This window comes from Amphiprion ocellaris, chromosome 13 (genome assembly GCF_022539595.1).
Source record: "Amphiprion ocellaris isolate individual 3 ecotype Okinawa chromosome 13, ASM2253959v1, whole genome shotgun sequence".
Classification (NCBI taxonomy): Eukaryota; Metazoa; Chordata; class Actinopteri; family Pomacentridae; genus Amphiprion; species Amphiprion ocellaris.
In genome coordinates, this window is record NC_072778.1 from 13,692,010 (window position 1) to 13,763,791 (window position 71,782).

Genomic DNA, 71,782 nt, shown 5'->3' on the forward strand with positions numbered 1-71,782 from the left:
ATGATGCGATTCACATACGTATTTACCATAGACTGTATATAATGGTATTTACGCAGCTAATCAACGTCAGGCGTCCTTATGTGCAGCCATCGTTGTTCTCATAGATATGAATGAGTAGATAGGACACGCCCCTTTGAGCTACGTGCTACAGCGAGGCTAAGCTAGTGGGGGCAAATTTTCAGTGCATTCCGTTGATGTAGACAGCGTGAAAACGGAAACAAGAAGTATGCCAGCTCACTGTGCCTCAATGTTTAATTTTCTTTTTAAATCCTTCATTGTATTTTCTGTGTAATTCCTATTTGAACTTTTATTGTCTTTAAGATATAATTTTCTAATTAAACATTTAATTTTTTAATTAAATGTTTTGTCTTTTTTGGATAGATGTAGTGAGAGACTGACAGGAAACGGGGGAAGACTTGCAGCAAAGGGCAACGAACAGGAATCGAACCCGGGACGCTGCATCAGGGACCAGCCCCTGTATACGGGTCACCCGCTTAACCCGTTGAGCTATACGTGCACCCATGTTTTGTCTTTTTAAGGGTTTAATAATCTGATTAAATGTTTTGCATTTTTAAAAATGTTTAACATTCTTCTTGTTTAATTGTATTTTTTAAATGTTTAATGATGGAAAATACTTTATCTGTAATTTCTAATATTTGTATTTTAAAAATTTTGTTTAATTTCATAACGACATGTATTGTATCGTGTCGAATTATCTCATTCCATATTTTGTCTGTTTAATAGAATGTAATGTAATTTAATGTTTAACTCTATTAAACAGACAAAATATGGAATGAGATAATTCGACACGATACAATACATGTCGTTATGAAATTAAACAAAATTTTTAAAATACAAATATTAGAAATTACAGATAAAGTATTTTCCATCATTAAACATTTAAAAAATACAATTAAACAAGAAGAATGTTAAACATTTTTAAAAATGCAAAACATTTAATCAGATTATTAAACCCTTTAAAAGACAAAACATTTAATTAAAAAATTAAATGTTTAATTAGAAAATTACATCTTATGGACAATAAAACTTCAAATAGGAATTAAACAGAAAATACAATGAAGCATTTAAAAAGAAAACTAAACATTAAAAGGTGGTATATGTACATATAATTTAATTGTATTTAATGTTTAACTCTATTAAACAGACAAAATATTGAATTAGATAATTCAACAACATACAATACATGTCATTATGAAATTAAACAAAATTTTTAAAATGCAAATATTAAAAATTACAGATAAAATATTTTACATAATTAAACATTTAAAAAATAAAATTAAACAAGAACATTAAACATTTAAAAAAATGCAAAATATTTAATTAGATTGTTAAACCTTTAAAAAGACAAAACATTTAATTAAAAAATTAAATGTTTAATTAGAAAATTACATCTTAAATTTCTTAAATCTTTTTAATAATAAAACTTTTTAAAAGTTTTATTGTTTTAATTTTTTTCATTTGATTTAATTGCTTTTTGTTATGTAGTTTATTTCTTTAATCTTCTTTTTCTGTCAAGATTTTAACCCCAACCTTAAAAATGAAATAAACCCGTAAATCACAATGAAAATACTTCTGTTGTCACAATCATGAGTTAGTCAGTTATTCAGTTTATGAATTCAGCTTTATTTGTTTAACACCTTTTACACAGATGACAAAACTAAACAAGCAAAGAGAAAAAACTATGCTAAAACTAGGATTAAAACTCAAAAACATTAAAAAAACAAACAAACAAAAAAAGATTTAACATGGTAATAAAATGTGTCCAGGGGATGGAGGGACTTTATTGAAGTCTTCTTGGGCTCACATGGGAAACCATTCAAAATATAAACTTGATATTCAGTCTAAGGAAACTGCAGAGCGACAGAAGAACCAACAATATCTCCTGTTTTCTCCTTTAAGGAGTCGACTCTTCTTGTGCTTTCAGACCAAAGAACTACAAACTCTTCACAACCTGCTCAAACTCTTGGTACAGGACCTCACCACACGGGTCAAGAAGGTTTCTGTCTCATTTCTACTCTGAAGATCACCTTCTCCTGCTCAAACTGCTGACAAATGTTTCTGCTGCTCTAAAGTCTGGTCCCCAGAACTTCCTAAAAACTCTCAAAGTCTCTTCTGCTGCAGGTTGCTTTGTAGAACTGTTACAGAAAACCTCACTAAACCACATGGAGGGGCCTCAAGATAGTCGTCCAAATGAAACCGTACACAAACCAAACTAGCACAACCCAAATGCTAAAGTCTCCTGCAACCTACCAGAGAACCTCTGAGAACAGAGAATCAGGACAGGAACTCTTACCTTCTGGACAACCAACATTGGTTTTCAAACAAGAACACAGAATGTGTCTGACCAAAAACCTCTAAAGACTCACTACAGCCAAGATAAAGACACAACTCAGCTGCACCAAATCCACTAATCACTGCAGCATCATGTGGTAACTGTGGCTAAAGAACCTCATTTACCAAGACAACTATCTGGTACAAAGCACTAAAACACACCAAGAAACACATTAAAGATGAATTTACTGCTGGAAGCTGCAAGCCAACGCCTAAAAAACAAACTAAAGCAAAGGAGCCAAACCCGGTTCAGTGGTGAAGAGAAACAGAGGAAATGTTTGTCTGCAGCTAAATAAAGCAGGAAGACACTGAGCTGCTCAGGTGTTCCTGATAACACCAAGCAGCCACCTGGACAGCCAATAGGAACACAGCTTACTGGAAGTCCAGAGGGCTGGGTTAGTCAAGGAAATTTAGTTTAAAGTTGAAGCAGAAAGTTAATAAAGAAAGTTGAAAACCACCTTCTGATACCTGAAATCTCTGAGTTTTCACACAAAGAACACCTGAACATGTCAAACTGGTTCCATAGTAGAACCATCATTGTAAAAACGTCATAGTATGGTGTGTTGCTCAAAAAACATTAGGACCCGGCTGTCAGGGGACAAACATGTAAGAAACATGAGAACAGAGAGAACCCAACCAGTAGGTCACAGTTTATCATCCCCCAGTCATCTCCTGAAGTCCATATGGTGAGAGACATCAGTATCTGGTTGTTCATTTACCAGAGGATGCTTATAATCATGCTGATGTGGTCTGTACTCTACAGTATTTTAGTGACTCAATAAATGCCTAAGTTGTTTTTTTTAAATGCTTTTTAGTTTTAAATAAACATTTAACAGCCTATATGTAATCAATAAATGGCCTTTGCCTATCTTAAGAAAAACTCACTCAGAACTCTGATATGTTAACAGTACTAAATAAATCAATAAATACATGCATACACACAAAAATAAGTTAATACATTAACTGTGTTAAGATAAGATTTAGATTTTTAAAAAAAGTTGTTTATGTTTTTGCAGAATCCAGTATTACTCACTGGTTGGTCTTTACATTTTGTTAGTTTGATTTCACTGTTTAAAATGATGCCACCTCTTTTCAGACAGAACCTGTGACAATAAAACTATACAAAATTTTTAGTTCCATGTTAATAAAGCACTTAAAGCTTTAAGTATGGCTAAATGCTTTTTTCAAAATTAAATATGTCACTCCTTAGGTGGTAGTGGCCCCAAGTTCAGTAAAGTTGGAAAGATATTCACAGATTCGGACTTCCAGCATCAGTAACTCATTAGATATAGGTTGTCAAAACATAAACGGTGCCTCTTTCCCATTGTTGCAAGGCAGACAATGTGCTACAAGCCCAGTTTTATCAAAAGTAGCTGTCTTTCAAGCTACAGGAATAACACTGGTGTCTATGGAGTGAACAGGGTCCGTCTGCAATTTGCAAAACCGCTGGAACAGTAAAGAGAGACAAATATTCAATAACTTCACTCTTATACATTGTAGTGTCACTAAAATCACTGCAGCCTTCAACTGGCTCCTGTTGACAAAGTGTTTTAACAGAAATGTAAATGCTGTAATTTGATTCTTTTAATGAACCATGTAACTTGAATGGATGTGATGCTGGTGTGACCACAGTGCACACGTCTGATGTTGCTCACAGTGGTCCAAGGGACGCTCAGGGAGTTTGTGTGTTTGCTCAGACTCATGAAAAATTAGAGGGAACATTGGCTGTAAGTAAATCCAGCCTCTCTGAGCTGCCAGCATGACTGTAGACTCTCTGTTCTCAACTTAAAGGAGCACAGTGTAGAAGATAGTACCATCACCTTACCCTCCCTGTGAAGGAGGAACTACGGTGGCTGCTCAAATCAAGAAATGTGAAAGACCCTTTCTGGAGTCAGTGTTTGGTTTGTCGTTTCAGGGCTACTACTTACTTCCTCCAAATATATCCAGATGCAGGCGCAGTACATCCGTGGGTGTGTCGTGTAGATGGGTTAAAGTTAGGTTTGGGGTTGGGCACTGTTGTGTAGCTGGTTTAAAGGATCTTCAAGGCTGTATCTGGTTCCTTATCATTCCCTCTGTAGATATCAAGAACTCATCGTAAGGTAGCAAAAACACAATGATTCTTATTTCAGCTAATAATACACTCTAATACACCACTTCAAATCATCCTAAATCTTACACACTGGTCTTTACTGTGGACATTTTCGCTGGACTTTCATTTTCTTGTACACTGAACACTGTATGGCAATGAATTCTGTCTCTACTTTGGCAAATTTAGGGTTTAAACATTAAAATGCTGCTTAAAGGTCAGTGCATCAGTGATGCCAGTCTAATCTCAGAATATATATTCATATTACCATCCATAGAGGAAGTTTTTCTGATGGCATGTAAACATATTTATCAAGTAAAAGTTAAAATGCAGGACTTTTAGTTGTGATGGAGTAGTTTTACACTCTTGTATTTTTACTTAAACTTGAATAACATATCTGATTATTCCTACAACCACTGAGTTTAGTGCGTATTTTACTAAAAAATACAGTATTACTCTATTGTACCTACTGAAAGAGCTTTGCTTTGTGCCCATGCTTTAAAACAGTAATATGTAGGGGGATATTTCAGAGGTGTTTCTAGTAGTGAGTTGCGTCATGATGGCAGGAATCCCCTCTGTGTTTTGGGAACAATGAGAAAGGAGTAAGTTTTAATAGGTGACGTGTTCTGTGTGTGAGTAGTGGTGTTTACAAAGTAAGTGGTATTAAACTACTTGTGTTTTACAGCTAAGGTGTTTGATTTTTTTTCCCCACTGGATAAGCTGTTTTTATAGCTATAGGAATGAATTAGACAGATGTTGTAGCTTTTATGTCAAGCCCACATGTCCCTCAAGAGCGAAAGGACTAAGTGCTACAGCTCAGTGCTGGTGTTTTTTGTAAAATGCTATCACTTACAGTAAGCAGGGGAGGGGAAATTTCATGACAAAATCCCCATGCTGCGGTGTAGACTTCCCTAAAAAAATAAGACCAACAGCACTGGCAAGATTATGAAATATATTACAAGGAATTTAAAAAGAAAATACACAACTCTGTTCCATGTCTCATTTATCTGCTTGAGAGAATTTGGGGAATTTACAGAGAAGAAGGAGGATGAAAACCAAACCCATCTCATAGAAATGACAAACAAATCCAGGAAATTTAATGAATAACACTCAAACCATCACAGGAAATAGTACTGAGGAAGAGAAAGTTGTTGAAAAAAGGCTTCCTCCCATTTCTTTTTAAATGTCTACAAAGTCAGAGAGGTCAAGGTCTGAGATTTTCCAACTATCTGAAACCTGATCTCCTTTTCCACACAGTGGTACAACCCTTCCTCCAAGACAGCCAGAGTGGACTCGTGTAGGGAATAATTAATCACTTTATTCATACTTCAGATGGGAGGTAAATGGAATTTTACTGCAGTTCAGTGGGAGTACTCTGCTGTCTGTTAGAACGTGCGTGAAAAATGACTCGAGTCAGAAGATCATTTTGATTTAACTTCACAAGTGGCTGCAATCACTGATAATGTCCTGACCTCAGCACTGACTAATGACTACATGCGTATTATGTGTTCATATTTGGTTGCTGTGACAACAGCCGTCACACAGAGTTGAGAAAGAGAGGATGTTTAAAAGGGAAATTAAGGTTAAAATCACAGCTTTTATAGTAAACTGAAACCAACTATCCTGTGAAGATATTCACCAGCGGAGGTTTCCTTAGTATTCCTGGAAACAACCTGGCAGTTCTGGAAATGATCTTTCACTTCCTTTTCTACAGACAAAAAGATAGGAAAGCCCTATCTCACGGAGAGAGACACACACATATCTCCAGTGGACACTCACAGCAGCTGGAAGTGACCTCCTGGAAAAAAGTGCCTTATCTCAATAAACAGGACCCTCACTGTTGAAAACACAGTCCAAGAGAATGAGACTTGATTTTGCCATCACAAACACAGAGATAGAGAAAAGGTCAAGATGTTTTCCTGTGAATAAAACCCTCTGCTGCTTTGAAATGGATTCAGAGCACCTCCTTCATGGAAAAAGCAACGTATTGATCACAGACCTTCAACAGACTTTAAAGAAAAACATTTGGGGAAATCTGGAAATGTTTATTTGCCCTCTGTAAATGAATAAATGTATTTTCTCAGAATGCGTTCTTCAATTTTTTTGTTCAAAATAGTGCCAAGATGGTTTTACCGTGACTGCATAATGTCTGCTTTTAGTCCTGGTCTGAATGGGCTGTTTCAGTCTCTGTAGCTTTCCCCACCCCCTTCAGGAAGAAGACTCTCTCTGTGTCTGTGACTGACAGCATAAAGCAAAACAACTGACTGCATAGCAGCCGACACAGACCTGAACAAGTGTGTGAGCGACAGCATCATGTACCTACAGAGGCCTTTACTAAAAACTCTGCTAACAACTGTATTATCAGGCATCTCATGCTGTAGCCAGAGCTGCTGCACACAAGTGCTGAATGGATTGTTTTTACATTTGTTTGTGCACAGATAAAAAAAAAAAACAAAAAACTAAAAACATAAGGCACAACATGTTATAGAGATGAGAGCATATTTTTAACTTTGGTCAGAGCCAGGCTAGCTGTTTCTTTGTGATAAATAATCACCTACCACCTCCTGCTCTACAGGCACGAGAGGTTAATCCATCTTCTTATTAAACCAACAAAGTGAAAAAGTGTGAAGCTATTTTCTCTTTTTTACCCCAGTCACAGGTTGCAATAACTAATCCAGCAGTGAGTCAGGATGTAGTTCAAATCTAAACACATTCTTGCCTTTGACCGAAATGCTTCAACACACTGAATGCCGACCAAATGCACATTGAATACTTGTACATTCAACAAGAAAAAAAATCACAATTTAAATGTGCATTTGAACCTATTAGCTTGAGCTCAACCTACACAACACATATCTGTTTAATGCAGTCGGCTGTGATTCTTTTTTATTGCTGAATGGGGGTGGCTGTTTTTTCTAAACACAATAGCATCATTGACCTGCTGACTGCTCTCTCCCAGGCGGTCAATAGCACAACAACCCGCTAGGACAAAACCCTAGGGGTCTGTTGCAGGACATGCACAATGACAGTCCCATGGAGTTTCTGCTCGTCTTTTCATTTTCTGCCTCTCCTCCTGGCTCTGAAGCTGCCTGCTGCACACTCAGCTCCTGATTTCTCTGGTAAGTGCCTTGACATCAATAATCAAGTCAAAATGCTGATACATTACTTTACGGTTGAGTAGGCATCACAAAGGAAGCTTCAAAAACACATTCAACATTTCCCAATATATCTGCACATCCTGCTTTTGAAGCAGCTGGTGAAGATCCTGCTGAGAGACCAGAATCAGGGTGAGGAGGCTGCAGAACAGGTCCTGAACTCGCATATTCACATAATAGGACAAGATCCTCCCAAAGCAATAAACAAACTACAGTTGACCTCTGTTTATATTGAGTTGTTTTGCTGTTGTTGGACAGTATGACTGATGGGATTATGGTAACAATGGAAGGTTCAGATAAAGCCAAAGGTAGCTTTTGTCTCAGCTATTGTGAGCTTTGTGTATCTCTCTATCTAACCTCAGCAGAGATCTCCATTTTTTGTGGCTGCAGGCTCTAATAATAGTTCATTGTGAATGAGCGCCTGGTACTGTGTGTCATTGGCTCCCTGAAGGTCCAGACTGTGCTGCACACACACACACACACACACACAGCTGTGTTTCAGTCACTTCAGAGGACATTACATTGGCTTAAATTCATGTTTTGGAGACTTAACCCAGCCCCAACCATAACCTTAACTGAGTCTTCACACAAAAATATCCAAATTTTCATTGTGACGACTTGCTTTGTGTAACCAAAAGGAAGGTGTGTTTCCATAATGTGACTGTTTGAACAATTTACGTCCTCACATTATGAGTAATTCAAGTATACACACACAGACAGGAAATGCTCACGGGAGGGGAGACTTCAGTCCGGTGTGTGTGTGTGTGTGTGTGTGTGTCGTTGCCGAGCATGTCTGCATATGTGGTCATAGTCCAAACATTGTGCTACAGAGCTACACCCAGTGACTGGGACACCACCCTGTTGACAACCAGGACTGAGCTGCAAGGCCTGAAAAAAAATCATCTAATAAGTCACACTATTGACTTGTAGACAATGGCAGGCTACTATATTATATAGTATTTGTCCACGAGGGAAAACTGCCCCATTTGCAACAAATAAAATATGAAGCTCTTGTTTTATTACCAACATAAAGTTCCACTCATTTATACATTTAAATGAGGTGAAAGTGGTGTTTGATATTCAATCACCTCTATTCACTGGGATTACTTTCTTGCTAATTTTGCTGCACTGCTCATTTTTTCCACCTGCATTTGCTGACTAGAGTTTAAAGATTCTCCCACAATCATCACATACATGAAGTGAACTCAGCATCACCTTGTGTTCTCTTCAGCTTATCTTCACACCATTCTGAAGAACCACACGGCTCACGCCTGTGAAGGAGAGACGCTCGTCATCCAGTGTCCCTCCAGGACGTCTGTGGCCGTCCTATCAGCCTTCTATGGACGCCGTGTTCCTAATCAGCATTTATGCCCATCTGCGAACACAAACGCAACCACTGAGGAGGACACAGAGTGCACTTCTCCAGTTGCTATCGAGGTATAAAATGCCGCAGTGAGATGATTCAGCTGTTTTAGTGAAGCTCTGCCTTCCTAAAAATCCTTTCACCAATGACTCCTGTTGCAGAAGACAGCAGTCAACACGTGTTTTCCTGCCATTGCAGAAAGTGCTGTCAGAGTGTCAGGACCGGCGGTCATGTCACATCCCAGTCTACAGTCCAGTGTTTGGGCAGGACCCCTGTCCACTCACCACCAAGTACCTGCTGGTGTCCTACAAGTGCCGACCAGGTACCTGCTACTTAATATGGACAGTCTAGTCACTAAAAGCCTAGTGAGCACATGATTTATCTTCATTTGTTACCTAATTGAGAATTTTCATGTTTTCCATGAAAACTCACACTTTTATTCATGTGCTAACATAACTGCACAAGGGTTTCTAATCATCAATTATCCTTTCAACACCATTAGCTAACACAATGTAGCATTAGAACACAGGAGTGATGGTTGCTGGAAATGTTCCTCTGTACCCCTATGGAGATATTCTATCAAAAATCAGTTGTTTACAGCTAGAATAGTCATTTACCTCATTAACAGTGTCTAGAATGTATTTATGATTCATTTAATATGATCGCATTTCTAAGTGACTCCAAACTTTTGAACAGTAATGTATGTAATGTAAAAGAGCCTTGAAACTTAATAACATAAATATATAGCTGTTAATTACTAAATTTGGACAAACAATACACTAAATAGTTTATTTATTTGCTGATTTTCTTTTTTTTTAAATCATATTTGTGGGTTGTATGTTAACACATTGAAAATCAAAAAATATAATGTTTACAAAGAAAAGAGGTACTATTTTGTCAAACATTTATATTTTTTTGCATTATTTTTCTTTCTAAAGTCAAGTGAATCTCTCTAAAGTTTTAGTGTTTATATGCTATCATTCATTAAGACAATGGGGAAACACAAAGAGCAAAGTCTGAATGAAAAAGATTGTAACTTTGACAGTCACATGATTTGCCCAGCTGACTGCTGATATTTACTTCGGATAAAGTTTGAAATACATTCTTAAATTGAATTAAGGTTTGATTTGCATGTCAGGTAAATTTCTGTTATTCATAATATTATAGGATCCCTAATATTTAAACCTGTTAGGCAAATTTATGACATTAATTTTATATTTTCAGTGGAAGACACTTTGGTGCAATAGTTCTTGATTTAAATGTGCTACTTAAATAATAGTGACTTAATTTGACTATGTATGTATCTTATAATGCCCAGTAAGAACAGAAGGAATAATTACAGAAAGCAAAAGCCGTTTCAATGTGCAGATGGACGTGTGAGTGTTGCTTTAAGGAGTGAAAAAAATGTCCATTGTCACTGCAGGCGAAACTGTGCACACCTCATAGTGATACACACACGTATCACACAATGGTGTCAACTTGGACTGCAATACAAATAAGATGTCAGCTGTACTGGATTACCGTTCCAGGCATTAGATTTATAGCAAAATGCAAGAATGCATAAAACATGCTATTACTAAACATGCAACAACATCTGAATAGAATGGTCCTGAAAGCTGCTTTGTTGAACTTCAACAAAATGCTTTTTGCATCATCTTTGACTGAGGCTATTTGTTTTTCAGAGCATCACCGCACAAGGCTGGTGTGTGAAAATGAGCGTATGAGGCTGATGTGTAAAAACGAGACTGTGCTCGCCATCTACTCCGCCACGTTTGGACACCTGCTGCACGGCAGTCCATACTGTCCTCAGGAACCCGGATCACGCGCCGACATGGGTCTGAAACGTTGCATTCAAGTGTCATCTAGTGGCAAAACAGTGGAACAAATGCCAAACATTATTTATTTATTATTTTAAATGAATAAATCTTTAAAATGCATAAAAATAATTAATGATCTAGGCTCCTGAATGTCTTCAAGCTATTTTTATTTGATCAGAGATGAATTACAGGTATTTCTGCATCATAATACCTTATTAATCTTCATTTAATCCAGAGTGTTTGTCACCTTCGGCTCTGAGGAAGGTGTCACGCAGGTGTCACGGCAGGACAAACTGTTCAGTATTGGCCGACACAATAACCTTTGGGGACCCCTGCTTCCCTGACACCAGGAAGCACCTGCGAGTGTCCTTCACTTGTGGTAAATAACAAACCAGATGTTGCTGTTGTGACAGAGACGATCTAGTTTGCGCCCTAATGTAACAATCTCTCATTTCCTCTTTAGTGCCCCGGTATCTTCTGGAAGATGTAGGTCGAGGGTCAACAGATCCTTTCATGATCTCAGACTACACACACGGTGAGAGTGACATCAGATATTGACAGGTTTTGTTTCATGCAGCAGACTTTGACTGGCGTCTGAGTCCAGACCCTCTCACCTGCAGGTGGATGGTACACTGGCCCCACCTACAGGCCTCAAAACGTGCTCTTAACCAACTCTCTGGAGATCTTTGAAAAAATACTGGGTATGTGCATTGATGCCTGCAGACGTCAGGCTACAGAGGCATGTACAGTTCTTATTATTGCTGTGTTTAAAGAAGAAGAAGCGGATATTTTAGCATGCTGACAGCCACAGGAAAAAATTACCTCCTGAACATCTCAAAAATAATAATAAAAAAACATAAATACAAAATGTAAAAAAAAAAATTTAATACGCTCAGTCACATCTATTATAAAGTATGTCACAGCTAAACAGCAGTTAGATCAACACAATCCTAGTGAGTTCTGAGGAGCTGCCTGTCAAAACTCATTTATGCTCCTGTTGTCTTTTTCTGCACAAACTAAGCAGAATAAAAACTATCTCTTCACTTTTCTGCATTGAGCAGCTGTCCTTCATTTGGAATACTGTTTTAAATTGCTGCTGGCCACTTTCCAAAACATGCCATGCTTTTTTATTATATTGCTATGCATTTTTGTCTTATGCTCGTCACTCATTTCTGTGCTTTTTGTTTATCATAGTACACTGAAATCAACTTAGACACATGCAAAAGCTGATTAAGATACATAATCAATCAGCAAACATGCAATTATCTTTGTTTAGTCAAAGTTAAATGATCATAGAATGATAAAAATAAAAGGGTTGGATTGCTGCTTCTTTTCTCCGGATGGTGCGTTTGTGTGCTGGTTGAAAATACAAGCAATAGTCAACACGGACAAAATAATTTTGATTTTTATACACTTTTGCAATGATAACGCTGGTTGAGAGTCAACTCTGAAGTCTTAGATATTGACTCTATGTGCAGCCTGTCACACTGTCTTGGAAGATTTAAAAAAAAAAAAACTGTTTTAGTACATTACAAGGCAAAATATTATCAATTTGCAAAAGATAAATAATGCTTCAAGTAATCAGTTGCCCATTTTTTTTAATTGAGATCAAAGCACCTGCCAATTGATTTTCATACAGTACTGCTAGATGAAGAAACTAGTGGTTTCCTTTAAAGTCACTGTTTCTTGTTAGCACATTAAACATTTATTGCATTTTTGGTAAACTGTCACCAGTAACGAAAGTTGACACAAGTAAAAGCAACAACAGGCATCATACTACTAGAAGATGTTTCACAGGACACCATAAACAACTGTGAATTTTCTGTCTTATTCCAGCACATTAAAATTTAATTTCCTCTTCCAGGCCTCCCGGAGCGAGTGGCTCTGTACTTTGTCTCTGGTATTTGTGCTGGTCTGGTGTTCCTGCTCTGCCTGTTCGGCCTTCGCTCCACACTAGTGAGAGACGTTAAAGATCTGGTTTCAGACCTGAACGATGAGCTGAAATCATCTCGCAGGCGGCGCAAGGAGCTCATGGAGGACCTCTTTGACGAGGACGTCTCAGACACGTCGTCCTTCCGTCGCCTCACACAGTCCTACCGCACAGCAGACATCTTCAGTCCTTCGACTTTAACGGTCGAGATGGCTGACCGAGAGGTGGAACAGACGAGGGATCTGCCTAACGGAGACATTTGGCCGTCCCGGGACTCCAGCCCTTACGCCATTCACAAGATTAAAACCTACAACAATTAAGAAGAGTCATATTTATTAGAGAAGCTACTGCTAAACCATCCTTATGTATTATAAAATATAAGTTACTGACTAAACTTTTATGGATGTTTCTTTTATTTTAAATGTATTTGCAACTCCTAAACTGTGTCGCTCATGGTAAAGTGAGTTTAGTGAAATGCTTGAGTTTAACATCTGACAATTTGTGATTTTATTACATTTTAAATGTGACTATAGTTTTTTGAAATAACAGTACATGAAGCCAATGATTCAGCTTTAGTTAAGTTAGCAGTTTTTCTACTTGAATTTTGTTGGACTGAATAAAAACTGTTGAGACAAGCACATTTTGAATTTGAGGGTGAAGGCTTTTCTGTTTGCCTCACTGAAACAAATCCAAGGCCTTTGAATATTTAAACTGCACTGCAACTTTAACTTCATGTTTTATCCTACTTTTTTATTCTCTATTAAACTTTTTGTAGTTGTTGTTATCATCTCTTTTTTAAAGAATAAAGATTTATGTGTCTTTTACACCCTGACTAGATGCTTTTTGTTTATTTATTTTATTGTATTTTTATGTTTCGTGCAAATCACTTTGACTTTGAATTGCCTTTGTTGTACAAATCTGCTACACCAATAAACTTGCAATGTAAGTTATTCTTAGTAATAAAGATTGCGTTTGCTGGGTGACGATTCTGGTTTGCTTACAGTCTGGTCTGCTCTGTGTAATGTTTTATAAATTTTTCCTGAATGGTTAAAAATATCAAAGCACAGTGCATCACAGGAGATGCAATCAAGTACAGGCCGACTTAAAGTCATGTTACAGGGACATATGAGCATAATCAAGCAGTATATATATTATAACCTGCTGTTACTGTTACCTATGTACTGTGAGTGTAAGAAAAGAAGCGGCCACAGTCTCAAAAGTATTATGCCCTGAGTTATGTTGTGAAGCTATTTTAGCTCAATCATTCAAGGGTATATTTTTATTAGAATAATTATTTGCAAAGTGATTGTATGTTGCTTTTACGTAAAGTGCATTTAATGACACTTTAAAGTATCACGATTTTTTCCCATTGTATGGTACTTACAAGCCATGTTTTCAAAAGCAAAGAAAATCTTTGCTTTAAATTGATTTATTTTCCAAGTAATAATCTCAAATTCCTTTGGGTATATCGCGTGACACACTGGAGGCCTAGAAGCATTTTTGTTAATCATGTAATTTATTGGTATAAATGAGTTAGGAGGGACAGTTTTCAGCAAAAATAGTTCCTGTATTTTAGTAGAATCTCTAGCTCTGGGGTATCAAATATATGGCGACTTTGCAAAGTGTAAAACTTACAGAGAAGACATCAACGGCACATTGTAAATATGTAAAACTATAAATTTCAAATAATTTCTAGATCTTGACAAGTTGTTTGGATCATAAAGCAAACATAGTGTTGAGTTCTAGATACACTGATGCACTAAGCTGTAATGTGTAAATAATAAAATGAGGCATAATGTTAAAATTTCACTTAATTTTTCTTCAGAAATTTCAGGTTGTTCAAAATGATTTGGAAAAAGACAATTCCTTAAATGTGCACATTTATAGAATGTACTTTTTTGCACTAAAACAAGGGGGGAAATTTGGAATTGTCTATTTTGTTTATAGGTTATTATGCTGAGATTTTATTGCTCTGGCCCACTTGAGATCAAACTGGGCTGAATGTCAGCTAGAAGCCACAAAAACGATGTGTTGAAGCTGTTGTGTAAGTTTGATGTTAAAATAATACAAGTTTCCCTCACGATGTAGCAGGGTTTTTTCCATTTTATTCGAGGAGCTGCTATCCCTCTCTGGTTCTCACTCCGAGCAGAAGATGGCGTTATGCACCTTAAAACAGGTGGCAGCTGCAGTTAAATATCAACACGATGAAGCAGAGTTGCTTAATATCTGAGCAGAAAGGGGCAGACGGAGGAGGGAGTCCACATAGCAAACTCTCTGCCGTACCGTAACTAGCTAAGTCTGCCACTTACTGCCCGCTAACGTTATGTAGTCCGAGCAGGATACACGAAACGGCGGATGTTTTAAGGTTTCCGACAAAGTGGTTCACACTAACCGCGGTATTTTTGACTCCCGGGCTCTGCTAAAGATTTGTGCCACCTTCCAGGAACAACAACAGCAGCTGGCTAACAAGCGGTTAGCATTAGCAACCGACGGCTGTACAGCTGCCCGGAAGGAGGCCGCCGGGCCGGGTGGGGATTTAACTTTCTCTGCCCGCAACGTCTGGACCGAACCGACATAAAGTCTGCTAGCCAATGATAAACTAATATTTATGTTATCTCGGTAAGAATGGAGCCCTCTTTGGGGATATGCGGCGAGGAATGCTTGGCAATATCCTTTTTGAATTATGTTTTGGATTTTTTTCTTTGCTTTAGCTAGTTAGCTAACGTTAGCTTTCAATGCTTCTGAATCTCAGATAACGATAGTTAGCGTTTTGGCTAACTTAATGTAACATGACACATTAACGTTAACCATGCTTTAGTAGCTCGCTGGTTAATTCTCAAGAGTTTAATTACCACGTTATGATATATAGCTACAGCCGACTCTTGGTCCAGTTCACAACTAATGATGCAAATTTGTGACCAGTCGCATCTAACTAACATTAATAAACTCACTTGTTTAACAGAATAACGTTAGCCATGCTTCATTTTGAGTTGGCTGCATTGGCTGTCAACAACAAACTCTGAAATGCTTTCTCTCTTCTTTCACTGCCTTATGACTTGTCATCTGCCGCATTAATTTGCCTTCTAATTTTCAATTAGCACGACCTCTCCTAATACAGATCACCTCTGATTGTCTTCAGTCTAACAACACGATTTAACACTGACAGCGAGGCTCTGTCTGCCTTGGATTAAAATTACAGCTCAGTAGTTATGATGTCCAAGCGCCTTTCTCATCCTCAGTCATAATAATTCCTTGATTGTGCTGCTCACACTGTAAGAGGTCAGGAGCTGAGGTCTGGCCAGAAGGAGCCCAGACTACTGTCACTAATTGAGCGCAGTGGAGAGTTTATGTAAGTATCAGAGAATGTAATGACTGAAAACATGTGTTCTTTTGTCAGGCAGTAGATTAATGTAGAGAGATGGCACAGATTGTGTTTATGTTTCTGCAGCATCTACTCCCTTTAGAGTTTGCTGTATTCTGATAAAATCCAAGTTTTTGTCTTTAATTGAGGGTAGACTCTTGGTGGTGGTGTGTTTTAAGTGACTGACCTGCATTTGTGGGCAGTCTGTGTATTTGGGAGCTGTTCTATAGCTTTTGCTGTTATCGGTTTACCTGCACAGAATATCTGTGATGCTTTGTCAACTAAGTTTGGCTTTTAACATGCACATGAACGTATGTCACTATAGTTCAAAATACAGCCTGTTATATCAGAACAGTGCATCTTACAATACTGTCACACTGGACAATACATGAGATGGTGCAGATAGCAGAGTTGTGTCATATTGAATAAACTAGTTTGATCATTTCTGTGACTAAGTCATACGTTTATAAAAAAAAAAAGCAGTCAAAAGTTAGGATTTTTTCAGTTGAAATGGCAATGTTTTTTCTCTTTTGCGCTGAATAACTGAGAACCTGCAGCTAATTTTCAGTAGTATCCGACAGCCCAACTTGACTTAAGTCGGTTGCTGCAAGCACCTGTGACTTCATTGGCCTCCTCCTTGGAGGTCAGGAAGGACACTAGATGACACCGTTGTCTATGGAGTTGTGGTGATATGGACGCCATGCTCTTTATAGTCATGCCACCCTGCTCCACTGTCAGATTTGCTGAGATTTAATTGGAAGTCACATGCACAAAACCTGACCGGTGTTGGTGGTTGCAGGGGGTAACAGCCGAGGGTACGTTACATCATAAGTGCAGCTTGTGTTAGGAACCAGTTAGTCCGACCAGCAGCCGGCTCACTGCAGATTACGTGAAGGAATTTTGCCTTCACTTCGTCCTCGACTGTAATGAGGCTCACATGGCAACACAAGCCAGTTCGGCTAATTGTGTTAAAACCTCAAGTATTAAACTGAGGAGCAGTCCTGAGGGGGAAAAGAGGTTGGGAGAGAAGCTAGTTGGTGAGAGGGTTTTATTACAGATAATTTATTATAGCTAAACTGTTGGTGCTCGGACACTGACATTTGTTGAATGATTTTTTTTTAGACTCATCAAAATATTGTTATTACGGGGTGAGCATAAATATCAGCACATTACAAGAGCCTTGTTTGTTTGAACTCATTTTAAATCACGTTTGTGTTGCTAAGCAAACATCCTGTAAAGTGTTTTTGAGTGAGCGTTTGCTAAGAGAATAATTTATCACTATCTGTATTCTTTGTCGGTTTATTGCTTTGTGTTTGGCAGGTGTTGATTTCTAAAACTGTTGTATTGGTCACAATTTGTGCACCAATACCATATGGCAGTTTTAATAAATGTTATTTTTAAAGTTGACAGAGGTTCAGAAGAGGATGTATAATAGAAACTGTACAGCCTCAAAAATGAACAGCAAATTGAAACACATGTCTGACAGTCTTAATACAAATTACACAATCTTCCTGAGCTTTCACCACATTTGTATTTAATTCAGGGCTACTATATTGTGAAGTGCTTGCATTGTTTCATCCATCCCCTTGAGAAGGATGAGATGTTCTCCGTTGTTAGAAGTTATGTAGCTTTTCATATCAGAGGTTGCCTTGCTCATTCCAGGGAACCATAAGTGCCTCTGACACATGTAGTCCTGCAGGGTTGAATCATTTTCCTCTCCTAACCCGTAATCAGACTTATTGTAGAGTGGAGGGGAAGCGTGGGCAGTGTCCAAAGTGCTGCTTTGACCTCGGCTGTTATTCAGCCATTGTTAGAGAGTGAAACATGACCCCGCCTACATTAACCCACATTACACATTTTAAGCTGTATGTTGACCAGCTCTTCTTAATATGCTTCATGTTGCGACTGAATTTGTGTCAGCAAAACTTGATGAAGCACAGTGCTTGCTTTTGTGTCACCGTTTGCTTGTTTAACTAAAGCAACTGCATATTAAATTAAAGGAAAGTTCTGCATGTGTGCATGTGCTTTCGATTTTCTTTGAGAATCTTATTTTTTTTGTTTTAATCATGCAGTAATAATGATCTAATCCCAATGATACATGTACCCACATTATGTCTCAAATGTTCAGATGTTCTAATATTTTCATATGTAACACAGTGCATGAAAACACACTGTAATTGCAAGAGAACGGCTTTTGAGCTGAGGAAAAAGAAATCGCTGCAGCTTGTCTGTATAAATGGTTTTGTGTTTTAGATTTAGTTTTATTGATAAGCTTAGATAATATTTAATTTAAAGTGCATATTTTAAGTGGGAGTCTGTGCTGTTCTCATCCAGATTGGGTGTTTTGGCCACCCCTGATGCTGTTGTGTCTCGTCCAGTGGCTCAGTTGTCCATACCCATCAATGGTAATTTTGAAATTTTGCGAGGTATGTGACTTTACTTGTTCTCTATATCATACTGTTCCTGTTTTCTGTTTGCTCAGTGTAATCAAATGATTATGCCACCAGCTGCTACAAACTTTTGCTCAATACTTTGTATTCTTCCTTAAGATGTTTGTGATTCCTGTCCAATAGATGCAGCCTGTGGCAGTCAGAGCTCACATTCTTGCTACATAGTATCGTTGCTGGTTACTCAGGGTTACGGCGGTGGTGAAAAAGTAATAGTCCAGAGTGCATTTCCTTTATCCTGAAAGAGAGCATTTAAAAATCAACACAACTAGCGCCTGTTAAAGTAATTTACAACACCACCTGGGTACTGGAACTACACACCTTTGAACTGCACTGTATACACCCTTTTTCCTGTCTTGTTTCAGAAGCTGAAGAAGCCCTTCTTATTGATTTCTCAGTAGATTGTAAGTACTTTTTACCTCACCTTAGGTTAAATATCATCATTTGTTTGCCTTTTTTTTGTTGCATAGATATGTTTTAATTATGTTTTTTTTTGGTCATGTAAGCCCGGCTGCAGATTTTAGCTGGTAGAACTAAACAACATTGCTCCACAGCCCCTATCCAGCCTTACTACATTTTTAGAGCATGCCTGCAGCTAAATGTCTTTATTTAGTAGCACAGCGTGGTCATGAGTTGCCAGGGCTTTGCGAAAGAACGCTGAATTGGTTCGCTGTTAAATCACTTTGCTTTGTTTCCTGGACAGTCTGCATTTCTTATGTGTTTGCAGAGTCTGATGGTGTCCAACATGTGTTTGTGTTATCTTTGCCCTTCTCAAGCCTGTGTTAGGATACGAATCAAAGGAGAAAAAGCGCCAGAGCTGCTGTTGGAGCTCCAGGATGATGATCGGACTCAGACTTTCTTTGCCCAGGTGAAGAGTGCGCAGCAACAAGGTAAGATTCTCTTGTCTGTCAGTAGTCTAAAGCAGTGGGATGATTAATTATTTAATCACTCATCTAACATTTATTTACTAAGGGTGGATTACACCTCTTCCTGATTTCCTGTGTGTTCTTGCCACACACATTGGTGGAAAGATACTTTGGCTTCCATTTTTGAAATCAGATCCACCTATAAAGATGCCAGCCCATCTTCGTGAATGCAGCCAGAAAGGATTTAAGCTTACGTAGTTCTGATTTTACTCTTAAATGTATGTTTTGGCTTTGTAACTGAATATTTCCACTTTTATTTTCGTGGAAAATTGTAAGATATAGCTGGCAGTGAGTGCAAGGAGCAGTATGCTGTGAAAATAAATCATGCAAAGTAGAATGAATTTCCTTTGAGAGTGTTTGAAGTTAGTTGAGGAAAAGAAACAACATAGGCTGTAGTGTGGCCAAGATTTAGCTTGTATGTACTACCTATACTTGTAAGTATGCATTATATACCAGCAGTGGAATAGGAAAATGTTTTATGGTGACAGGCTGGAATACGGGATGAGTCACTGTCAGAGTGATGCCACCTTTCAAAGTTAGCCACTGGAACACGAGGAATTGTATATTACAGGATTAGGGTGTGTTGTCTGTTTATTTAAACTGACTAAAGTCCTTATACTCTTACTGGTTTGCACTACACTGTCCATGCTGCCAGAAATAAGGAGATAATACAATCCTGCACAAACATCTGTGGTTTGTGAGAATTTAATTGGTGTTATCAAATAAGAGTGTACAGTACTGCTTTTTGGAAACCGGATGTATGCTATTGTTAAACTCCTGGCAACCTTTTGGTGTGGAACAGTGAGATTATTGTGTTTGCAGTTATGTGTCTGATTAATTCACCAACTTTAGTAAATTTAGGATGGAGATGTATGAACTGCTGCAGCAGTGCCTGTGTGTTTTATTTGTGCTTTTTTGCTTGATTTTTAAAAATATTCAGAGAGTACTGTGTAGCCTTTGATGCTGTACAGTATAGTTAGTTATAAGTATACATTTTCTTTTCACAAAAACAACAATCTGTATTTCTATATTGCTTTGTTTTAATGTAACAGACTCATCTGCAGCATGTGCCCTAAACCCGCTATTAGGTTGCCTCAAATTGCGGCTTTTGAATGCATGTTCTGGATGCCTGCTCAATAACCAAGTTCCAGGAGGGATGGCACAGTTTTTAAAAATAATTTCTTTGTATATAACCTGTTCATCCAGTTTGACAGCCGCTAGTATAGTTTGCTTTTATATACTAGTTAATGCTTGTAACATCCTGTTGTAACAGCAGCAAGTGGAACTGTACCCTCTTCAGTCTTATCATAGCCCACATTTTAGCTGGTATCCTCTCCTTCCTGTAATGACAACTTTGCTTTTTGGGTGTTGGATCATTTTTATCTGTGTTTCTATTTATATTTATTGAGGCCTGTTGAAACTGTATGTAAATTGCTGTTTTTACTTCTAGTTTGAAGCTAGCATAACTTCACAATGGCGTTTTTTCCAGAGCAAGCTGGTGCATGTTCATTGATTGTTTTTGAATATTTACTTTTTCATATCTTACGATAACCACCGTACATGACATACAAATTGAGCAAGCATATTGATCATTGTGTGTGATTTTCACAGTTAAGTCCAAACCCACCAAACCCAAAGCAATGGAGCCCCTTGCACCCTCAGCCCAGAGAGGTCCAGTCCCAATCCCACCACAAAGAGCAACCAAGACAACTAACGCTGGATCTGGAGTCAACCTTCCCAAACCTACCGGTGCACTGCCTCCCAACCTCAACAACAGCACTTCAACAAATCAGAATAATGCAGGTAATATACCGATACAGTACTGCGTTTACAGTAAAGAAAAAAACATGCATAATGAAAGCTGATGTGAAAACAAAGTCCTAAACATAACTATATCAGTTGTTTTAACTCTTTCCTTTTCAAATTAGTTCTGTTGCAAATAAGCTGAATCCTCTTTTTTACTTACTGTTTCTAAAGATCCAGTTCAATCACTCGCCTCAGACTTTGGCTTTGAGGACAACTTCAACCACGCTCTCAAAGTGGAAGAAAAGAAGAACCACCAGAATCGTATAGTAGCCTCTCGGGAGCCTCCACCAGTTCCTCCTCTACCTCCTCGCAAAGCCTCCTTCACTCCAACCAATCCTCTGCCTCCTGCGCCGGTCCCTAAAGACAGAGCTGTCTCCTTACAGGCCAAAGACAACTCCTTAATCACTAGCACCAAGCCAGAGTAAGTTGGCCTCCTATTATGTCTGACTTACTAAAAACTACTGTCATGGTGAAATATACTTTATTAAAAAAAAAAAAAAAAAAAAAAAAAAAAAAAAAAAAAAATATATATATATATATATATATATATATATATATATATGTATGTATATATATATATATATATATATATATATATATATACACACACACAAATTTCTTTTAATAACTGATGTCCAAGAGGCTCAGTATCCTAATGTGGAATCTGTCAGTAATGTTGCTGGTATTAAATTATTCCTGCTTTTTTTGTTGCAGTAGTTTTAGGTCAGGGTTTGACCGCGTGGACAGGCCACCGTCTTGGTGTGACAGTCCCACCACCAACAGCATGAGACAGGCCATGTTTTCTAGCCAGGCGGGACAAAGAGAATACCTCATCAAACACCGCTTGGGGAAGAAGGAGAACGAGTATGTGGACATCCGGCCCTTCAAGTAAGTGTAGCTTTTTAATTCTGTGTGTTCTGTTGATTATCTGGAATGCATGGAAAAGTACGATTTCATAAAAAGCTAAAGATTGCTGCTTCTACTATCACTCACCATAAACTGTATGTTGTTTCATAGGTTTTTCACAGGTACATGGAATGTAAACGGCCAGCCTCCAGATAGCAGCCTTGAATCATGGCTCGGCTGTGACCCTGAACCTCCCGATATTTATGCTCTTGGGTCAGTAAGAATTAATCATTCAGTACTTTTCTGACCATTAAGTACTACATGTTGCCTCATGCTTGAACACAATCCAATATGATGACTTGTTCTGTGGCTCTAGTTTTCAAGAATTGGACCTGAGCACTGAAGCTTTCTTCTACATGGACTCGTCTAAGGAGCAGCTGTGGGTAGAAGCTGTGGAGAGGAGCTTGCATTCAAAGGCCAAGTACAAGAGAGTGAGTAGGGAAAGACAGTGAAAGATGAGTTGATCATGTTTGCTAACAAGTAGAAGCTTAAGGTTGTGTACATAAAAATAATAATGTTTGAAGACGCAATTAACTAGGAATATGCAGTCTAACTTTGCAAATATATTTGGAACTACCATGTTCGGTGAATACATTGGTAAAAGTACAAACTTGCTCTTTTATGTCTACAGGTTCGGATCATACGACTAGTTGGGATGATGCTTGTGGTCTTTGTCAAAAAGATACACAAGAATCACATAAAAGAAGTGGCTGCAGAGCACGTGGGGACAGGAATCATGGGAAAAATGGTTTGTCCAAACAACTGCCTCAGACACAAACTACACAATGATAGACAATAATAGGCTAAACAAGTCATGTTTTTTTTGTCATTCAAATATTTAGAAATCATGACAAATTTATAAAATGTTGAACTCGGTGTTGAGAGGCTTTTTAAAAATGTGTAGGTCTAAATCTGTACCAAATAGTATTTGATAGTTTCTTACTGGTTTTCTACTTTTAATTAAATTGTACTGAATCTGTGAAATAGCCCTTTAACAAACAACCTTAACTTCTTGGGTAACTACCTTCTTTTATGTTTTTAACCACCGTCACATAATATTGGACCTCTGTTTGAATTAAATAATAAACATGTTACGTGCAGTTTACATTGATCTTGTCCCTGCATGTTTTTTCCGGTATAAAAATAAGCACCTGCTTGATTTGTGTTTCAGGGAAACAAAGGAGGTGTAGCGGTGAGGTTTGTTTTCCACAACACAAGCTTCTGCATCGTCAACTCCCATCTAGCAGCACACGTGGAAGACTTTGAGCGCCGCAATCAGGATTATAAAGACATATGTGCCCGCATGACCTTCCACTTACTGGACCACCCCCCTCTCAGTATCGTCAAGCACGAGTGAGTTTTTCAGTCATTCATGTGCGGACTGACAACATGGCTTTGATTTAATGTTGGACTTCGCTGTCATTGGCTGTTTTATATCATCAGCTGGAGGTTGTGTTCACCATTGTAACTACATTTTTTTAATCCATTCTGTTTTGTCAATGTTGCCTACCAACATTTCCTGTTTTCTGCAATACCATGTTCTATGCAACACAGAAGTATGATGACGTAACAGTTTGACTTGGTTAACTTTCCTAGCACATATGCCAAGCACAATGAAACTCTGTGACGGAAATTTTGTTTTTGTGAGAATAATCATATTCACTACAAAGATGCTGCTGTACTTCAGTTGTTGAAAGTTTTCTCCTTTTGCTTGTGTGTTTCAGTGTAGTAATCTGGCTCGGAGACTTAAACTATCGTTTGTTTATGTATGAAGCTTCTGAGGTGAAACAGCTCATTGCTCAAAATGAACTAAAGAAGCTCCAGGAGTATGATCAGGTAAGTGAGTCAGCTTAATGTTTTCTCTAAACTTAATTACTGCGTACTGATAACTAACAGCAGAGAGAAAGTTTACCACCGTCTCTTACTTGTAGGTACAGATAATGACCCCTTCACAATTTCTGTTCTGCCAAAGTGACCCTTTCATGTAATAAGTTAAATATGCTTTGTAAGTGCTTTGTAGAAAATTAACTGTACTTGCAATTGCAGCTGTCCGATATGGACTTGACAGTAAAGGCTAGCGTAAAAAGAAAAATACTAAATAAATAAGAAGAGCTAGGACATAATTATTCCATGTTTTTAGGATTGCCACATGCTGTGAAGTGTTAAATTATTGAATTGATTGTGACAATAATTAAAGAGCCTGTTTTTTCACTTTCACCAAGTAGTCCTTGACAGTGTTTTTGCTTGTAATGTGTAGCTGAGCATTCAGAGGCAGACAAAGCGAGCCTTCACAGACTTCATGGAAGGAGACATTAGCTTCATTCCCACGTACAAGTATGACCCCAAAACAGATCGATGGGACTCAAGGTAAAAACATGTCCTTGTGTTGAATCTTTCTTCAAAAAATGAATACACAAACTTACTCTAGAATTTGTATTGCCATTGTCAGGTTGACCACAGTTTCAGTTTTCATCTGTAGGATCCTGATAAAAATTTGCTTGAGTGAAAATGTTTTCCTGCCTTATTGTTACACTACTACACAGTCAGCAGTACTGTGTTATTGTCTGATATGCAATCTCTGACTTTGCTTCTAAAACTGCGGCTGTTTCCTGCAGTGGGAAGTGCCGTGTCCCGGCTTGGTGTGACAGAATCCTGTGGAGGGGCAACAATGTCCAGCAGCTAAAATACCGAAGTCACATGGAGCTGAAAACCAGTGACCACAAGCCTGTCAGCTCCCTCTTCGATATAGGGGTAAGAATCTGAGTGGTCAAAACAAATACCTCAAGCTGACTGGTTTAGCCTTAGCGATGTTATGAATTTTAGCAGTATGTGTGACTTTTACACAAAGCAAACATTTTGACATATGTGTTAAAAAAAAAAAAAAACCAAAAAAACAGTAAAAACACTTGTATTAAGTGAATGAATGTTGGGATTTGTGTGTTTGGGTAACAGGTGAAGGTGGTCGATGAGCAGCGCCACAAAAAAGTGTTTGAGGAGATTGTTCGTGCAATGGATAGAATGGAGAACGACTTCCTTCCATCTGTATCTCTGAGCAGGAGAGAGGTAATAATACTCAAATACTTATGCTGACCGCCTATATTATATTCCATCATCAGTGATAGTAAGTCAGTGAAAGCTTTGTCAAAAACATTATCCTGCTATTTCTCCTAAAATGTGTTGATTAGAGTTACTTGAATCATGTTTCTTCTTTTTGCTTGCTCTACAGTTTACATTTGAGAATGTAAAATTCCGGCAGCTTCAAAAGGAGCGATTCCTAATAACAAATGACGGGCAGGTACCCTGTCACTTTGCTTTCATCCCCAAACTCAATGACTCGCAGTACTGCAAGCCTTGGCTGCGTGCCGAGCCAAGTGATGGATTCTTAGAGCCCAGTAAGTCCGTTTGATCCTAATAACACCCTTTTCCTTTTAATTTCCTTTGACGCTTATTACCTCAAACTGTAAAGCCTGTGATCATGTAGTGTTTTAGTAATTTGTAAGGAAATACAAAAGCAAGAATATACAGTAGTTATATATTTTCAGAGCTCATTTTTGTTGGTAAATGTCTCAGATTTGCCACTGTTACAGTGGTCTGTTTGAGTATTGTGAAATATTACACCCTATTCTAATGTTCAAATGGAAACCAACTGGTTCACACTCGAAGTGAAGACTTTCAAATTGGTGAGCTCTCATTTGTGTTATGTTTTGTGTCATTAATTTACAGTATAGATAAGTAAAAAGCACAAAGTTCTTGTCTGATTACTTTCTCAGTGTGTTTAATGCCCACCTCAGGTTCATTAATATTTATGCTCTCATTTGCAAACATAGTAAGGCAAAGTATAGGGAAAAGTAGATGAGTGGTACTCCATACAATAGATAATAGATCAAGTAAGACACATTTTAAAAATGTTTCCCCACAAAAGTGTACAATTTCCTTTAGCTTGCAATAATCTGAACCTTGTCGTATATTCTCGAACAGATGAGACCCTGGAGATCTATCTGGAGGTGTATGTCAGTAAAGACTCTGTCACGCTGCTGAACTCTGGAGAAGACTCTATAGAAGACATTCTGGTGCTCCATCTGGATCGTGGCAAGGACTACTTCATTACCATTTCCGGCAAATACATGCCCAGCTGCTTTGGTACCTCGCTGGAGACTCTGTGCCGCATGAAGAAGCCCATCAGAGAGATTCCCATCACCAAACTCATTGACCTGGTGAGGCAAAGGTCATCCAGCAGTCATGAAAAAGAAAATGCATTCAGATCAATGAAAAGTGAAAAGATTAGTGAACAGGGACATATTTTCCTCCAAATTAGTTGAAACGGTTTGGTGTGAAACATAAAACTTCCTCTGCACAAACCAGTTTAGCCCAGATTGTAATGTCATTGCTGCTCCTCACTTTAAAGCTATTCACTACTTGACACTGGAATGGGGACACGTGAGGGATTGTTCTCTCCCTCAGGGTAAACTCAGTCACAGAGAAAGCCTATATTTGGAAAATAAAAAATGTCTCAACATGTATATTTGAGGGGCCAAGGGAACGAGGAAGTGGCAAAAATATAGCAAGGGAGCTCCTAAAGAACAGGGAAGGCTGACTCAGATTCAACCCACTTTAGTCTATTTCTTTTAAATAGACTCCTCTGGTCCTAACATGATCACCACTGTCTGTTTCCGTAATGTTATTTGACCTAATCTGATCTGACTTTGGATTATAGTCTTGCTATCATTCAGTGCTCCTTTATTTCTGCTTGAACTGTTCCATTTTCCTACTGGCCTGGTGGTTTGATCGAATGATTAATGCAAGAACTATCCATAATCAACTCCTCTGATTCTGTGATGCATAGTATTTCTATCTACTTTGTCCTTTCTTCTTTGTTTCCCTTCATCGCCTCTCCTTGCCTTGATCATTCCTTTCCAACTCTTCACTGTGGTTGTGGGCTGACTTCTTGCTCAGGGAGAGGACAGCTACATGGAGAAGGTAAAATATTAACAGATTCTGATCAGCTATCAGTCACATCTCGGTCAATATCACCTTGAATATACGACTACTTTGATCGACTATCTGCTTTATGACACACTGACCTTCCTCAGTTGTTCATGTCATAAAGAGAAAGTACTTCAAGTGTTATTACAATCAGTCACGTAGGGATGTGATATCTAGAAAATCCGAATTACGTCTTGGTAATATGTAACTTAAAGATTTCACATGCTGTAGGGCAAAAATACATTTGAAGTACTTTAATGCATTACTTGGTTTGATCATTGACTTTGAAGCGGTCCTCAAATGATTTTAAACAACATTTACTGGTTCATTTTTAGACAGATTTATGCCATTGTAATTAGAGCTGCAACAATGTGTCAGTTTTATTGGATGATTGAAATGAAAAAAAGAAAAAATGAACAGGTCCAGCCTCTGACATGTTAAGACTTCTAAAGCATTTTTATGGATAGTTTCAATTCATTGTTTAGACAAAAGAAGCATCTTTTGGCCATGGGAACTTATTCTGGGCATTTTGTGGTCCAAGCTACAAATTTTAGGTTTTTAGCTGATAATCCATAACTATACTAGCTGTTATTTGCAGCTTGAGAATTTACCATTTGATGTGTTGACTGGACAAAGAACCAATTGTAGGATGTCATCTTGAGCTCTGGCAAACCTTAAGGGAAATTTTCCGCCATTTTTTTTACATTTTATTGACACCGGTTAATTTCACGGATTAACTGATAGTAAAAGTGTTATTTGCAACCTACTATCAAACAACTTGATATGCAATTTGTTTGAGAAGCTCAAACAAGTAGCTGTTTTACTCAGCTGTTATTTTGTATGTCAACACTGCAGTTTAGGCTATAAAAGCTAATCTGAAAGTGAATCATATTCATACTTGCTTCATGTTTTAGAAAGCTGACACAGGCAGCAGTTTGTAATCCACAGGCCATCACAGACTGGACTGTGCCTTAATTAGCTTGGATCAGTCACCCATTAAATCTGACATGGGCCATTGAGGGGAAGGAGGACACACCAGTCTGGTGGAAGTTAGACACACACTAAATCTCATTTCACAGCAGGTCACCCTCACTGCACAGCGTCCTCACACACATGATTAAAGCTAATGACAAAGGCCTGATCAGCTAAGCTTGGACATCCATATAAAGCCTAATGACAGATTTCCTCCTTCCTTTCATAACTTGCTACTGATCAGTGACGGTCATTGGCTGCATGAATAATCAGAAAACCACTGTGAATAAAAATCTGGCCCAATTTCTGTACAGTTTAGCAATTTGATATATTTTATATTACAGCCTTCTTGGACTTCAATCCCCTCTGTAAGATTCACTACACCGTAAACATCCTTAAGGATCACAGTAGAAGCTTTTGTGGTTAAACATTTTACAGAATATCACATTAGTTCTGCATGTTAGCATCATCGCCCCCCTCATTAAAGTCTCTCTTCCAGTTTCCGCTGCCTTTATGTGCAGCCTCCGTAGCTGTGGTTATTTTCGGAAGTCTCTTGTGAGTCTCGAAGATCCATTTGCAGAGACAAAAGGAATATGATATTCAGTTCCTTTGGATATGAGTAAAATGGCTCTCCGTTAAGTCTCCAGACCTTTGAGATTATTTTAACCTCGCTGCTGCTCATACTCAATTACTAATTGATCAGATATTTCATGTGCAGTCATTGTACTATGGTCTGTTATGCTTAAAGCAACATGAATCATACTGTTTGGTGTTATGAGTTCAGATAAGTTTTAACTGTAATTATTAAATAAGAAATTAATGACATGTTAATCCACAGAATAAGATACAAGCTCATTGTGATTTTCCTCCGACCAGGAAAAGTCAAAGGTGAGCTTCCTGATGGTGGATGGGGCGAGTACTGAGGACAAACCTCTGAAGATCCCCAAGGAAGTCTGGATTCTGGTCAACCACCTCTTTACCAAGTCCTGTGATCAGGTGAGAAGCTATATTAAACAGTGTTTAATATTGAGAAGAGGTAGAACTCCTGAACTGTGAAAATGAGGGATGTAGCTTATTTATTTGTTGACTTCTTTGTTGTTGTAAAAACAGAATTATAATACTTTTGCACTTTATGTAAAACACTTAAAATGCGTGGGCAAAAAACAGCTGTTTTCCAATATATTAATGTAGAGGAACAGAGTAGTATTTTACATTAAAGTACCTTGGTGTACATGATGATGTCTTATTGTAAGGAATCGCTACTAGTGGTCAAGAAGGCCATTTTAAGAAGTGAAGCTCAGCATTCGTACATATAATGATCACACAAATAATGCTAACATGATAATAAAATAATCTAAAATTGCAGAAAAATTGAATATCCCAGTATCCATTTTATGTAATGTTACTGTCCTGTGAAACCATGCATCTCTAGACATGTCAACTAGCTGACAAAAACTGCATTTTATAGATGATTTGATGAGTTTTTAAATCCTTTATTTATTTGGGACCTTGGATAATTTTTATACCTATGAAGGAACACTCAGTCCTGTAAGTTCAAAATTGCCCAATCTGGGGATGCCTTGTTTTCACTGGGTAATAGTAAACTATACATGTAACATGCATATATTAGATTTTTTGCATGGGTGCTCCAGAAGTTAGTAACTTAGAAACATTCTGGCTTTTAAGATTGATTCTTGTTTTATTTTTTAAAATGGTATTACAGTGCAATATCATTCTTTGTGCAGTCCTTTCCTAATGTGCAAGGACAGATGGTCTGTTTGGTACAAGCCTAAATTGTCACCATCCTTATTACCATATTATCTGACGAAAATCAACTACAGTGTATTTACATTCAAGTACATTACCATTTCATATAAAATCTGATTGGTTTATTGGTCTCTCTGAAGTGAACAGTTTGTATGAGATTTTGTCGACACTAAAAACAAAGTTCGAGTTTTGTTACTCTTATGATGATGCAGGGACACACAGTGAGTAACACGTTTAATTTCCAGTAAAGTTATTCAAGGTGAATGATCATAAGAAACTTTGAGCTGTGTCTTAAGATGAGAAATTTTCACAAGGCAGATGTTATTTATAGAGACATTTTCACAGTGTTTGCAGTGTAATTTGAGCTCTGTTCATGTCTGACATATGTATCACCACTGCAGTGATATTTTATGTCTTTTACAAGTCCATGTGGGCTGAGCACTTGTATGTGCATGACACAATAAATAACTATAGAAACACTAATTGGACACAGAAGGCGTGAACACTGGTTTAAATGTTCCACATTTGCCTCCCAGGAGGACTTGTTCCAGACACCAGGACTGCAAGAAGAGCTGCAGAGCATCATCGACTGTCTGGACACCAGCATCCCGGAATCCATCCGTATCCTCTTTTATTCTGCCAGTCGCACAAGCCAAAACTTCACCAACATCCAGTTGTGTATTTAGTGAAATGCCAAAGAGCAAACAACACAATAGACAGACATAAATACCAAACAGCTTCTTCAATTAAAACACGAACTATGTTGAATTGTTAAGTGTTAAAATCAAAGTGTGTTTGCTAGCCACCTGCTGACTTAGAGTAGGAAATGGAAACATAGGAAACATGACCAAATGGAAAACTTGTAGTTGCTGTTACGGTCAAGCATTCATTCTGATCCAGTAACAGGCCCGACACTCAACTCCATAAATGTTTGTTCTTCCCTGACTGTTTGTGTAGCTGGCTGTAACCACTCTGTAGCCGAGGCTCTGTTGATCTTCTTAGAGGCCTTACCAGAGCCAGTGGTATGTTATGAACTCTACCAGCGGTGCTTGGACTCCACCCATGACAGCCGCCTCTGCAAACAGGTGCAAGTTTCTTCTGCTGTATTGTGAATCAGAGATTGTTTTCATGCCACTGTACAGACAAGTGCCTTTTTATATTTTTTTTTAATTGTGAATTACTTGTCAACATGTTTCCACTTTGATGTTATGCAGTTGATCTCCCAGTTGCCCCGGGCCCATCGCAACGTGTTTCGCTACTTAATGGCCTTTCTGAAAGAACTTCTCAAGCATTCACACAATAACAATCTAACAGCCAGCCTCATAGGTAAGAGAGAGAGGGCCTCTATTGTATACATATACATACCTCAGAGCTTATTAAAGAGTTGTTTACAGGTTTCATATATCAGTCTGTTAATTTCACAGCGTAGCACAATGTAAATTTGTTTGTTGACCTTTGTATTTGTGTGTGTGTGTATGTATATATGTGTGTATGTATATATATATATATATATATATATATATATATATATATATATATATATATATATATATATATATATATATATAAAAAAAAATAAGAGATTGACTGACTGATTTTGGATTTTTATAGACCATGGTGGATTTTTTTTTCCAAGCATCAACATAAACCATGCATCTTGCCTTAATTTGCCTTTTTTAGAAGATTGTGACCATGAATTCAAAGTCATCTTCACATGAGCTCATTCCCAGGCAATAAGATGATGGTGTTTGTCCTTGATTATCTTCACATCTTTATATCTCTAGTCTGCTAAATATCGTGACAAATAACAAATTTTTGGCTACAGTGACATAAATGTTGACTGAATAGCGCATATTATTCTTATTATAACAAGCATACGACATTGTTCTCTTGTGTTTTGCGTGATAGTGAACTTCAGAACTGTTCTTTTTCAATGTAATTAATTGGACTTCTTAATATTTTTTGTTCCATGTTCTTGTTTTTTAGCTACCCTATTTGCCAGCCTTCTTATCCGACCACCTCCCAACTTGGTGGCCAGGCAGACATCGCATGACCGACAGAAAGCCATCGACTTCGTCCTGGGTTTCCTCATGGCAGGAGACGAGGACTAATTGAGTTTAAGAGTTCCTCATGGCGCCAGATGAGTTCCCAACCTAGCATCTTGGCAACAAAGGACCTGGACCTATATGACACTGCATAACATGATCTACTTGGTATTTTGCCATCCATCGGAGACCAGTGCAGCTGTTCTGCACCCTACCCTTTTACAAACTCTCATATTGGAGGTACATAAGGCTTCCATTAGAACTTGGACGATTCTAGCAAGTGTCATATCTTCAGTCCATACACAGTATGATGGTTTGCTGGATGTGGAAGCACTTGGGTGAGGTTTGAACTGATGCCTATGCACTTTCTGATGACACAAAGGACCTGTGCCTCCAGATTAGAGTTGTCCTCGTTCTTAGCTGGCGCTTCTTATTGTTGGTGCTCATGCCAAAATAACCCCTGAACAGTGAGTGGTGTGAATGTGAAAACACTATGTATTCATAAATGCTAAACGAAAAGACTCACTCACACTAAAGTAAGGAAAATTACTTTCCGTTTTAAAGACTTGGACTGAATAGGTATAGTAAGTATACTGTTCAAATCATTAAATAGTTTGAAATGGGATAATTATCGAAATGTGTCACTAAGAATGTTTAAGCTTGAGATAAACCATGACAATCATTCATTTTGCAGCATTTTAGCTGATCAGACAATATTAAGATAGAATTATTTGGTAGCATATCCATTATATTTTAACTTATTTATATATTTTTTTTTCTTCTGAGTTTGCACCATATGAACAGTTCTTAGTTTCTACTGCAGAGTGGTTTATCTTCAGGTCTGCATTGGTTTTTAAAATGTTTCATTGGAAGTATTCATCACTAGTTTTTATCACCCTGTTATAGAAAACTCTTTGTTGTGGATGTTTGCTGTGTTTTTGTGTAACTTCAGCCGTGAGCCTTACCTCTGGTTTGTCACTTCCTCTTGAGTTACAAAACAAGTCTGTTAACACACTAACTTCCTGGTCAACCGGAATCAAGTGGAGACTCCCTCTGTGGTTCTTGATGTCTTAAATGGTGTAAATAGTGATTGTTTCCCTGTTTCATGGGTGTTTGAGTGTCTGGTGGTGCGAATCCGTGATGGTGTCATTAATTTGTTATGTTTGTCATGAAGGTGGTACTGTCAGTGTCTGTGTTTATTTACGTCTTTTTCTTACTTCTGCCACATCTTAAAGCTCATTATTCATTGTTTTAGGCCTGGGTGATGCCAACACACAGCCGTTGTTTTTCTCATGGTAAATCCAGCTGAGTAATGCTTTTATTTTAAGTAATGCAGCAGTTTCTGGGTGCAAGTTTAGCAAGATTTAATGGCTCATTACTCTGCGGGATACAGCCTGTCTTTGTGCTCCTTGCTCTTTTGTGCCACAGAGGATTTTTTTTTTCTGTATTTACTGTTGCAAAACATGTCATGGTTATTGAAATAAGGAACTTCTGTGCTGTGTTTAACGAATATTTCCTCTTTAACAGTTTCACCCAACAGATGTCAGCATTACCCGTCACATTTCTGTTCATATCCCCCGCTTAGTATCTCATGTAATGTAATGATGCCAGAAAAAGTCCGGAGGTTTTCTTCTAAGATGCTTCAGGATTTCAGATTTTAACTTGGGAGACATGAACATATGATGTACCGTTAAAATGCTGACAATCGTGGCACTTCTGTAAATGCCTGTTGGGCTGAAGTTGATCTTTTCTTCTGTAATTTTTTCTGCCTTTTTGCCACCTATACACTATATTCCTCTGTTGGCTTTAATCAAGCTGAGCTTTGCCAAAAAGTAGCTTGAGCCTAAAGGGATAATTCCTGGCGATTCAGATTTGGGAGAAGCGTTTAACAACAGACATTCACTTTCTTTAGAAATACTGCCTTCATCATGTTGTGTTCAACAGGAAAATCAATATAATCGAAATCCTCTGATTTTAAGTGTTGTCTTATGCCACTGTACCGACTGATGTAATGGGTGGATTCATTGTGAGTTTGTCTTCAGTTTTGTCATACAATTAAGGTACATTTAAAGGTACACAAGGAAACACTTGTTTTCAACTTCAGATTTTTTGGTACTTTTAATTTATTTAAAAGAAATAAAACTATGTATAAAGCTTATTTGTGCTCCAGTTCAACGCACAGTAGATGTTGGAGGTCACTCCTCAGGTACACGTGAAATCGTGACTGGCTGATGTTCACGCTATAGTTAGTCTGCTTCACCTCGGTGCTACATTCCCTGTGAGTATATAAACCCACCTTGAATCTGCTGCCACCATTGGCTTGTTGTGTTTTATCCCAGTTTGGACCCATCCGCAGCTATGGCCGTGCTCAGAGTGTCTTCGTACCGCAAGCTGTTTGAGGAAAACGGCTGGAGTCGAAATGGAGGGTCGAGTGTGCAGTGTGCAGGGCAGTACCGGGCCTCTGTCAGGTCAGTCTGGCTCTCAGTTGGCAATTTTTAGATATTAAGATGTTAAAATATTATTTTAAAAAGGAAAAAAAAAGCTTTTAACTAAAGAAAAATACATAGAGGCTACAGTGCTGAGTCTGGTTATAACCAGCATTTATTATTTATATTTTTGTAAGCAGTTATGGGTTTATTAAGGTATTTGTCTCTACTTATAACTTTGTAATTTGTCAATATATAGGTTTGGAGATTATAAATGATAAGTAGAGGTTAAAATAAATCGTTGGCACAGAAGAAAGTTCAGTTTTTTTGGAAAACTCATATTCCTGATGTTCCTTTACCTTGATGGGTGGAGCAAAAATGCACTGAAGCATTCAGTGTTTCACAGCAGAAGCCTCTCCCAATGTGGCTAATTAATATTTCTCTATACTATATGCATTCCTGTGATTTCTTTTAAAATCTTCAACAATCCTGAGTCCAGTCTTCGGAGCTTTGCGTCTTTTCAGGGGTGCAGCTGCTGATGATTGTGACTGTGATAAGTTAGACTTCGTGGCTGCGAAGGCTCTAAACAAAGAGGGTCTGCACCAGTTTGTCCAGGATCGCACCATCATCGCTGCCCTCAATGACCGCCTGGTCAGACTTATTGAACTGGTGAGAACAAACGGTCACTGCTGCCAACAACACATCAGCGCTTCATTTTCCACCTGCTGTCATGCCTTTGTTCTGCACGTATCTGCTCTGAGTTTATCCCTGTTTATTCTGTCTCTGTGTCCTTGAGGCTCATTGTTTCGAGGAGGAGAATGAGTCTCTTGAATGTCAGATAGTTGAACTAGAGGAGAAGCTGAACAGTCAGCAAGCTACCTCGAACTTCACCTCCGCTGTGGCGTTGCCTGTCTACAGTCTGGATGCAGTGGTGGAAAGACTGCGCAGGCAGAGGGTAGGGTGCTGCTGGGTGTGTCTGCTGCATGTTTCTCTGTGAGATGGCATACCTAAATTAGGTGTTCTATCATTTCACAAGCACGCTTCATTGCACCCCATAAATTTTACTTCACTTCCTACAGTGACAGACAGGCTTGATCTGTAACATTGTCAAGATCCATCACTGTCGTTGCCGTGTCTCCCTGCAGGATGAGATTCTGTGTGACACTGAAGAGCTGCAGAAGGAGCTTGAATGTCTGAAGGAAGAGTATGCACAGGCTGCAGGGCAGAGGATCCTCCTCCAGCAGGAACGACAAGATGTTGCTGAGGTAATAGTTGTCAGCTGTTCAGTCTGTAAGCTTTATTTCCCTGCATGGAAGCTCGTAGGCTGCTTCAGGACCACAGCCAGGAGAAAAACTCTGGTGGGCAAATACAGAACAATTCATGATTTTGTTTTAATTTAATTTTATTCATATAGCGTCAATTACAGGTCAAACTGAGGACATGACCACAGTTGTCTCAGCGGTAGCTAAGTCTGTGGTAGAAGTCCAGCACCTCAGTAATTAAGTGGTGAACCTGCAGCTGGTAGACAAAATAGCACAAAGTTGCACAAATGTAAACAAACTAGTATTTATTGTAGTAATTGTGTTGATATTTGTCTTGAAGTGCATCTTCTCTATTCAGAATCACAGTGAAAAGACAGGAAACACCCAAGTTCCCCCTCTCATAGTTCAAATCACTCTTAAGTCAGCTGTTACACTCGGAGCCGTTTCTCACAGCCGTCTGTCTCTTGTAAACAATGAAATAATTAAATTAACCCGATACAAGGATGGATAAATTAAATATTAAGCATTGCCAAAAATAAATTAATCATACTGTCAAGATGAAAATAAGAGACATTGGAGTTCCAATAATGTGCTCTACTACTTAGGCTGTTGAATTATTTCTACTCCAGAGATCTAAAATTAAGCTTAGTATATCGTACAGCTTGACTGTACAGCAATGAGTAAGATAATCATTATAAATCATTAATATGTACAGCAACTCATAGTACACCTAGTTTGATTCGACAGCTTTATTGTTACCAGGTACACCAAAGTGTTATGGTTTGTAAGTGAATTAGCAATTATTTTATACAGATGGCAGTTACAGAAAAAAATGTATAAATAATAATTAATCTCATTATTTTACATATCAGCTCTATAAATGAACCTCTAACTTTCTGGAAAAAGCTACAAAGACTCAAAGCCAACAAACAAAGTGCTTACTAATATTTATATTTACAGATTTAATGGCTTATTCTAAAATGTACACACAATCCGTCATTCATTATTTTTTCTTTACAAGAAACATCAAACCCTGTAGTTGATCTGGATACTCTTTCCAGTCTGTTAAACATCCTGTGCACTGTTTAACTATTAATGAATCCTGTCACAGGTAAAGTTTTTAATGTTGTGACATTTTTTTCTTCAACAATATTATCTTTAACTTTTGCCATCATAATTCCATAAATATTTGCATGAATCAGCAGAGGAAAAAGAATGGATGAAATTGAAACTGCAGCAGCTGAGATGCCCTGATTTTTAGTCTTTAGTATGTGCAAAGGTCCAAAACACTGGGTCCTGTATTTCCCAGAATACAACTAGTAGTACCTTCCATTAGACAGGCAAAATTCCACATATTTCATGTGTTATACCCTCAGCTCATAATGAATGGTTTTAATAACAAATATGAAACCTTCAAGCTAAAGAAGAAGATTTCAAAATGTGTAAAACTGGTGTGAACACCCTCTGAAGAGTTGAAGTGTCTCAGTAATAATAATAATAGTTATTATTATTATATTAGTGATAAATCTGCTTAAAGCTTTTGCGTAAACCTAAAAACTGTGCTGCTGCTTGTTATCAGAGCATTGTTGTGATAATGTACTTCCAGCACTAGATGGCAGTGGTGTCAAGCGTCTCGGCCTCCCTGTGAACCAGCCTTGGCACAGCTGCTCCTCTGTAGTGTTGCCCAAATGGGTGTTGATCAGCAGCAGTCGCACAGTCTGGGCTGGTGGCCCACTGCAACCTGAGCCACCAGCCTCTCCACACCCCCGCCCTCACACATGCCAGAGCCCATCTCCTCCCAGCCGGCCCAGATGCGAGAGAGGCTTTGATTTCTGCCTTACAGATGTAACGCAGGATGTAATATGGTGCCGTAATGTTCCCGCTGGCTCAGTTCTTCGGTTCTGAATTGGAAGCAGCTGCAGGGTGACAAGACTTGGTGGGAAAACGGCAGGGAGGTAGATGAAGAGCAGAGATGCGGAGGAGAGGAGTGAATGCTACACAGATCAGCCCACAGCAAACCACAGTTCTCTATACACAATAAACAAGCCACGTTTGATTTATTTTAAAGCATATGACTGGCTATTGTGTTGTTTCTCTCTTGTGTTATTGTCAAGGCTCACAAACTAACCCTCTCTGTTGTGTTTCTGCTTTTCTGTGACTGTGATACAGCAGTGAGTTTGAGTAGATGGATGAAGAGGTCAGCCAGTTCAGCATGTAGTGAGTTCAGCTGCTTTTCAAGGTGAAACAAGGCTAGAAATTACATTAAAGTGTGGTACATTGGTGAAAATCTTACCCAGTTTCAACCTCACAGGGTCTTTTAAGGACAGAAAACTAGACGGACCGCAGCTGCATCACTGCAAAGTGGCACAAATCAATATTTTCAAATTAAAAAGGTGTCAAAAGGATAAAGTGTGATGTGAAATGAGTTGTGTGATGATGAACCCGCAGAGAATTATCCCCCAAAGATCTGCAGCTCCTTTCAGCTCTACAAAGCCATGAGTCTCTTTTAGGTTGGTGTTTTAGTTTCAAGACCTGTAGTTTCACAGTTTTTCACTCTCATTGCGCTCATTGTTTCGATTGCAGCTGCAAAATTCTGACAAGTTTAGCCGGTCTCCATAGTTTGCAGATAGAGGGTCAGTTATTCCCTCAATAATTGGTGGAGAGTAAAGAGTTTAAAGCAGAGTGAATATTAAACCTACTTTAAGGGGTGGACTCAAGTGGGCCTATGTTTCATTAAGTTGATAGTAACAACTTTATGCGTTGATATTATGTTTACAGCTCATTCCACTGGCCAAAGAAATCTGTTAATACTGTGTTGAAGTTGTGCAGAATGTAATTTCTCTCCAGCTGCTGCCTGCTATTTGAACACAGCAGTTTTGCCTGCTGCTGTACATCAATGCCCCTGCCACCCTCCCAGCGAGGATCCACAACTTCTCTACCAAACGTTCCCTTCATGTGATCAAATGCACATGCAGGCGCCCACAGTTATTGCATCCAACACCAATTAGTCTGGTTCTTTTAAAAGAGTAGATGAGCTGAGAACCCCTGCTGGCAAATGGATTGGGCGACAGAGCTTTTGTGTCTAGTTAGCCTCCTTCTCATCTTCCTCCTCCTCCTCCCCTTTCCTCTGCAATGCAGTGTCTACTTGCTGTTCAGGGAAACAGAGTGGATGTGCTGGTGCTGATGGTTCTTAAAATGGGTGTACAGGGTGGAAACACAGACTTTTTTTTCTTTGTTTATTCAACCTGTGGTTTGATTTAGTTCCAAAACCGCAGACTTCTCCTCTCAGACACCTCCAGAAATTGAGTTGAACTTCTTTACTTTCGGCATTGTTCTCTGCTAACTTGATTTTCTCTGCAGGAAGTAGATGCTGTGACAGCAGAGTGTTTGGCACTGAGGGAGCAAGTGGCTATCTACGAGGAGCAGCTGGCCAACATGGAGGCCCAGCACAAGACGGTGAGGGAGAGAGAGAGAGAGAGAGAGTGTAGCTGCAGTGTGATGAAACAGGAACAGTTTATAGCCATGGAAATGGCTTAAAATGTAGCACTTAGGTCAGACAGGAGTGTTGGAGGCATGCCCAGATCTGTGGTGACAAACACAGCTCTGATGACCCCAGTCACCTTGCTGAGGAGTTCTAGCCAGAAACAGCCATGTCAACTGAAAAATATGGAGAGAGGATTAAAAATGGAAAAGTCCGAATTGGGCCCCTTGTCATTGTTTTGTGCTCAAGAGTCATTATTTTACTCTTGAAGGGATAGGAGGAGATAGACTTTCTTGACAGAGAGTCAAATAAAAGGACTGCAATCTCATGTTTTTGGGGTAAATATGAAGCTACTGCCAGCAGCCATTTAGGTTAGCCTCGCATAAAGACTCGAAGCAACTAGTATAGCTCTGTCCAAAAATAACAAAACCTGCCTATTTGTTTAATTCATATACACACCAAAATGTAAAATGGATAATTCACTATGTGCACTCACAAACTGCGATTCTCATACTTCTATTTTCTGTACATATAAAATAGACGAAGCAAAATATCTCAAATAGTGAGCTTTAGAAAGGATTCTGGGAGATTTTCCTCAAAACAGAGCCCATTTCCAGTCCTAATGCTGAGCTATGCTAATTAGCTGATGACTGTAACCTTTTAAAAAAAATTTTAGGTGTGGGGTGAATGCAGATAAAGTCAATTGAAAAAGCACACATTTAATTGAAGATGTAGCTGCACACCTCTCATGTTGAGCAGCACATTTGTGTGTTTACCGATGCATATCTTTACTTATCTGCATCATGAATCTACATAGAGTAGAAAAATTACCAAGAATGACTGAAGTTTCTAGTTAGTTCTTTGTTCTGACTCACACTGCACTGCAAAAAAGCTTCAACTTGTATATAAAGATGGACGTAGCAAGGTGTTGCCCCACCCATTGGTGTGGGTTTTGAAGGCTAGAGCTGCAGCTGCCTTTCAATTCTGAGCCACGACCTTCCAAATAAGCAGTGTTTGAAGCAAACGCTAGTTTACTGGAATCTCAGGAGGGTTCACACCTGGGCTAACGATGTGCTATCAGAGCAGGTATCATGATCAAGTGACCTGAAACTTAATGAAATATTGTGTGATAGCATTTAATGATCTATTCTCGATCCACTCTTTAAATACAAACACAATGGACCTGTGTCTGCAGATTTGACTTTTAAACAGAAGATGCAAATGTCCCTTCTAAGCTGGCAACTGGTGACGATACAATAAACATAAAAGCCCTCTAAGAACCTTTAAATCTCATTAACCAACTTCCAACGGGACGAAATGAACTTATCAGTTGAGACCATAATGACTCAAATGAATTTGTCGCTTTTTGAGTAAGAGTCAGTTAGAACCAGCATCAGTTGGAGTGAACGCACTTAAAGTTACTTTACACAGACTTCAGCCTTCAGTCATGGTTGTTGTTTCCACATACATGCACCTGCTGGCAGATAATTTATAGGAAGCATCTGTGCAGTCTGTAAATTAGTTGTTTTGGTCAAGATAATCACAAATAGTTCAGCAGTCAGACTTGTCCAGTATGACACGAGGCAAGAATTTGCTTCACCGTCTGAACCGTAGTATGTAACAGACAAAAAGGACAGTAGTGTCAGTCGTCTTATGGAATTCTTAGCAAGAACGCAAATAAGTGCAGCCCAATCTTCTGAACTGCTCCTTTAAAACAAGCACGTTTGCAGCCATATCCTACACGCATCTTATCCTATATCACATCCACACACACACACACACACACACACACCCTGCTCTCTGCATCTTGTACAGTTCTCTCCACCTCACCAGGAGATGACAGACGCGCCCCAGTATCAGATCTAGAGGCTGGAGGCAGAGGGAACGAGGCAGCTGAAGCAGGAGCAGCTCCATCACTCTGTGTTTTTCTCTGCAAAGCCGGGCCGCCCAGCGTTTAACACACTCCCTCTGGGACACGCTCGATAACTCACAGTCCGGGAAATGCGGCTGAATACCAAATGAAAACAGAAGTTCCCTTTGTTTTATTAACTGTTGTTATTATCAGCACTTCCAGATACCCCATATTCCCCTGACAAATCGGCAGCCATGTCGTTATTTAGGTGCAGTGAAAAGGAGAAAAATGTTAGACTGCCACTGCAGCTCTGTAGCAGTTCATTTTCTCTGTAATGGATGTGGGGTTTTTTACTGAAAGGGCTCCATATTAGAAACTGAAGACATACATGTTAAGGCTTTTGTTGTGTGTAAAATCCATCACCATGTACTGTTTGCATTTTTTTTATTTGCAGATGTTCATTTACTTGCATGCTGTATTTTAGGCTGCATTCTACTTGAGTATTTCATTGCCACTTCACACTTCTACGGTACGATATTTCAGTGAGAAATGCTGCTGTGCTTTTTTACTCCAGCTATTAGACAGATATGGTTGCAGGACGCTGTACAGATCAAGAGATGCATAGAGAACACAGTAAACATAAAGCGAAGGTATAGATAAAAACACTTAGCAGTACACACAGTAAGTAAAACTATTTCAAACTCAGCTACAACTGCTTTTACTTTTAAAGCATTACTAATAATCTAATGACACAATATGTCATACTTCATACTCACAGGTGGCATTTACTTGTTAAATAGTTAAAAGACAAATGGGGAAGAAGTATGTGGATATTTAAGTAAATGTTGCAATATGACTGATTAAAAAAAAGTTTGTGAAAAAAAGTTACGTTTCTGCATTCAGAATGTTACTTATGTTGAGATACTAATTATTATCAGGGCAAAGTGTATTTAAAGTATCACAGTCAAAGTGCTCCTTGTGAATAATGGTCCTTTTTTAAATTGCTATGCATTATCGATTTATTAAAAGCAGAGTTTTAATGTTGCAGCAGGTCAATTTTAACTACTTACTGTACTGTTTTGTAATTTGATCATTGATAATTCATCACATATTAGAATGTGAGCTCGTTTGGTTTGTGGATATAAAATTAAAGTAGTGCAAATGAAAACATTCTTTCTGAAATGTAGGAAGCAACAGTCAAAACTGATTTTCAGTAGTGTCTAGTTCATAAATGTATTTAGTTACATTTCACCACTGAGCAGAGTATTAAAATATACCTCACTGTAGTGTATTTTCTATGTGTTGCATGTGTGTGCAGGATGTGGAGAGTCTGCTGGAGCCAGATGAAGGCACGACGGGAGCAGTGGCTTTTAAATTTGGCAGCCCAGACATCACTCCGGCCTTGGATGTAAAGAAGTATTACTGCCAGCTGGCTGAGAGCCTCCAGGTACTGCACAGTGTAGCACAAGACACAAAAACATACCATGAAGACGTTTTAGAACCACAATCTGATTTGTGGCTTTAGATACAGTCACATCTACATGAATGGACTCCGCACACCAGAGACACAAAATATATTCACTCAAAAGTGTTGTATTTAAATAGAATTTCAGTGGACATTACATTTACATTACATTCTACTTCACTGCATCTTTTGTTTTAATTACACTTAACTTATCACGCAAGTATAGACAATAGTCACTTTTCAGATTGAGATTTTCAGATTATATTTTTTGAAATCTTGCAGTATTTAAGATTAAAATGTTTCCTGACCCTGATAACTCTGATTAGAGCCTTTGTTGTGTTCAAATGTCTGTTTTCTGCATTCCATCTAGATGTAGAACACATTTTAACAAAATTTCCAGAAAATACACAAAAGAAAATGCAAATTAATGCCAATTACCAATATCAGGAGTTATGCATGTCATTATAAACAGCTGGTCAGACTAATTCTCCAGCTGTTGGAACAAAATTGCAGGAGAAAAGGGTGAAATGCAGTTAAAAGAGCCTCTAATCAAGCATCACGTGGTGGAAGAAAATATGGAAAGGAAGATGGAAATGTGACATTTCTGTTTGCCTCCTGTGTTAACTTGAGGAGTCTTACAGTCTCCTTATCGCTCCTCAGAGATCTGATGGTTTCTATTTAGTGTTGGGAAGCTGCAGTCATGTGTTTCAGGTGCTGTATCCTGCTTAATTGGCTCTAGTTTCTCATTTTGTTTTTACTACGACACGAAGCTTTCCACCTCAGCCAAGTGTAAAAACTTTGCTGCAAAGTTGTTGTTTTTTTTTCAAATTTTTTTGTAGCATTTCCATTCAGATTGTTTTATGTGCAAACACACTTTATGAGCTGTTATATCAAAGAGGGATTTTCTCTTCACGTGGCTGCTAAACTTTTAAAGTTATCCACTATTTCAGAGATGCAAAACTGAATGCAAATTTGTGTAGTACGATTTTGTTTTCTTCTACCCCATTAATCAATTCCCGAACCTACAGATTTATTTGGAACTATTTTAGAGGAACTTGATCAATTTTGTAGGTTGAGAAGTGCTAGACTAAACTGTGTAACTGTATATGAAGTAAATCAAATCACTATTTGACCAATAATGACAATACAATAATTCCACTTTTGCAGAGATGTATCAGTATTACAAAACCACACAATTTTTTTTCCCCGTAGAACAAGTACTTTTACACCAGATACTTAAAGTACCTTTTGCTAGCTGCAAACGTTTGTGCACGTAGGATTTTAGTCCAAGGTGTTTTACTTTTGGTGGATTATTGTGAATTTCTTGTTGTTACTCTCATTTAAGTAAAGGATCTGCTACACTACACCACCCACAGAGCAGCTCCTTATTCACCTCCTGATCACATGACTTCTACTATTCTCACCACATCATCCTCTCTCTGTGCTTCAGAAACGGCCCGGTCAGGTCCAGACATAAATCTCAGCTTTCACAAATCACACAACGGTACTCCGACTTGTTTTCTTTTCCTCTTAACACAACACCAGAGAAGAACTTGAGAATCAGAGGTTAAGTTCTGGACCCGAACAGAACGCCTTTGTCCACCTGTGTGTGTGTGTGTGTGTGTGTGTGTGTCTGTGAGTGTGTGTGTTGCAGCGCTGAGGTACTGCATCGGGGTCAGACTGCAGCTCCGGTGGGTCTGACCCCCTCTGGGGCGAGGATGTCTGCCTGGTTCAGAGGTCAGGGCTGTAATCAGACTGCAGGCCGCCTTCCCAGGCTCTTGAGCAGCACTGGAGTGGACGCTGGTGTGTGTGTGTGTGTATGTCCTTCATTTGGCGGCATGGCTGAAGGGTAGCCGGCGTACTTACATAGATGTGTGCCTGCCTCGCTGTGTTTTTTGTCCCCCCCCCCTCCTTTAAACCCATCTATTCCCTCCCTCCCACTCAGCCTCTTCCTTCGCCAGCTGGACACCGTCCTGTCTGCGTCTGGCCTCGATTACGAGATGCAATTGTCTCGACGCTAAAATGATTGCTATTGGTTTTGAACAGTAATGGTGATTGCTGGCTGACTCCCACACACCTGTGCACCCTCGTGTTGCTTGTTTCAGCTGCATTTGTTCCATCCAATCATGACTGCGGTGAACGCAAGGAGAGCTTTAACCATCAGCCAGCATGAGAGGCGCTGATTGCTCTTTGCTCCCTCTGTCAAAGTGCACTTCACTGCCCAAAAGACGGCACTAGCCTGCCTGGTCTTCTGCGTTTCTAGATTTAAACTGAAAGATCTAATAGTTGTTTCATGTATACAAACTTTTACAATTGCACTGACTCCTCATTCTTCTGTCTCTGCAGTATGAGTCTGGTGCATCTTCCTCTGCTGTGGTTCGTAGTGGTGATGGAAGGAAACTGGAAGTGGGAGGAACTGTAGGGTCAGCGGTCAAAGACTTGTCCAAGATGAAGGATGTCGGAGAGATAAAAATGCTGGTGAGTGGGCTCCCTTTTTTCAGTTTCTCTTTTTTCAAGTCAGTTCACTCAAACTGTGAAAATATGGAATTGAGGCATTTAAACCAAAACATTTGTATTTATATAGTACATTTTGATGTTAGTAAACTGGCTGCGCTTAAATCATACAGATAATTTTGAGGTTTTTATGCAATGATTTTGACATAATTACCTCCGATATCACCCAAATCCCCAAAAAAAATAATGTTGCAGGCCTGTGAGGTAAGCAAGCTGATTACTTGAAAAAACAAATAAGCAAGTAAGTATTAAAGAAGAAATGATCCAAAAAAATACAGGGGCTTGAAATTTTTTTTTTGGTTCATGTGTCAGGTGAGCAATTTTCATTTAGCCAATATTTGAGTACAGTCATGGTGGAGTCCAGAGACGTATATTTCAGCCTCAGACTAAGAGTTCAACATTTGTAGAAATACACATACAAGCAATCAATACCACTCTCATGTCTGCAAATTAGAAATGAAGCTACAGCCTGCAGCTTGCTAGCTTAACTCCACACAAAGACCGGAAACCCTGAAACACAACTAGCCTGGCTCTGTCTAAAAGTAACAACATCATCGTACTAGAACTTCTGCAAGTTTGCCAATTAACATGTTAAAATGAAGTGAAACAAATGACAAGTTGTGGTTTTCTGAGGGTTTACATACCCACCTGTTTTTATCTTTGTACAGTCAATTTCTGAATTTCAGGCTGTTTCCTTATTTCCAGTCTTTAGACTAAGCTAAAGTAGTTGACTTTTCTTAGTAATTCCATATCACTGTACAGACATGAAAGTGGTAATAAAGTTCTCATCTAGCTCTCAATAAAGTGAGTTTCCCCAAAATGCCCAAGTATTGCTTAAAGTAACAGCCTGGTGTTATGAGATGTGTCCACTGTTGTGTTTGCTCAAAGAGAATCCAAAGGATATTCTGGATTTATAGATTTTCTTTGTAGAATTTATGATCTAAAGTGTCTTAAGATGATGTGTGTTGTGAATTGACACCATATAAATAAAACTGAAGTGAATTGAATCCACAGTGTTGAGGGTACTGTTTGTAGGTTGTAATTTAATTATTCAAATGAAGTTTTTCAATGCTGGGAACTCCACAGCTAAAACTGATTTGACTTCTGTTTCTTCACCTGTAGGAAGTACCAGATCAAAACTGTCTGCACGGCTACTAATACTACTGCCAAGAAAGAAAATATATATTGTAGGGGGCTAACCACCCCGTATCGTGTCTACACATCATTGAAATCCTTCGGTTACTGCCTACTGATTCAGATCTTCCCATGATACATTTTCAACCTCTTTACTGACAAAAAACAGTGGAGTCTTACAACCCACGACTGACTCTGCGTCGTCCATCAGCTCTTAAATCAGACATAATGGTGAAAATGAATGGTTTCCCACAGCAGGCGAAGGGAGTGGAGGACAGCTGAGTGACAGCAGAGCAACAGTGTGGGAGATCCTGCTGACCAGAGTGTTTATTCTGCGGACACTTTCAGCAGGAGATGTGAAGGGCTCGGCTGCAGCTCAGACAGGATTTATTGCCCTCTGTGTCCTAAGTTATTAAGTACAGTCTTTCAGAGCGCCATCAGCATCATAAACATCTTACAACTTCACACACACACACACTGACTGTAGACTTAATCTGTAATTCGAAAAGAGGAAATAAACCTTCATCTGATATTTTTCATCCAGCCAGCAAAAAAAAAAAAAAAAAGAAATACCGGGAAAGCAAGAGTCCTTTGAATGAGACAGACCACAAAGTGAGGCATCAATAAAGATACAAACCAGGAAGCTGTGACTCAGGTAAAATCAGCAGATGGCTTCAGGAAGCAAAGACCACCTCCTCTTGGTCTACCTTGGTCTCTTTAACATCCATCAGTGGCCCGACCACAGCAGGCACCTAACCACATCTGTAACAAACATGCTGGTTTGGTTCTCATTACTGTGACTGCGGCTCTACCTCCAGCTCTTTAAATAAACAGTGAGCCTCTGTAACCACAGCAGACTCTCCCAACATCATCTACTTTTCTCTAATATGCAGCACACAAGCCCCAGTTCAGCTCAATCCAGCCTGACGGATGGACAGCACGGCTTGATCTGCTCTGTTTCCTCTCTCGCCTGTGATGGACGCCTCGGGTCTGGTTTCTCACAGAGACACAACATGGCCAAACAAACAGATTGCAGTGAAATCAGCCCTGACACAGAAATGTATATAATAGAGCCGGCACTGATGGGGTTGTACGCCGCTACTCGCCTCCACATGTACGACCAGACTCCACTTATCATGACAGGGAGAATGAAGGAGAGTGTGAGTAAGCGACTCGACCAGTTTGGGAAATCATCATCAGCCTGTGAGTAGTAACCGGGTCGTCTTATGCTCACATGATCTCGCTGAAAGACGAGCAGGACCGCCTGGATCCCCATCTGGCTCTGACAGCTAATTGTTGAACTTGTGTGATTGCTGTAATTACTCACGGCAGGACACCACAGGCTGAGATATCGGGGAGGGACGCTCCTCGGTTAGTTTGTAGGAGAGGTAAAGAAACCTGTTCTGTATGTGTTCGATGACTTAATTGGCACACTTAAGTTGTAGTTAGTTAAAGCTCAATTTTATCTATGATATTGTTTAGTATTAAACACAAAGTACAGCTGAAGATGATGGGAATGTGTTAAGTTGGAAGGTATTAAATCATAAACCTGATAATTGAATAAAATGTTGATGTGATGATGGCTTTAGATGAGAACTAAGGGCATCACCAAAATAAATACAGTTCCTCCTGAGGGGGTGTGAGCGTGTGAACCAAATTTCATCGCAATCCGTCCAATGTATGCTGAAATATTTCACCTTAAAACCACAAACCTTGTCATAGGACTGGATACAATGTCAGGGGATCACCGAAGTAAAAAGGAGCCCTCATCTGGAAACAATGAATGTCTGTACAAAACTTTGTGACAATCCATCCAGTATACACTGAGATATTTCAGTCTGGACCATACTGATGGACCATTATGTCAACTTGCTGCTAACACGGCTAAAAAGGTTCTAATGAGGCCAAAATGGAGCTTAAAGAAAAGTAAATATAGGAATTGTGGTTGTAAGGTGGCCAGAAACATGACTCCGATTACTCTGTGTTTGCTGGAAATCTCAAACAGGGAGATATGTACCAGCTAACACAATAACAAGTTGAATATTGTATGTTAGATGTTGAGTATTTAATTAGCATTTCAAATAGAAAACTGGTTTAAGGACTAGGCTGACCCAGGTTGAAGTGCTCTTCAGCTGCACATTTTGAACTGAAAATGACCTTAAAGGGAACATTATGTTGTAGTCTAACATCAATACAATAAGTAAGTGTGCTTTGCAGGCATATTTTGAATGAATAACTGCTGTTTTTCTGTATTTCTGTAGATTTCAGAGCTGCAAAAGGAGCTCGCTGAGCTGGAGAAGAGTAACGAGGAATTGGAGGACGAGGCTGAGATGAGGAAAGCTGCCTACATCAATGAGATTGCTGAGTTAGAGGTATGAGAGTGGATGGATTAATGTAATCACGACCTGTAATGGACCGGTGGTTTGGACTAATTCTGTCATTTAATCTCATCTTCTACGGCCCACCCTGTGCTGTGTGTATGTGCATGTTATTTAGTGTACTATAGACGAAATGAGGCAGCAAGAGGTCGACCTGAAAGCACAGATGAGGGAGCAGTGTGAAGACTATAAGGAGCTGCTCAGTGAGAAGATGGCCAGAGACATGGAGATTTCTGCCTACAGGTCAGACACTGTGATGTGATAAATGTGGTTAATGTTGTTTTTGCTGATTGTATAAAGTTAAACTGAATAACATAGTCCACACTTTAAAGTGCAAGAAAAAATGGATAATCAGGTAAGATTTCAATCAGTGATGATGGAACAAACACAGCTGTTCCACTTAAAGCTGACTGGCATTGCACTAGACAATCAGATACATAACAACCAATGAGCATCCAGAAGATTCCATCAATAAAATGTACAGAAAGCTGACTTACTAATATTTTCCAGTGATTCAAAATTGTTTGTTCATAGGACAGTTTTTTACCTTGTCCGGTTCATTACTGCACATAAATGGTACAAAACAAAAATCTGGATTTTAGTTACGGATGTAATAAAGAATGTATAATGCAACAAAGGAAAAGACTAGTTAAAAATTAGATTGAATTCATACATGCACGTGTACATGATACAAAGATAGGCATACATACATTTACTGTGCATAACCAGCAACTGTTTGCATAAAAAAATAACTTATTGAGTTGGGCAAGCTATTTTTAAAAGTTTACAGAGCTAAGCTAGCATTTATGTGACTTTCTATTTACCATGTTAGTCTGGGCTGGGGATGACATCACACCAAGTTGACTTTGCTCTAGTACAACAAGTCTGTAAACTAAGATGAACACCTCCAGAAAGAATTTTGTTTTCAGGTTAGCAGTTAAGATAAGATTTACTTTATTCATCCCGGAGGAAATTATTAAATAATAACAATACCATGGATTATTCTTTACTTTGCACATACAGACATCATAGCAACATACAAACAGTTAGAGGTCAGACTAGTACTGTGTATACAATTGATTTAATGAGGCAAATAAGACAGTAGTGCTAACAAACATTGCATTACTATACAAACTTTCACTACTGTTGAGATGAGGGTTGATGAGGTTCTTCTACCTTTCCAAACTAAAAAGTCTGACTATAAGAGCTGTTCCATTTGAAATTTCTTACTGGGATTTTTATAAAACTGTGACTTAACATTTCAAATGAATAACACCATTAATCCCCTTTAAATGAAGTTCACTCCACTGAAACTACTCCCAGAGAAATGTAAGAAGCTAAGTCACACCAAAGTAGCAAAAGCGGTTTACTACATCAGAAGCAACTTTAATTGCATTTCATTATTTTATGTTTATTTTAGTCATTTGATGCCTACTCACACCCAAATCCAGAGCTAGCAAGCAGCCACTAGCAGTTTGTATACTACATTAAGTAATGGTACAAGATGTCACACAAATATGCCAATATGGAATATGTAAACTAGTATATATCCGTGTGGAGCAGTAGCAACATGTACTGATACTTAATTTGCTCTGCTATGCTTGTAGTTTCACAAACAGCTGCTACCACACAACTTTATGAATTAAAACGGTTCCTTAATGAAAAGCTGTTTGATTCAAAAGCAGCAGCGTTACCACACAACACTGGCAAATGTAGCTGTACTGTTGTAATAACGACAGTGCTGCCCAATGCAAAAAAAAAAGGAAAACTGATTGTTACAAAGAGTTAAATATGGACTCAGTCAACTATTATATCAAATCATTTTACCTTAAATATGTTTCCGTCACAATTTGAAATCCTTTGGCAAAGTAATCTCTTTTAAGTAACAGGTTGCAGTATGAGGAAGCTCTGTATTCAAGTGTCCTTCAGATAATTTCTTTTAGGGATGGGAGCATCCTTTCCTCCAGGGATCGACTTTATAGCAGTAATTACATTTTAACTGAAAGACCTTATGTGCTGCTGCAAACCATAATGGACGAGCGCTGATCCACGTCTCGTTTGCACATTTCGAAATGAAGAGCTGCCATAAACACAAGCCTCACTGTGACTCCTCTGAGCCTTCACGACCCTCATAATATAACAGAGCTGCGGGTTGTTATTCTTAAGTGAGAACAGTAAAAGTTTAGCACGCACGCTCTGACATGTGCAGCGAGGTTTATACCAGGGACATGAGAAGAGTTTTGGACAGTGTGGTTTAACTGACAGGTCAGGCAAGAGAACAGCCATGTCTGCTGGAGGTTTTCATTCCAACTAAAACACCGCACCAGGTGATTTCACTGATTAGTTTGCCTTCCCCTGTTAAAGGTGTTCGAGTCTAAAGCTGTAGTATCTGATTGCAATTAAAGTCTACAGACTCAGAGCCTTCCCTGACATAGATTGTGGATTCCCATCTCTGCGATAGGGGGTCAAATGAAACCAGACGTCCCCTACGGTGCTCAATAAAGTGCCACATATTATTTAAACATGTCAAGTGGAGTGAACTGTTCGAGGGCAAATAATGGACCTGGGATGGTTTCATTAAATTCAAATTAACTTGATGCTCTGTTTACATTTAGCATTCTTCACTTATGAGCAAATCACCAGAAACTCAGTGTCCGTCCTCTTCCTGCGAAAACATTACTGTGAATAATAGAAGGAATATTTCCCTAAGATCCTGTGTATGAGTCCAGTATTGTCCAGGCGTCGCATTCAATGTCACTTGGACATCCGCAGTGTCCGTTTTAAGATATTCCTGCAGACAAAAGACTGACATCAGGGGCCGGCTGAGGTCACAGGAAACGACTCCTGAATATGATGCAGTTTCCTTCATGCGACCTTGAAGACGTTTCATGTCATTCCCTGCTTTCATTGAGCTTGTTTAACCATCTGCCATTCTGGTATGTGGACTGACGCATTTCAGCCATCCCATCCCACTGCCACAGACTTCCTCCTGGTCTCCTCCGTCACCCATCCAACCGCATCTGACCCCCAGGGGGCCCCGCTGCAGGCCTGAGCTCAGACCCTCAAAATACCTCATTAGAATGGGCAAAGAGGACCTCACACTGTCAGTGCTGTGAGCTGAGCCTCTGCCAGCTCTACTCCATGCCAGCCTGTTAATGTCAGCCCCCCCCCCCACCCCCCCCCCCCCACACACATTTACAAATTCGCCACAGTTTTAATTCCCTCTCATTACCCAGCAGACTGTCCCAAAGACATTGAAAGAACAGGAAAGACACACAGTCAATGCCAACTTTTTCCCTCCCTTTCTCTATTTACTGGATGTTTTGTCATCCGTGATTAAAGCCATGAATAAGAAATGAAAATGGTGGTTGTTTATTCTCTTCGTGCCGTGGCAAACTGTCTGCACAACAGACCCTAATGACCCCAGGTTGCCATTACCGAGTGGCTTATCGTCTGTGAAAGCATCTCAGAGCAGTTTGAGCAGATGCTCTCTGCTTTCGCTCGCTGCTGATGTGAACCGTGTTACACTATAATACATTCTGCCGTTCTTTGTGGTTTCTTCACACTGCTGCAATACACGGCAACAAGTAGCCTGGCTAAGGACAATATCCTTTTTAGTTTAACCTGTACTGTAGGTCCCATCGTAAAGCTGCTATGATTAATGTTTGCTCCTTTGAGCTTTATAGCAGCTTTCAGCTCATTTTTGTTGCTTTTCTAGCTTGCTAATTGAATATGTTGGATGATTTACACCTTCTTTCTTTATTTCTTTATTATGATAAAAGGAAGACATCTTTGCATTGTGGACAAAACAAAACATTTGAGGGTGTCATCGAGGACTTTAGGAAACACTGAGTAACATTTTTCATCATTTTCTGGCATTTTATACACAAAACAACTGATCAATTGTTTTTGGAAAATTAACTAAGCAGACAATTGTTATTTTGCATCCTTAAATCACTCTGCTCTCGTCTCCAGTGGTTCAAGTTCTAGTAGGCAGCTATTGTCTACTGTGTACTACCACCACTGCTCTTTCCCTAAAGAGTTGAATGAGACTAAAAACAGAGTTTAAAATAGAGGAAATAATGTCTTAATTTCTTCCAGCAGGCACAAACATGACTTCATATGATAATAATGTTACTCTGTATCTGCTGGTTGTGTAAATAAATGGCTGTTTGCCAAAATTTCCATCATATAATTAAATATCTAAGATGATAATATGTGGATGTTGTGTTCACAAGTGACCATAAAATATACTTTATTAAAAACACCAATTTACTGACATATGATGAACATATTTATGATGGTTTTGCAACACTGATCTCATCACAAGGTCCATTAAGTGGTATTAAGTCTTCATCCACTGCCTGCCAGTCATCATGTGCACTGTACACTGTAAGGACTTCTCTTTGATGACGGCTTAAAAGCTGAGTTTCAGAGTTCATTCTTTAGCCTGAAAATGCCACTCCAAGATCCATGTTCAAGGTTTATGATCAAAAGCTCCAGAACAGCTACTGAATGAACTGGAGCTGAAATGATTATTCAACAGCAAATCAAAATTTCGACCGTACTGAATATGATTATTTAACAAAATTTTCCTTCAGGATTTATTTTTTATTGCTTTCTGACATTTTCGAGCCAAAAATACTCAAATAGTTGGGAAAAAACTTCAGTTCTGTCTGTGATCACCTCAGACTAACAGTGCTTATCATCTCTACCTGTAAGAGTTATAACCTGCATGTTATGTTTTTGTGTGTTTCTGGGGTTCAGGAGTCTGGTGGAGGAAGAGGAGGAAAGGCTGTGCTGCCTCTGACTTCACCCTGAAGAGTCAGACTGACTGTCTGGAGTGCGGCTGGATGTTCTCTGACACATGGATTAGAAAACAGACAAAAGAGAAACAAGAAAAACAGACCCCAAATCAGCACTTCAATTAAACTCAAGGTACCAGTGCAACAATTTGAGCAGATGTAAACTTATCATGACAGATTAACGCCGTCTGGAGGCCTAAGTTGGGTCACTGATAACAGGTCACTGGCACATGACCCCGAGACCTCAAGAAAGATTGAGCTGTCTAAACCAGGTGGGAGGATGAGGGCTGTGCGATGAGTGCAAATCCATTTAGTGTCTGGCAGGGATATTTCCTTAAGAGGGTTTTACCTTTACTAACTCACTGATGTGATTCATAAATGTTTTGTTCCATCCTTGTTAAACAAGTCTAACACAAAAACACAGATGCAGACACACACCAGCTAAACTGTGGAGTCATTCCCGCTCTGATATCACTTCGTCCGTCACTCAAACTTTGTCTGATTACCAGCTCTTAACCTGTGACCCCTTCACTGTTAACAAACATATTGACAGCTTTCTGCTCGGTAACTAAAAGCATCTCGCCTTCCCTTTGCTTTTACAGTCATGCGTTTGTGTTGGTTTTGACAGTCAAGTGTGCAGCGCACTGTTTGCTTTACAAATGGCTCATGAAGTTGTTTTTTCGTAGCTCTTTCAAAATGAGCACCTGGATCCTTCTGCAAGAAAAGTCTGTGTGATTCATTATTTCTTCTTTGAAAAGCAAATGTCCCAATTTGCTGTCATTTCAGAAATAAGCATTTGGTAATGCATTCCTCAGTAATCTTTTCCTTATTTCCTAGATGATGCTAAAGCTGTCTGTGATAAATCATTTTTGGTTCCTGCCTCTGCACAAGCATTGCAGTGATTTAAATGAAATAAAAGTAGTTGCTTGAGAGATCACCTTATACTTTGTGATTTCTTTTGTTTCATGAGAACTGCTTGTGAATCGTTGGGCTTAAGACTTTGCCCACACTGTAGAACTATGCAGAGAGCAAAGTGATTTATGTTCAGTGATCCTTCTTTCATTCGTCTTCACGCTTAAGGTGAGATTTGAACATTCCCAGCTATTAACGATCTCAGAGGCTTGTTAGCTCTGCCATAAAGATGAAAAATGCTGCTAATAACGGATCAGATAAGATTAGCCACACTCGGTGAACTTGTGGTGATGAGGAGTTAGCCTCTGTAATAACTGAGTTCAGTGTCTGGAGAAGGAACTGGGCGGCTGCAGCGACTTGTTTAATTGTCCCGATGCGAGACATGGTCAGATTGGGAAGAAGCCACTGTCTCTGCTGAGAACAGGACTGAGAAGTTTCTTTCCTCTTGATGGACTCTTTGTGTCTTACAGATAAATATAAAGCTTCATATGCACTCATTTATCCTGACTTCATGTGCGCTGTCGTCATCTGTTGGTAAATATGAAAATATTTGAGAAGAAAATACAAAAAGGAGAGTAACTGCATTCATTTTAGAGTTGTGTTTAGTCCCTTTTATCTGTTATGGACTGTGTAAGAAGAACAATGGACCTCCATAGTTACGTTCAATTTTAGAAAATTCATCCTCTGTCTTGCTCTTCCACATTATGATTGTATACAGGAAACACTTTAACTCATTTTCTTACACAGAACAAGAAGTCCTAGCGACCAATCAGTCAAATAATATCACATTTGGTCAGAAGAAAAGTGAACATATTTTAAAGTTTTACTAAGTGAATAACCAATGGCACGTGAAAAGATGTAAAGATGATTAGCTATAGGTAATATCATCAAACCCTAAACAAGCCAACAGCCTCAACAACGAACATTTAAATAAAAAGAAAATGAACATTTTAAGCTAGTGATCAGTGTTAAGCAAATTGTCCATTACACTTCCCTTATTAAAAAAGAAATTACATCACTTTACTCATCAGCAAAAGTCATCCATTAAGTTACTAGTTGCTTTCTTTATTCACCTCAGCTTCATTTCTTTAAATGGTTCCAAATCCTCCACACAAACATCCAAGCTTATATAAAAATATGTAAAAGTAGAAATAGAAGGACATCATGGTTTAAAAAGCAGAAATTATAAGACATTGTAAATACACCACTTAAAAAACACTAAGTATAAATTCATAGGGTGATTCCTTAGCACCAAAGATGGTGGTTGTGTGACAAGACTCGCTCCAACTCCTACAACAAGCCAATCGCTTGTTTTGTACCAGCTGAACTAGGAAACATCAAGCAAATTATATTGTCCAATTGATGCAAGCAATGCCTTGTAAAACCTTGTTTCAAACAAGGGTAAAGGGCAAAGTCTCCAAACTGTTAAAGCAGTCTTTATCAGACTGATGATTCTATATATGCAGTTTTTATGTCCCACTGACTACTGAAATTGCAATTATGGCTCTGTCCACATTCATTTCAATAGGGCCCGCCTCTGTTAGCCCAAAGTAACTGTCCAAGATGGCTGCCTAGTCATGATTCTTATCTATAAGGACTTTTTATTGATTGATCTTCCAGCAGCTGCTAGCTTAGCCTAAATGACTGCTCACGGACTCCTGGATGTGCCTGTGGCTAATGTTAGCAAGAGTGCTAAGAACACACAACATTTATATAAGACAAGTCTAGAATTACCTTAAGTCTGGTCTGCTTCCAGCTAACATTTACCAGATCAACTGAACGCAGATAACAACCGTCTAGCTAAAGGTGCCAAGTAAACTGACAAGTTATCACCTAATGGGTACGTTACTGGAGTTCAAAATGTAATCGCTTACACTGCTCATCACTGAAAAACGTAATCATGTCCCAGTTTTTCTGCTAGTGATGGCTCTAGCTGACTTTAATCATCTGAGGTTAACGTTTGCACATGTGAACATTTACTGAAGTAGACCACAGTCCGGGGAATTCATCCTCTGAGCACCATGAATATCTGCACTAAAGTTCATGACAATCTGTTAAATAGCTGTTGAGGTAATTCAGCTTGCACCAAATTGGTAAATTGATAGCAGACATTACAGAATAGAAAAGAAAAGCAGTTCAACAGTGTCGTGATCCTCCTCAACATAAGAAAAGAAAATGGTCCCTCGGTAAGACGTGACACAGCTTATAACAACCTTATTCCTATCAAATGCCAACACAGAATAAATAAACTGGTTGTCGTCCTCGAGCAGATCAATAAACCTACTGACCAGACATGCTTTTTTAAAAGCAAAAGCTAAGACGTTAAATGTTGTGTTTGGATTTGTAGTTGGCATTTTCAGCTTCTCTTATAACACAATTAAGTATTTCAAAGGCTCTTGATATTTGGAGTGCGGTGACCTCTGAGCTCCTCTGTATTCTTTTGCCCCCATCACACGTCCTTGACAACTGAGAGAAATGCACGTTAACCCCTCAAAGCTGGCCGGTGACACTGAGTGGCCCGGGGCAGGACTGTGGCACCTCTCCTCCTTGAAGCTGGACAATTTGATTTGAAGGCGGAGACTTTCAAAGCTGAGTCACGCATCAGCGGTCAGGCAGTGGCTTGGCCTTTTTACTGGCCTTTTCTTTTTGCCTCGATGGTTTCTGTGGACAGGGGTTTAAAAAGCAGCAACGCCAACAAACAAAGAAGCCACTGCTGTGATTAAGCAAGGATTTGGTCACTTTGGTGTGAGATTGAATGTTGCAGCGTGCTTTTGCTGAAAGGAACCCTTACACACAACATGTGCTGTGTACATAGCATCTCATTAAGCTCACGTGGTGCAGGAAAGTCTTTACATTAAGAGTGGCAGGACTAGGCTGATAAATTATGACATCTGAGCTCGTTGTATCAGTCGACATATCTTCAATCTGTAGCAGAAGAATGTGATTAACGCCTGAGGTAATGCTAACCGAGGTCAGCTCGTACGACTCAGCTCAGCTGTCACCTACGCATAGGTATTCCCAAACTACTCGTATCCCTTCAGGTTCACTCAGACAAATAAACACTGTCCACACTGAGGACAAAACTCATTTTTTAAAGTCTCTTCATGGCAGCTTGAATGTAACGAACCAAGCTGGTGTTTAGAAAGCAAATAAATAAGAGAAGACGGGGTCGGATCAAGGAAGAAAATAAGAACAGTAAAAATATACAAAGGAGAAAGAGCTATTGAGAAAGTATTTCCTTAACAAGAGGGGAACAAATAATAAATTATGGGGCCCCTCTCCCATGAGGCAGGACTGGCATGCCTGAGGTAGGAGGAAGTGGGCATCCCTCTCTTTCTATAGAGGTCGTGGACAGGCTTCCTCTGTGGGAGCATCACATAAGACGAGGCCTGAGAGAAAACTGCTACAAGGAATGTTGACACAAACAAACACACACAGAGCTCGTCACACAGGGTTTATAAGGCGTGCAGTGTTGAAGGAAGATAGTGGTAGTGACTGTGTAACCCTCATGTCCCTCATCATGTCAGCGCTGCAGTTTCTGCCCTCCTCATATCTAAACTCCCTCTTGGCCTGTATAACTGAGAGCCTGCTGACAGCCGTGACCCCACATTTACCCCACGCTCCCCTCGCGTCCGTCCCAAAGCAGGTGGCAAACAGCACCACCACGAGACTCTTCATCCTTATCCATCTATGTTAATTTCTGATACCTTTATTTCTTGGCAAACACTTCAGCGCCTCGTCTTGTGATCAGGAGATAAAGCAGAGCGGCTTTTTTAATTTCCTCTTCGTCCACACAGTGGGTTAGTCACGGCTAAAGTTGATAAAAGTTTCTCTTTTGTCCCAAAGTGTTCAATTAATCAACTTCACAGGGCATGCTGGATGGAAGCGGATAAAAGTCTGGGCTACAGGGAACACGGGAGAAAAACAGCCAGGATTTGTATTCTCCTGCAGCGGCTTTCATACCCATTAAAGGATGTTAGCATCTTTTTAAGCACAGTGACTTTATTTTCAGCTTAGGGCTTACACGGATCCAACCATTTGCTGTATTGGATTCTTGGCAGATGGCCTGCATGGATCTTGGCCACCCTTGAATTTAGTTCTCATGTTAAGCTTCACCGTGTCAGTAAATGGGATGTTCCCTGCACTTACCTTACATATAGCAGCTCATGTCTTGCTAATGTAATGGTTTCTTATCAGAGGAAAAAAAAAAAACTCTCACTTAGTAGCGGCAAGAGGTCCTCCACCTGCTGCAGCACTTAACCCGATTATTCTTCTGGAATTCCTCTGTTGATACATAACATACTGTGATGCACACTGAGTGCACATACATGCACCATAAGAATGAACTGGATTGAATTATATTGTGGACAGTGATCTCTCTCATAGAGTACATAAGGAACACACTACATCATGGATGTATTTGCAGACCGCCAGCATGGCCCTCAGTTCGGCATAATCTGCTACCAAAATGTTTATATATGTCATTTATTAAGCCTGCTTTCACAGAATTCTTGTGCAATAACTTTCATTCGAACTTGGGCAAAAAATTGCATCTATTTCTCGTGCAATTATAGTCTAATAATCAACATTTATATCAATGCAACCACTACCTGTAGTGTTGATTATTTATTGTTTACTTATCTCTCCTTTGTGTGTGTGTGTGTGTGTGTGTGCGTGCGTGCGTGCGTGCGTGCGTGCGTGCGTGCGTGCGTGCGTGCGTGTGTGCGTGCGTGCGTGCGTGTGTGTCTTAATGCACAAATTAGAAGTAGTATTCTTGCTTTCGTTGTTGCTGTCACAGTCAGATCTGCCCCTGGCTAGTTGCATCCAGCTTTAAAAGAACAAGATCGCGACAACCAAGTCCAAACTTGAGGCCACAAACTTGAGTGACATTACAGTATCCACGTTTATCTTTTATATGCAGTCTATAGCTAAAAGTTAATGTTGGTTAGCTTGTTTCGGGTCTGGACAGGTAATGTGTGTTGATCAGAAAACAGCGAGATCAAACCAAAACAAAGTGTTTGCAGTCCATAAAACTAAAATTAGCAGCTGAAAAACACTAAAATGCTCTATAGGGATAATTAGCTGAGGGTCTGTCACAATGAGCAATGCCTTTCAGATTATTTTACCAATTACCCATATAAAAATATTGATACGTGTCGCTTTAAATCCTTAATATGTAGGGACTGAAAATGCTTTGTATTGCTTGTAGAACTTCTGAGTCAGTAAAAACATTTTATTCCTGTTATGATCTATTGATTCATTCGGACCCACAACCAATTCCTCTTCCTGAGCCTCTGAGGACTTGGAACCAGAGCACCAGTAGTCCAAAGCATCATAATTTGTGCTGGGAGTAAGAAATCACATGTGTCACAGTTTATGTCGGCAGTTGTGGCCTGGAGCGATGGCTGGTTTAGAATTTGGAACAAACTATGAAATCATTTTCTTTGTGCACCAGTCATTCATCTTTTTCCCAGACACCCAGACATCTCAGACCTGCTTCCTCTCAAACTGACATGATGGCAGGTAAGCAACATTTTCCATTCCTGGATCACATGGAGGGTTTTTAGGTATATTTTAACACACATTAGAATGTAATTGGATGGTTATTTGGCCACATCTTGAACTGAAATCTGTGTCTTATTTGACAGAAACCTCTTCGTGTCAAGTAAAGGACAACATAATGGAGCAAACAGAGATTAAACTGTGGTGTTAAGTCCACCAATTTAATTTTGGAATTGTTGACCACATCATTTACAATGGGGGGGACAGCTTAAATACTCCTCATCGTTGATGTCTTCCAGCTCGTAGTTGCCTCTTTGTTCAGTTTATCTCCTGAAACCCTTCTTCATAAGTGACGATTAAATGGACGATTGAGTTCAGCCACCAGTGAGCCTCAGTAGAGCTACCAAAGGTCTGTGTTGCCCTTGTGCCGTTTCACCTTAGAGGCTCACCAGAGGACCTGTCAGGCCTGCGATGTTTTACAGCTCAGTTTGCAGACAAAACACCTCACAACCAAATCCCCTCAACAGCATCTGCTGCCAATTTAGCCGAGGCATTCCTGCAGTCTGTGCTGTTTAATATTCACAGGGGTTAGGATCTGCTGGGACAAGGGTGGATGGGGACCGCGGGGAGGAGGGGGGAGGACCAGCTTCTACAACCCTTTGGTCCACAGTCCAGACACGGTGAAAAATGAGGGGTTAACAAAGAGTGAGCTGGAGCAGGGGCAGGTTAACTGGGCTAATTTGCAGGGATAATAATGGTGTTCACGTAAGGCCTTTGGGGAGCAGCGGTGTGGAACACAGACCTGACGGTGCAACCACACAGGAAGTTTACAACATGGCCCGGCAAATCAAAATGTATTTAATCATCAAACAAGCAATAAGGAGCTGGCGGCAAGGCCAGAGCCAGCAGCCATCCTGAAGATGAAGACAAATGTTTGGAGAGGGGGCCAGACAGAGTGCCAGATCTGCACCTTAAAGATCTCAGAGCGCTGAAACCCCACATTTTATTGGCCAATTCTAAGTACAACATGTCAGAGGTGCATATTTTCTTCTACTTTTGCCAGTAGCCTTGAGCATGGTAGTAACATTTTAGAGTACATTATATGTTTTTAATTATTCTCATGGGAGTATCTAAAAATATGTTGTGCTATGAAATGAACAATAAACATGGATACATGTACTTGTGAATGGTAGAGCAAAAAAAAACAATAAAAAAATTATTGGCTTTAATCAGCGTATCCTGCATACATAATAGCACATATGTGCTGCCTGACTGAGTTAAGAGAGAGTAATAACCCAGTTAATTGATAATTAGAACCATGGCCTCCTTAAATATGGCCGCACAATGTCCTTGTGAATTTTTATGGATGTATCCCAGGCACTGCTAACTTTAGAAACAGAGGAAACTCAAACCAGTTTCCTCCCTTTTGCCCAACTTTATCTGTTTATGCTTACTTCTGTGAGAAAATGTATTTATATGTATGTGTATTATGCTTCGGGAAATACAATACCTTGCATAGAAGGAAATCTCAACATGAAAACAATAACACAGAGAATCTAGACTACTGAAGCTCTGCTGATTTTATTTCACCGGGATGTCCTCATTTGTGATAATATTTATTTTTCATTACTTGCAGAAACTATCAGTAACTCCTTGGTTGTTTTGGGGAAGAATGGCAATTTATGTCAAAATAAATTCTGTATATATTTTGCATTACGTGTCCTCGTCCCCGAATGACTGGACTCACCCCGGTGAGGCAGTGGTATTTCAGCAGTTGACACAAGCGGGGCTGTCTAATGACTCTGTGAGGGGGTGATGTGGATCGTGCAACACCTCTGCAGCTCCCACACTAAAGGACACCCCTTGCCATGGCAACTGCCTAAACATCTGTCTCCCCATTCAAGGGACGCTCACGAGGGAATATAGAAGGCTGCAATTTATTATATATAAGAGCAGCCTGAGCTTGTGTCTACTCCACATTACTGCTTAGTGGACCGAGAGAACTGCATGTTATAATGAGACCATCAGATCTCATATTTTACAGAGTGCAGCGTGTTGCACAACATGTGTGATGTGGACGTGTGTGAAATGCGATGGCAGGAGCTGGAAACTGTACATAATTTGCTGTTAAAGGAAGAGTTTGGGAAATAGACTTACTGACTTTTTTTGCAGAGAGTTTATTGAGAAGACTGATACCTTTGTCATATTTGTATATAAATATGAAACTGCAGCTAGTTAGCTTAGCTTAGCATTAAGACTAGAAACTGTGGAAAACTTGTAGCCTGTCCAAAGGTAAAAAAATCCACCTAACAGCACCTCTAAAGCTCGCCAGGTAACACATCCTATCTTTTTTTTTAGTCCACAAAAAAGTCACCTTTTAGAGTCTCTGCTGGTTGCCTGGCAACTGCTCCCCACCATGAAATAGTCCTGCACGTTTGCCTATAAAATGGTGAATTTTCATTGTTCATTGTTCAGTTTTTGTACTAACTAATCACACTGAATACATGAAATGTTGTTTTAAGGCTCAGTTTTGCAACTTTGGTCAGAACCAGGCTGTTTCCAGCTGTTTGTAGTCTTAATGCTGAACTTAGCTCCATGGTTACCATACAGACGACTTATATGGATAACTGTATAGATTTTCCCAAATTTAAACTGCTTACAAAGGAATACATTCAATTAAAACAATTCCACATCAATGAGTTGTATAAGCTCAGTCGGGTGGTTCGTCATCATCAGTTTATGTTCTGCTATAAAGTTGCAAAGCCGAGGCAAAAGATTTATAACGCACAAACATCATCATCTGTGGCTGATTGCTGTACGTCTGTGTCATCTGTTTTTTATTCCTCTGGTGCTGTTTCAGTTTAAAATGTTCCTTTGCATCATACACTGGATGCTGCCACCTTGATGTCTCACACAGACTGTACGATGTGTGCGTTCTGTGTTTCTTGTTAATACCATGATGCAGTTGTTCGTTAAATTTTTTAAAAATATAGTGTTAATAACTAGTATGTCTTTCCTGCAAATTATACATCCTACAGATTTTCTATGGATTTTTGGGATTTTTTTCTTTGTGTGGTACAGTTGGATAACCCAGGATGTTGACAAGTGTGCAGACAGACAGAGTTTTGTCGACTTACTCATCAAGTCTTTGTCCAAAAGGCCAATAAGCAAATTTACCAAAATGTTAAGCTCTTCCTTTAAGGCACCCAACAATAAAGGGTTTATAGTTGTACCTAATGGCTTTAATGCATTATAGACCAGTTATAAGCAGTTATTAAGACATTAACATTGTGGTTGCCAGGTTAGCGCTGCTGTTGATCCTCCTTCAGCATTATTAGACTTTGTTTGTTTAGTTATTCATTCATGATGCAGAAATTCATCCTATGAGTAATTTGACCTCTGATGTTTTGGGAAAGTGTTACTGAGACAATTTATCAATTATTATTCACATGTTTAATTCCACATATCTTTTACTCTTGACAGCTGTTAAATTGAGTTTTTAACTATTGTAAATGTAAAAATAATGTTTACTGTCATTTGTTATCATCTTGAAACGTACTAAACATACGTTCTGCACACTTTATGTCTAATTATGTGGAAAAACTCTTTATTGATGACTTGACAGTTCATGGCTTACCTGCCTGGTAAAGAAAATGCTGTAACTTATTAATAGGTAATTACTGAACTAGAAAGATAAAGTAATCCATTTACCAGTAAAGCTGTAGTAATTTATTTTAACTTGTTTATAAAAGATGACTTATCAGAAACTGGCACACATGAATCAAGCGTACGTATGTTTCTTTATATCAGTTTCATCGTCTGCTGTGTATGTTGACATGTTTTACATCCACTGACCTGGAGTTAAGGCCCGACTAACATTTCTCATTCCCAGCTTCATGTAACATTCAGGATTCTGTCTTTCCCTCATCTTGTAGCTGTGTCAAAACACATTTCAGAGATCTGTTGATACATGGCATCCAAGAGCCATCCATGCTCCTTAACGTGTTTTACATTCCCGCCTCATGCCTCACACACACGTATTACACGGTGGAGCAATTAGCTCGATGCTGACAGAGTCCCTAAACATTCAGCGTAGGAGGAACATTTTGCTCATGCTGTAAATGAAATGACCTCGGGGTGATGGAAATGCATGCAGTGGCCTCATTTTTAAATGGTTTAAAAATGATTTATGACAATATGATTTATGGCCAAACACCATTACCTATGAAAGTAGTGCAATTGAGTATTTCTTGTCCTAAAAAATATTTCTGGTACACAAGTGCACTGTTTGTTGTAAAGTGATACTGATGAACATAACTTTGTTCATGAGTAATGTCCTGAAAATGTTTGTCAAGAGTGCTGATGAATAAGTTGCAGGGTAGAGTTAAGGTAGAAGTCTTTTAGAACTATTAGTTGATGTTTTTTATGCTAATGACCCCCATAAGAGTCTGAAAAATGCATTAAATATTTTTCTAACCCTAAACACAAAATCATTCTTACTGCCTGTTGGTACAAAAAACATTCCAACAAGTTAAACACGGCCATTATTAGGCTGAAAAGCAAACATCGGTTGGTTAAAACTACAGCCAGGAGCAGTTGATCCCTATCTCCATGCTCAGCTACGGTTGGTTTCTGCTTTCATATATTGTCTGGACTGTAAATGAAGCGTATCTAATGGGATAATAACCTGTCAGATATTCAGGTTGAGCACAGAGCTGCCCTGTTTTTCAGGAGATGCCGAGTGTGTCAGAGCCAGAGGTTTGTTCGGGTGTCCCTTTTGTTGCCTTTTGAGTTGTGTTTCTGGCACATGGTGAAAGGTCTGTGGAGAGCTGCCAGTGGCTGAGGTCATTATCGTGTGATTTTCTAGTAAACTGTGACCACAAAGTTACTTTCACTGAATCAGACACTGCAGACAAACAATGCGCCATGGGACTCTGGCTGCATGCGGTCTGAATTGAAGTTGTTTCTGCAGTTTGAAAAGCGCACTAAAATCAAAAGGCTAGTCTTTATTTCAAACTACTGTCCCTACAGACATTTGCACTGCTGGCTACCTTGTGCTTTGGTACCCCGGCCTGTAGAAATTACCTCTTTATGCTCTTAATTTTCTGGAGCATTTGACAGAAAACCTAATGCCATTTTAACCAGCGCCAAATCATTTTTTCCCACCACTCTGGTCCAAACAAGTGTTGAGTGGATTCAAGGGTTGATGCATGAAGAGTTAGTCCTCCTCTACCACAGAAAAGTATATGTGCTCCTACAGACAGGTTACAAGTTGAAGGGGAAAAAAACCCAACATGTAATGCCGCATCCATCGTTTATTAGATGGGCAGGATTCATAACCCTTGATCAAACATAAGCAGAAAACGGAACTTACTTCTACGACTGAATCATTTTGAGTCTATCAAGCAAACCTATAGGTTTCTCACCACAGCACACTTCTGAACTTTTGCATATTTTGATGCAAAACCCTGTTCTCCTTAAAACATAATCAACAATGTAGTTGGGCTGTATAGGAACATTTTGTGGAGACTGGGTTGCAGTAGGGTGTTGTCGACAAAGAAACAGAGATTTGACTTGGGGTTCTTCCAACTGATGTTTCAACTCTACAGCTCTGATAGACAGCCCTGGTGTCATGACATTATGCACAAACATTCATGATCCCCAGAATATGAACCCTACTTGCTTTGATGATCCTCTCACCTCTCCTCTAGTGCCTCCATCAGGCTGACATTTTGAGTTAAATGTCTCAAGATCTATCGGGCAGATTACCGTTAAATGTGGTGCCAAATGTTTTGTTTCCACCCCACGGCATAATTAAATCTTCTTCTTTATTCAGTCTATAAAAAAATACCAGAAAAGTAAAATGGTAAAAGATATTCACATATATGGCTTCTGTGCGATACAAGAATGCAATACTGCCTTAATTTCAGAAAAATGCTGTCATAATCAAAGCAGCAATGAGGTTAATGCATTTGACAGAACAAATGGTTGTTAATTGTTAAGAAAGACTTTGAATCTTTCTTTGTTGTTGTTTTCACATCTTTACTGTGCGAGCTGAGGTTGAAATAAACTGCCCTGTTACAGAACAGCAATTTCCTGAGTTAGAGGACATAAATGCGACAATAAAATGTGTAAGCTGACATGTTGTTCGGGGATTATTTCCTGGAGGTGATTTTCATTTCTTCCCGACACGAAGAGAGGTGCAGGATGATGCTCATGCTGCTGTGAAAGCAGTCAACTCATTCACTGTGGAATAAAATTAAACAGAGACACAGACAAATGTTAGAATTAAGCTTTTTTCTGTGATGGATTACTGGGTTTTAGCTACTTTGTCAGCAGCATGTCACTATGTTTTTCATGGTGTACAGACATGAATAATAGCAGATGTCTTCTTTTCAAGGCATGCCAGCATATAGGGATAGCGTGAAGAGAGCTCAGACATCAGTATTATCCGTTAAGGAAACCCCTGCTTCACTAGATAGTCCACAGCGGAACATGACAGGAAATTTGGGAAGGAAACAGATGATGTCTAGCGCAGGTCATGAGCTGGTTTTGAACCCGTGATGACAGGAACACATGGTGCTCACCTCCAGGCCGCTGCGCCACGCAGACCTTTGATTTATCTTCAAACCAAAGTTGAGAATGTGTCACTGAATTTCTGTCTGTCTCTGTTAAGCCGAGTGTTTGGCGCTCGCATACTTGGGTTTCTTTTTTTCTCATGGTGCTTGGTCTGGTTTTATAGAGCGTCCCCCTGGAATGAGATTACTTTTAAAATTTTTCAGACTGTTGTTAGTCTAACAGAGGTCATGTTTACATAAGTGGAGGAGCTGCTGAAGGGGACGGCCTCCTGTGGGCCACAAGGCCAGTCTGGGTCTGTAATGGTCAAAATGAGTCTTTTGGTCACACTACTGAATGTAACTCAAATCATTTTAAACAACTGTGTTAATATATAACATGTGATCAAGGGGAGTATCATTTAAATATTGTTATGTCCTTGTTTGTGCTTCCTGATCATGCATGTCGCCCACACATGTGACCTTTGGAGATCTGACTCATGTCAAATCATCCCTAATCCACCGTCATCCTTATCAGTCAGTGTGTACTCTGGATGCCTCACTGCCTTCCCCCACCATTTTTCTGACGTGTGATTGGGTGGCTGTGGGTTGATCCATGTGGTTTGCCTTTAATGTTTACCTGTTGCAGGCAGATGTTCTCCAGAATAAGTGGAAACTCATCCTGACTGGGTGTCAGTGCTCGGTGTACCGAATACACCCAAAGCCAGAGATCTGCCAACGTAAACTAACCTAAAGCTGCATCACCAACTGTAAACAGTTAGTCAGCCAAGATGTTCAGGGTTGTTTAATGCGTGGCGGATTTATAAGCAGAAGGTTTTAAGGCAGGGCTGATTATTAATATGATTAAACCACAGTCTGTGATTTAACAAAGCTTGCCTTTAATTATACAGTGTTTTTCTGTTTTTGATCGCACACAAATATCACTAAAAATACAAATGTCTAACACAACATACCATTAAAAACCTGTAACTGTTAATAACCATAAAATGCCCTTTTGTTTAACGAAAAAAAATACTTTTTTAAAAATGAAAAGACTGTAAAATTACTGTAAAAACACTTTTTCAAAAGATGAATCACTGAAATTGAGTATTTACTATACTTCTAAAAATTACATAGAATAACAAAAAAGCAGTGTTTGTATATCTATCTATCTATCTATCTATCTATCTATCTATCTATCTATCTATCTATCTATCTATCTATCTATCCATCCATCCATCCATCCATCCATCCATCCATCCATCCATCCATCCATCCATCCATCCATCCATCCATCCATCCATCCATCCATCCATCCATCCATCCATCCATCCATCCATCCATCCATCCATCCATGTGTCTCTCTGTCTGTCTGTCTATCAAAATTTATTGTAGTTTTATTTTTTTATGGTTCCCCCAAATGGCTAGCCCTGTTAATTATCCTTTTTGTGCAGTAGTTTATCCCCTTTAATTATTAATAATCAGAAAGAAAAGCCTTTTCCCATAGCAGTGGGGCAGATTTTTAAAATATACTTTTTAGCTGATTGTATATTAACTCAATAATGCCTTGTGAAAAATGCACCTTTGATCTTCCAGAAATGATCCAGTCACAACCCTGTCCTGTAGAAACAGTTGTCTTTAGGTTTTAACTGGATAAGAAAACACTTTTTGTTATATTTATAAGGCATGAATCATTGTGGGTCTTGTATTATAAATGCTGGCAACATAACCTGCTGTCAACTTAGCAAAATAATGGATGGGTCAAAACATGCAGTGTGCTGTGAATGACATTTTGGTATAATCCAGTTAATCATGTTTTTGTACAAAGTACAGCTGATGTTTTCACCTTTATTAAGTTCACTTATCTCCATATCTGAATTAGCTTTGTGGGTTTTATTATTTTTTATCCTAGGAAAAACAAAGAAAGGAATTACAGAATCTTGTAGGTGTTACGTACGTTCCCCTGTAAGTTGTAACAGTGAAACTTCATGCACAAAATCAGAAAATCCCTGCAGTAAAAACATGTATCTGCATTGAACCGGTTCTACACCTGAGTTTTAGTGAGTCTAGGTACATGTCCATAGTCCTTAAAGCTGATAAAGTCTAAACTGAGACAATCAGGACTATGGGATGCTAAAAAAACTCCTTATAGCTTCAAAGTCAACAGCCACTTTAACCTTTTAGAAGTATTAACTACATTACATTAGTGCAAGGTTCCAGTCAGATATCTCCATAGTTTGCAAATGCATGAAAGGAAGTTCTTTTTTTTGACTGAAACTTTCAAAATGTGGAAACCACTGCCGGTGTTTGCCGTGCATTTTAACATTGCAACATATGGTTTGTATATTTGTAAGTAGAAATGGTTTATGCAGCACAAGTTAAATGTAAATGTTGATGTTAGCTCACTAAATTATGAACCAGACCAGGGTTGTTATTTCAGGTGGAGATGTTTGCTGGTCATCGTGTTCAAAGACGTTAAATACAGTCTATGGCTGTAACTTGAAAGAACTATGTTGTTTTATCAGATTATATAAGGTGGATTTGTAGGTTTTTCGCTCATTAAAAAACTCTGACACTAGCAGTGGTTCTGTACTATGAATATCTTAGCTAAATGTTTGTTTTCCTGAACAATAAAACTTTTCTAACTATTTGGACAAAAGAAAAATCAGTTAATTAAAGCCTTTTTATTTAGCGCTTTTGTCATATTTATATTATTGTCCTTTTTCAGTTAATGTGAAGTGAAAAAAAAATACTGAGTTAAATTCTTATTAGCAGTTGATTGATGACACTTTTTTATACAGTATTTGCTTTGTGTTTTTGCTTTATGAATTAATTATTGGATGCCAAAAAGAAACAAAAGCGAAAGTCAAGTCAAAATGGTTTTAATGGGTATATCAAAACGAAAAAATGGGAGAGCAGGTGCATGTTACATTATAACTTACAAATCTCATTATTACTATGTTATCAAGAGAATAAAGTATCACTGATAATTAGGGATTGTCATTTTATCTTATAATGCTACAGTTTGCACTTTTCTATCTGAAAATAGAAGACTTGCATTTGAGAAATGTACTACTTGGGGCAAATCCCCAAAAATATTTCTCTCTTCTTAACTTAAGTGTAACTTATCTGTATTTTAAATGATACGCTGAAGCAGAATACATAAATCTGACATAAATAAATCCCTGGAGTGTGGGTGGAGCTGTCTCCCAAAGGCAGACTTGTAAACTCAGTGTTCCTCTTATATATAATATTTTCTCCTACACATTGCTGAAATGTTTGCTAATGTAGTTTTTCATTGCACGGTACAAATAAGGTATGTGGGCTGCAGGATAATGTGTGGCTGGTTTTTACTTTTTAATTACACTGTAAAAAAAAAAAAAAGGCTGTTATAAACATGTTTTCCTGACCAGGTTTATTTCACTGTACTATAACCTGCATGTACCAGTAGTTACAAAAAGATTGTATAATTTATATCTCCTTGTTTTTGTTCCAACATTTATGTCCCGGTAGGAAACCAATAAGTACTGTAGGATTGCCCGATTCATAAAAGGAAATGATCCTATAAATCGTTGGTTGTATTTTTAAACTTAAACACATGTGCACAGCTTTTGTTTGAATGTTGAGGGGAAGACATTAAGTGGAGGATCTGAGAGTCCAGGAAACTTTAAGCTGCTGTAAATATCGATAAGGACATACCCTCTGCATCTCCCTGAAATCTATGCATTTTATTCTTCTATATATTTACACACACTGTATAAGAAAATCCATTTCAAAAAATTTAACTCTGGCAGCAAAAATGTCAGAAAAACATAAATACTGGAATACTGTAAAAATGGTGAAAACTGCAGCAAATATTTGCTAAATAATGATAGTTTTTGTCAATTAACATACAGCAAAATGTGCAATGTTGTGGTCACACATTGCAAAAAAAATGAATAATTTACTATTGTAAAATGATATGGACATTGGTTCGTGTACGGATCTGGTAATTGGATTTTCCATTCTGAAACGGGTATTGAAAAACAAAAAACGAGTGGTTATTTGATTTTCGTTTTAAAATACAAAAATTAAAATTGAAATACAAGGCGTTTTTCCTTTTCACGATCAAAAAGGGATATACGATTTTTTTTTTTAAAAAATGCTTTGATTTTCGTTTTATATTTAGAAGAACAAGAAAGTAAAATCAGTAAGAGACAGAAACGAAAAAAGGTCCGTTTTTTCATTTTCTGAGACCGGAAGTGGTCATCAGCAAGAGTGGAGCCAAACAGAGTACGGTGCATAGACTGTATATACATTTTTTTTTTCGTGAGTTTTCATGGTCAAAATGAGAGATCAGGTGGCCGATCTTAAAATAAATCAATATTGATTTTTTTTAATAGAGCGTTAAAGTTTTGCGAAGCCAGGGGGCAGGACTACTTGATTGACAGTCCGGTCCGGAATGATTGACAGGTCCTATGGAGGAAGCAGCAGAGACTCTGCTCTCGTCGTTTGGATTAATTCTGATATAATAACTGTTGGTTTATTTATCGGTGGAGCAGCACAACATTTTCCACAGACAGTTTTCCTGCCCGTTGGCTTGTTTTAACCAGTTTTCTACCTTCGGCTGATTCTACCAGCAGACACTGAAAGGACTCTGATAGTTCGGTAAGTAAATGTTTATTTTCGTATCGGTGCCGCTTTTAATGCACTTTATATGCAGCTTTAGTGTCAGATATAATGTGTGCCATGCACTCCAGATGTTGGTGGAGTTTGTTTCAGTGTGTGTTGACCAGAGAAGAAAGTTAGCTAACGTAGCATTAAGCTAACGATGTTTGTGTTGAGTTTCATGTAAACAGCTGAAGTGTGTTGTGTTCCTGTAATGTGGTTCATTAAGTTCATAAAACTGTGGCTGGTTGACATTAATGTAATGTTCAGGAAACTTAAATGTGATTGAAACAGTAACGTTAATGTTGTAGTTGTCAGTAATCAGCTTTAATTTGACACTAAAACAGACTGATAGTTTTAAATGACATCAGTTTCATTAATTTGTTGAAAATTGTCTCATTTGTTGTTGTGATGTTGCTGCTGATTCATTAAAAGCAGATAATCCGTGTTGAAGATACGTTTAGTTGTAGTATCAGAAGTAAAAGAAGGAAAATGGAAGTTTAGTTCTGCTACATCAAAGATTTCAGGAATAAAAAAACTAAATGAGTCTTTATACCTCAAACTTTATTTTACAATAATGAAAAAATCACAGATAATAAAAATATAAGTAGCAGAGAAAACGTGAGAGAATAACTTCCTGAAAAGTCTGTGAAGGAAAAGCAGCTTTTTATCCTGAAAGATCAGAATCAGCTCCTAAACTAAAAGAAAAAAAATGTCATAGTAATATGTCAATTTAAAAAGCCTATAGTATAGAGTGTCGCCCAAAAAACGTCATAGTATAGCATGTCGCTTTAAAAATGTCATAGTATAGCATGTGGCTCAAAAAACGTCATAGTCCAACCTTTGGTTCCACAAACGTCATAGTTTAGCATATCACCCAAAAAATGTCAAAGTATAGCATGTCGCTCTAAAAACGTCATAGTATAGCCTTTGG

General features: G+C 38.8%; 3 protein-coding genes across 6 annotated transcripts; all 3 read left to right on the forward strand.

Moving 5' to 3' along the window:
• Nucleotides 1-7,403: 7,403 nt before the first annotated feature.
• On the forward strand, nucleotides 7,404-13,686 carry si:ch73-335m24.2 (protein eva-1 homolog C). Of its 2 annotated transcripts, XM_023287215.3 has the most exons (8): nucleotides 7,404-7,557; nucleotides 8,825-9,030; nucleotides 9,155-9,278; nucleotides 10,639-10,791; nucleotides 11,009-11,152; nucleotides 11,237-11,308; nucleotides 11,394-11,474; nucleotides 12,638-13,686. In XM_023287215.3, the coding sequence occupies exons 1-8, from the start codon at nucleotides 7,461-7,463 to the stop codon at nucleotides 13,021-13,023; spliced, it is 1,263 nt and encodes a 420-aa protein (XP_023142983.2). In that variant the 5' UTR covers nucleotides 7,404-7,460; the 3' UTR covers nucleotides 13,024-13,686. The 2 variants fall into 2 exon arrangements, with proteins under 2 accessions (XP_023142983.2, XP_023142992.2); XM_023287224.3 differs by lacking the exon at nucleotides 11,394-11,474.
• A 1,353-nt stretch (nucleotides 13,687-15,039) lies between these two features.
• ocrl (OCRL inositol polyphosphate-5-phosphatase) lies at nucleotides 15,040-34,074 on the forward strand. 3 transcript variants are annotated; one of them, XM_023287186.3, is made up of 24 exons: nucleotides 15,040-15,370; nucleotides 15,973-16,052; nucleotides 18,399-18,490; nucleotides 18,877-18,915; nucleotides 19,288-19,401; nucleotides 21,049-21,240; nucleotides 21,415-21,664; nucleotides 21,958-22,131; nucleotides 22,261-22,362; nucleotides 22,466-22,580; nucleotides 22,781-22,897; nucleotides 23,321-23,502; nucleotides 23,874-23,985; nucleotides 24,407-24,516; nucleotides 24,765-24,900; nucleotides 25,102-25,212; nucleotides 25,376-25,541; nucleotides 26,128-26,363; nucleotides 27,103-27,126; nucleotides 28,981-29,100; nucleotides 30,408-30,492; nucleotides 30,829-30,956; nucleotides 31,086-31,197; nucleotides 31,858-34,074. In XM_023287186.3, the coding sequence occupies exons 1-24, from the start codon at nucleotides 15,329-15,331 to the stop codon at nucleotides 31,980-31,982; spliced, it is 2,964 nt and encodes a 987-aa protein (XP_023142954.2). In that variant the 5' UTR covers nucleotides 15,040-15,328; the 3' UTR covers nucleotides 31,983-34,074. The 3 variants fall into 3 exon arrangements, with proteins under 3 accessions (XP_023142954.2, XP_023142964.2, XP_023142971.2); XM_023287196.3 differs by lacking the exon at nucleotides 27,103-27,126; XM_023287203.3 differs by lacking the exon at nucleotides 15,973-16,052 and having other exon boundaries at nucleotides 15,040-15,322.
• Nucleotides 34,075-34,123: 49 nt separating this feature from the next.
• Nucleotides 34,124-54,175, forward strand: vimr2 (vimentin-related 2). Its single transcript, XM_023287150.3, has 10 exons — nucleotides 34,124-34,384; nucleotides 34,867-35,011; nucleotides 35,139-35,297; nucleotides 35,488-35,607; nucleotides 38,965-39,060; nucleotides 42,256-42,384; nucleotides 44,749-44,880; nucleotides 48,312-48,422; nucleotides 48,547-48,671; nucleotides 53,196-54,175. The coding sequence occupies exons 1-10, from the start codon at nucleotides 34,275-34,277 to the stop codon at nucleotides 53,236-53,238; spliced, it is 1,170 nt and encodes a 389-aa protein (XP_023142918.2). The 5' UTR covers nucleotides 34,124-34,274; the 3' UTR covers nucleotides 53,239-54,175.
• The last annotated feature ends 17,607 nt before the right edge of the window (nucleotides 54,176-71,782 follow it).

What these genes read in the sequence shown, in the direction of transcription:
- si:ch73-335m24.2 (XM_023287215.3), top strand. Translation starts at nt 7,461, where the DNA reads ATGACAGTCCCATGGAGTTTCTGCTCGTCTTTTCATTTTCTGCCTCTC. An exon ending in CTTCTCCAGTTGCTATCGAG is followed by an intron (nt 9,031 to 9,154) that starts GTATAAAATGCC and finishes CTGCCATTGCAG; the next exon opens with AAAGTGCTGTCAGAGTGTCA. An exon ending in CGGATCACGCGCCGACATGG is followed by an intron (nt 10,792 to 11,008) that starts GTCTGAAACGTT and finishes CATTTAATCCAG; the next exon opens with AGTGTTTGTCACCTTCGGCT.
- ocrl (XM_023287186.3), top strand. Translation starts at nt 15,329, where the DNA reads ATGGAGCCCTCTTTGGGGATATGCGGCGAGGAATGCTTGGCA. An exon ending in ACAGATCGATGGGACTCAAG is followed by an intron (nt 24,517 to 24,764) that starts GTAAAAACATGT and finishes TGTTTCCTGCAG; the next exon opens with TGGGAAGTGCCGTGTCCCGG. An exon ending in TGATGGATTCTTAGAGCCCA is followed by an intron (nt 25,542 to 26,127) that starts GTAAGTCCGTTT and finishes ATTCTCGAACAG; the next exon opens with ATGAGACCCTGGAGATCTAT.
- vimr2 (XM_023287150.3), top strand. Translation starts at nt 34,275, where the DNA reads ATGGCCGTGCTCAGAGTGTCTTCGTACCGCAAGCTGTTTGAGGAAAAC. An exon ending in CAGTACCGGGCCTCTGTCAG is followed by an intron (nt 34,385 to 34,866) that starts GTCAGTCTGGCT and finishes GCGTCTTTTCAG; the next exon opens with GGGTGCAGCTGCTGATGATT. An exon ending in ATGGAGATTTCTGCCTACAG is followed by an intron (nt 48,672 to 53,195) that starts GTCAGACACTGT and finishes TCTGGGGTTCAG; the next exon opens with GAGTCTGGTGGAGGAAGAGG.